The 62,243-nt window shown below is 39.1% G+C and overlaps 1 protein-coding gene and 1 pseudogene across 1 annotated transcript; both read left to right on the plus strand.

Moving 5' to 3' along the window:
• The window catches only part of LOC137984557 (structure-specific endonuclease subunit SLX1 homolog), a 10,624-nt pseudogene extending 3,948 nt beyond the window's left edge, over positions 1-6,676 (plus strand).
• An 11,213-nt stretch (positions 6,677-17,889) lies between these two features.
• Positions 17,890-60,506, plus strand: LOC137984558 (WD repeat-containing protein 54-like). Its single transcript, XM_068831719.1, has 5 exons — positions 17,890-17,899; positions 54,396-54,603; positions 55,732-55,894; positions 57,845-57,910; positions 58,179-60,506. Exons 1-5 carry the CDS (start codon positions 17,890-17,892, stop codon positions 58,308-58,310), a joined length of 579 nt encoding a protein of 192 aa, XP_068687820.1. The 3' UTR covers positions 58,311-60,506.
• The last annotated feature ends 1,737 nt before the right edge of the window (positions 60,507-62,243 follow it).

Raw genomic sequence — 62,243 nt, forward strand, 5'->3', positions numbered from 1 at the left:
TCTGAATAAGAGAAAAGCCAAGAAAGGGAGTAAAGGGGACATGGAGGAGGCAAAAGATGTTACTGACTACAAATGTGTGGAATGTTTTAAAAAGATTAAGGTATGTTGTCTTAAACATCGCTGGTATTCTAATCAGTTATTAAAGTGCTACTGTGACCAAAAAATCAGTAATAATAGTTTTCTTTTTTTCCTTTGGATTTCAAAACTATGTTAATTAAACACTAAGTGACCTAAGTTTTAAGCCTTGATTTCGAAGACACCTGTTTAGTTTAACTAGAATTTTCCTTTTTAATGGCCGGTCATTACTAACTTTAAAATCTTGAGAGAGCTGGAGCTACAAGAAAATGATGTTAGATTCACTAGTTTAAGAATGCAATGTGTGTGTACACTGCTGAATTAATATGCAGCACAGGTTTTTCGGGCTCTTAGAGTTTTAAACTCACGTTTTGCATTTACACGCTGAAATCTTAAGCTGGTGAGTAAATGGTATCACTTTTCCCAAGATCCATCCCTCTGAGGTCCATTTTGTCAGTTTCGAATGTGAATAATGTTGGACGCAACCTTGTTCCCAGGGTCTCTTGGCTGATGAGGAGAGAGACCCTGGTTGGGGCTGGTCATGTGGCTCTCCTCGACAAACATTTTCCCACTGGGGTAGAGTCTTCGTTGTATTTTGACCGGCAACTGTGCAAAAGCACAATCGTTCACAAGGCATTTTTTCAATAAATAATCTTCTTTACAGTGTAAGTTTCAAAAAGATCAAAACAGCTGACGTTATATTCCCACGGGAGATTCTCACTAAAGTGGTCAAGCTAAATACAAGAGCTTTTGTGACCCATGCAACCTTCGATGTCGAGTGGCGATTGAAGTTCGCAAAAAAAGATTTCGTTACTAGCTAAAGCTGCTTCTACAGAACATACACTATCATAAAAAATACACCACACACTACATTTCCTTGATAAAAATTAATGTCTCTTTTATTTTACCGAGGCTAAAAATATACATCACACAATTTGTGTTATAAATTAAACGCTAAAGCCTGGTGTGCAGTTGCAAAAAATATAACAGTGACAATAAAACATGAAGCTGTGTGAGATCTAAATAAGTCAAAACTGTCTACTTGCTGTACAAGGTTGCGACTGAGGAATCGCTTTGTTTAACATTTGAAAGAAAAATGAAAATCAAGAACACAATAAAATACCTGCAAAGTTAGTTTGAGGTCGATACATGACAAAAACACATGACATGTACACCCACTGATCGATCGCACAGCATGTTTTTTTCCCACAGATAAACGTTTTGCTTGTTTTCTTTCACGATAAAACTTTCTTTTCTTTTAATGTGTCACAAACTATTAGTATCCTTCATTATCACTCAATTTGACTGCTCACTTGAGATTGTTCAAGTATTAAACTTTGAATCTGGACCTTTTCACTTTGGTAAACAAAAATTGGAATGATGCGAGTATATTTTATTTTGCGTCGGATCGATTAATTTTGACAACAACTTTTTGCCTTTCACGTCGAGTTCCATGTGTAGTATATCACTACTTTGCCATGAAACATTTTGTTGATGGTTGTCTGGCCCCAAGATCAAATGCGTTGTGATTCCCTTCCTCGCAATGATGACAAGGCCTATATATACTGCCATCCCTCCCCAAACGCACATTTTAAAGATCTCCCAGATTCTTGGAGACACCAGCCCCAGGACAGGGAAATCCAAGACGTTTGCACAAAGTAAACAGCCGTTGGATAAAAATCAAAGCCCAAGATTTTGGCTGTCACGTGTTAAGCAAACACACTTTCAAAACATGAAGAAAAAAAGGAAGTGATTTTTTGATCATAGTAGCACTTTAAATGGATGTACATGTAGCAACACTTTAAGTTAGTGACCATGACTATGTTGTTCAAGCACCCTAACCAGGTTAGCATTAACCCTGTCTCAAACAATTGTGCCCGTCATAGTTATGGTTCACTTAACTGCAATACTATGGTATCACATGGAACTCCAGTTAACATCTCTTAATGGGATGATGTAAAGTCACTGTAGCAGCAGGAAGGCCATCTAAGGGACGGACCATTAGAAAAGTGATCGGGGGGATGGGGAAAAAACCAAAAAAAAATTCATGCAAGGGAAAATGCCAAGAAAAAAAATTCACTCAAAGAAGAAGGTAAAGAAAAAAAATTCGTGCAGAAGGAAGGTCCAATTGTGACTTTTATTTACAGTGCATATCACAAAACTTTTGACAGGCGATTTGCGAAGTTCGTTGTAAATTTCATAAGTTCGTTTCGAACTTGAGAATTTCAATACGTAACTGTCAATCAAAGGGCAAACTTTGAAAGTGTTAAAAAGGGTTGACAGCCCTACACGACTTCCTTGTACGTGGTCTGGTTTCTTTTGCCTTTGTCATAATTTTTCTTTCTTGATCATTACATATTTGAATGGACGCCTCTTTTAGGCGGTTCGTTTAGTATTCATTTAGCAATGGTTTTTGTCCTATTAGGCTTTATATTTGAATCTCTATACCGCTGTGTGATACGTTTTCTTCCAAGAAAATAGTTGGTCTCGAAAGTAATGTTTTTAGTTTCTTGGTGTTGATTTTCTCAGCAGTAATGGGAATGTGACCTTATGGCGTCTCGCTTTTGCGCCAATTTAATTCTAGGCTCGACCGATATATTCATCGGCGGTAGAAGCGAGTGATCTTCTGGTTTTAAATGTTTGACCCGGGCCCGGGTTCATTGTGTTTTTGAACGCCTGTTACATTGTGCCCTGTATAAGTGAGGTAGCTGGCTTCTTATAGGCTTTGTATGCCTTTTTTTCTGCGTTTCTTAGCAGATTGTGATGCTCTTTGGAGGCGTTTTTTTTTTAATTCTTTCACTCGTTCTTCTGACTTCTTCAGGGAGTTTTGGTTTGTGGCCATGGTCAGTAGCTGTCCTCCTTGAACCTCTGGAGTTAATTCGTTCTGGTCGATGCTCTTTTGATATTTGATGTCGATGTCTTTAGGTCGCTTCTTTGTCGAGGCATTAAGATAACCCGACTCTAGATGGAAGTTCTCTGACATTATTTGGTCAGGCAAGACCGCGGTTTCGATCCTATCATGTGGATCTCATCAGTTGACGATAGCCCCTCAAGGTGAAGAGCTTTGTCTCTCTTTGTTTCTCATGTGTATATATCATTCTCACATTCGCTCAAAATAAAATTTGTAATAAGTAAATATTAGAATTTGGTATCTTTGTAAATATTCTATAAAATTATTTGTGCCCACAATAAAAATTAGAGGATGGGTCTTATCGCCTTGAATAATGATTCTACAATAAAATGAAAAAGAGCATTTACATGTAGTAGTAGTGATTGCAAGCTCGAATGAGGCCTAACACTACTGTGAAGTTTTTGTAACCCTAACCCTAACTTCACAAGGACAAATTCGGCTCGGCCCAAGCCTAATTTTAGGTAATCGCTAATTGTTGTCCTTCAGTAGCATTTGGAGTAACGATTGCAAGCTCGAATGAGGCCTAACACTACTGTGAAGTTTTTGTACCCAATTATTCCATCAGGGATCAACCCTAGTATTGGAACAAAAACTTCACTTCACTGGACAGAAGCACTGCATAGTCTTCTTTACCATAAATTGTTTAATGTACATTTTGTAGCCTCAGTGAACACTCTTGCATCAATTAATTGAATTGCTATTTGTACCCATTCCGTTTGTAACAGGGCAAGACAGCCACTAGATTCAATGCAAAACACTTTCTAAGAACAACTTGCAACATTATTCGTCAGTCTTCACATTACATGTTATGAACTAAACACGCTATTGTGGCATACTGCCTTTCAAAGTCACTTTCATTTCAGTCAGAAATAAAAGCAAACACAATTAAAACTTCATTAATACCAACAACACTCACGATCTTAAAATAACTGAGGAGAAAGTGCTGCCTTTGTAATTTCGTCTGCGAATGGTTAGAATTTCAAGTCTTCTCGGATAAGGACTATAAACCGTATGCCCCGTCTCACAAATATCTTCCATGTTCATAAGTTCCCTGTGGGACGTCTAAGAACCCACACACTATTCGAGAAGAGTAGGGGATGAAGTCCCCGGTGTTGTGGCGGTCCTGGTCCCTCCAGCAGACGTGGCCGGCTTGGCGGTGATGTCTCTAAAAAGGCTTGTGGTGTATTAGGCCACCTTAGCAGAAACAGTCATAAGTCAAAAAGGGACTTTGCCGAGTGCTGGAATATGTAGGACCATGTAGCTGGAATATGTAGATAGATGTAGAAGTTGGGTTTTTATTTGTCTATCAGAAATTGTCACAAGGTAGGTACAAAAGTTGGAACGAATCAGTAACGTTCGTGTTATGTTCAAGTAGATACTCGTTGATCCGTCAGCAGGACAGCCGATCAATGGTATTCAGCAAAGAAGACAATAAATGCTAACTCAGCTTACTTGTTTAATTCACGTCATGAAATAGCCCGCATTACAATCTCTACAGGATGGCTATCTCACTCACTTAACAAAGGCAATAAAACAAAAACCCACACAACTCTCTTATATAGGTTGCACTACGCTATTCTCTAGAACATCCAAGTGATTAATGTTCTATAAATATCACAAATTTTAAGACTTATTGTTATGAGGATCAGAATTATTTTTAGTTTATCTGTCATGCAATAAAATTATCTAAGAAGCTGTAGTATTCCAGAAATTTCTTTGATGTGACTCAGCAGTTTCCACAAATAGTACACCTTGTAATATACTATAAATAGAAAAATAACGTTCTAGATGCTTATAGAGTAAAAGTATAAAAGCAGGCTTGTAAATAATAGAAAAAACTCTTTGCCAGAGGGCTTACCCTCGTGGCCAGCCGTGATTGAACTTATGCTATGAATGTGATACTGAGACCAAGCTATAATCGACTGCGATAACTGTGGTAAAGAAAGAGAAGAAAGAGACGATTGCTAAAAAGGCTAGAAGATAAAGAGTTCAGAGTTTATTATGAAGTCCTTCGTGAGAGTTTGTGTACATAGAAAATCAAGTGAGTGGAAAGAATCCAGTAAATCAAGAAAGTCAAGAACTATTGTGTCTAGTCGGTGGAACTTGGAGTTCGAAGTTACTCAAGATCAATACCTGTATGACCATGAAAGACAGTAAGCCTGCTTCACGAACTGCTTAACTTAATCTTTAACCTAAGTGAGTCATTGTAAGAGTGTATAACTAATTAAATAATAGTAAAAAAGGGCAACTGCTCGTTCTCACACTTTTGCTGCGTGCCGTATATCGTACTCGGGAGTTATTTTCAATCATGCCTTGTTCGCGGACATCTCTTGGTTATTCCAGCAAGTAACAAAATAAATAACTACTGATTCCTGAACATTCTACCGCTAGTCAGCAATGTAAAAGGTTCTTTCAATGTCACCCAATCATCAATCATATCCTGTAACCAGAGTTGGTGTAACCTGGCCTTCATGGCGGTCGGATGTCCTTTTCTTATCTCCCCACTTTTGTTGAGTTTTGTCGGGCCTCAGTTTTTATTTGGACGAAAAATTGATTGGAACTGCATCTTTAAGACTTCAATATGTGATTCATCAGTCCTTTTTGCACCATAGGACGCATAAGGCCTGTGATTATGCTACCTTTAACTTCATAAGAGAAAATTATTTGCCGATATATCAACCTCAATCATTACCGAGACGGTTCCGCCTTTTTGCTTTTCAGGTTCTTTCAATGTCACCCAATCATCATATCGCTACAGGGTCAACTCGGATCGTTAAAAAAAGACAATTAGATGAAATTGATATTGAAATTGAGACTTTTAATCATTAAGGTTAAAATACCTCTCAAAATTGGGCCAAATCAAATGAGCCTTGCTTAGTACGTGTTTTATTAATTATAGGGTTAATAAAAATGTTGCCATTTTGCTTTGTAGTGCCAGTTCCTCTCGCAAGGAGATTCTTTCCCGCAATCATTGACAAGATGTCACGAGAATGTGGCGTTTTTTACCTTCCTTTTGTAAATCTTGAGATTGCACATTTATTGGTAGTCACGTTATACATAATCAATACTCAGAGAATAAGTTTTTCAATAATTATTTACAATATTCATAGATATAGTAGAAATTATATCTTTTTTATATTTTTATAATTTTACCAATATTTGGCATGAATTTTAGAGAGGTAGAAACCTACCCGAATTCCTTCTTATGAATGGTAGTTTCGTTTTTCTACTATCAAGGAAAATCGTATGTTTATACCCGTATTGAATTTGTATTATCTGCACCAGCATTAAGTATAGACTTTTTGTGGTTCCTTAACAGAATAATTGCAGTCATTTGAGTTAAGTTGCTTTAAAAGGAGATTTAAGCTTTCTTTCCAGCACAGACACCCTTCCAGTTCTAGGGTAACAAGAGCGAGAAACTATGTCCGAAAGGAACTGGCACTACAAAATAAAATGGCGACTTACGCCTCGTGTTTTTAAACTTAATAAAACTCGTACTTAGCAAGGCTCACTTGATTTGGCTCAAGTTTGAGAGGTATTTTAACTTTGAAATAAAAGGATTATTAATCAGCTGATAACTAACTTAAGAGGTATAGGATATAGTAAATCAAAAGATGTTGGTGTTCCCTTTTTCAGCTTCTGCAAGCCTACAACCAAATTAGCCTCTATCAGAAATACATTGTACCATAATACTCTGTTTGTCCCTCCAAAATTTTGCATGAGCATTGTTTCCAGTTTCTCTTGGGACCATTATACGTTCCCTTAGAAGATAAAAACAATGCTTATGTAAAATTTTGGAAGGACAAACAAAGAGTATTATCGTATTTTTGATATCGGCTAATTAAACAATCATCAGCTCCAACATTTTACTATCTGTAGAGAAAATATGCCTGAAAGGAAAGGATAGGAACTTTATTTAAGTGTCTAGTCTTCTAGTGATGGAGCACTAATTGGGGACACTGTAAACTGAAATCAACAAATTAATACAAATCAAATCAAATGTTGGTTTTTGAGGACAGGGAAAAACCGGAGTATACCCGGAGAAAACCTCTCGGTGCAGAGTAGAGAACCAAAAAACTCAACCCACATTATGATGCTGAGACTGGGAATTAAACCCGGGCCACATTGGTGGGAGGCGAGTGCTCTCACCACTGTGCCATCCCTGTATCCCAGCTGAAGGTTTCCAGCTATTTCTGCTTCCCATCTGTCTCTGTTGTTGAGGAGTTTTCCTTTGCTATACAGCAACTCCTGGTGTGTCTCAGTAGCAAACTCAAAATTTGGACCCTGAAAACAAAACATAAACATCCAAAAGGTTATGCTTAATGATGAAAAACTGTGTTGGCCAACATAGGTCTGGAGAAAAAAGGCAAAACTACACAATGTAAATTTTTCAAACGTACTCTTAATCCGATCTGATTTTTTGATAGCTAACTTTTCGGTGGCTTCTGTCCACGATCGTCGTAGCTCTGATGAAGGTGGACAGAAGCCACCGAAAATTAAGCTATAAAAAAAAAACAGATCGGATGAAGAGCCCGGGAAGGACGGGGGTGCTCGTCGGAAATGTTGAAAAGAACCCCTATGAGGTACAAAAAACCTGTCTTGTGGGCGTGGCATGAAATGCTTTTCACCCCTACCGATAAAGCTCCCGCTGGGGACTTTTTGAGGCTGAACACCCTAAGAGGCACCAAAACCGCTTTTTTAACCCCTGACTGAAGGTACGTCCTTTTTATATGGGAGTTCCCCTCCCCCCGGGATTAAGAGCATCATTAGGAGGCGATCTTAATTGCCCTTTAAATCCAGAGATTGATAAACAAGGAGGTATAGTTATTCAAAGGAAATCAGTTACTGCCTGCATTGATTGCCTACAAAATAAACTAGATCTGGTTGATAATTGGAGAATTAAAAGCCAGACACAAGAGGTTTTACCTGGAGTCAAAGGTCTCCAAGAATTTTTTGCCGTCTCGATTATTGGTTAGTTTAATAATTTGAACGATTTAGTGAAATCAAGTGATATTATTCCAGCCATTCGAACAGACCATGATGCAATTTCGATAGCGATTTCAGAGCTAGAAAATGAGCAGAAAGGTCCCGGGTATTGGAAAATGGGCCGTTCCATCTTGAAGGATGAAGAATATGTAAATAATGTTACTGAATTGCTTCCAGTATGGACGGCAGAGGGACGCAAAGAACTTTCGGACAGTTGTATCTTTTGGGATTGGATCAAATATAATGTAGGGGCGCACGCTATTAACTACTCAAAGAAAAAAGCCAGGAAAGAAGTGCAACAGAATCAAATCTCCAAGATGAGCTTAGATAGGCAAAGCAAGAATACGAAACTACGCCTAGTGACTCTAACGCAACTCGCTTTAATGCGGCTGAGGAAAAGTTAGAAACCTTTTATGAAGAAAAAACTAAAGGAATAATTATACGTGCACGCGCTCGTGGGCTTGAGCATGGGGAAAAGAGCACAAAATATTTTTTAAACCTCGAGAAAAGATATCATATAAAAAAGCATATACGAAAACTTCACATAAGCAGAGAAATAAAAACAGATCCATTTTGTATATTAAAAGAGCAAGAAAGGTTCTACAAAAACCTGTACAAAAGCAGTACTTAGACTCTACTGATCCAGCCAGATATTGCATTTAAAATTTCTTCGTTCCTAAACGATTTAAATATACCCGCACTTTCTGAAAACCAGAAAAAATTTTGTGAAGGCAAAATTTCAGCAGAAGAATGTTTTCGTCTCCTAGATAGCTTTGACAATAATAAAACTCCTGGTAATGACGGCATTCCTATTGAATTTTATAAGACATTTTGGTCAGTAATTAGCGATAGCTTTATGAACTGCATTAATGAATGTTCCGAAGAAGGTGAGATGTCTAGCTCTCAAAAACAAGCAATCATCACACTAATTGAAAAGAAAGGGAAAGATCGTTCACTTTTAGAAAATTGGCGTCCAATCTCCCTCGTTAATGTAGACACAAAAATAATGACGAAAGCAATTGCATCGAGAATTAAGAATGTCTTAAGCGATATTATTTATTCTAATCAGACAGGATCCTGTTCTGTTCTTTTCTGTTTTATTAATCGGTAACGCTTGTTTGCATAACAACCGATGTAACTAGAATGTACAAACAAATAATCTTGTGACGCAAATTACAAGTTCACACATTATGCAATTACACGTCTATAAATAAAAGAAATAAATAGACTATAAATAACTAATGAAATAATCAATTACATGTACAATATAGTTATTGTCTACTACACTGTAGCTTCAAACAGCCAATTGAGGTCAGGTCACAGAGCAACTTCGCCACCCATTCACCCTAGAACTAAAGGCAGTGAGGTTTGGGGAATAAACGACCTCCTGTGGGAGGCAGTTCCAAACAGGGATAGTACGTGGGAAGAAGGAAAATTTGAACATCAGTACGGGGAGGGAGGTGGTTAAATACCATATCATGAATTCGTCTTGTTTGAGATTGGGAGAGAGTCACATACTTAGAGAGATCCACCCCATTAAGGTTATGGGAGGACTTATGCCGCATGAATTTAATCGTTGACAGTCCCGACGCATAGAAAGTAGTGGCCAATCTAAGACGTTGAGCATGTACTGGAGACCCTTGAGAGTAGTCTCGAAAAGCGAAGCGGGCAGCCCTCCGCTCTACGTTCTCAAGGTTTGAAATATTGCGCTGAGTATAGGGATCCCAAACACAACAAGCATATTCAAGAGACGGCCGTACGAGAGAAAGATACTGTTTGGCCTTAGTTTGGCGAGTACAATGATAAAAATTACGAGAAATAAAGTTGAGAGTTTTTGAACTCTTTTTACCGACATTGAACATTTTGGTGTGAAGAAGCATAAAATCCCGATTAAAGCTCTGGTGGTATATTTCACATATGATCAGAAACTATTAAAGGAAAAGAACTTTATTGAAAGCCTAGATAGTATTAAAAAAACTTATTAATATTTGGTCCTCTAGGGGCCTAACTATTTACGGTAAGGTGACAATAATAAAATCTTTTTTTTCCCAAAATTCGTCTACGTATGTTCATTACATCCTACACCAAAGGAAATTGTGAATAAACTGAATCAATTTTTATTCAAGTTCTTATGGAAAGGTACAGATAAAGTGACTCGCGTGTCTGTAATATTCGATTATGATAGAGGTGGTCTCAAAATGATAGATTTGGAAAGCATGGTCAAACGACTTTTTAACGATTCAAATGCAACATGGAAGACGTATTTACTTCATCTATTAGACATGATTAGAGCCCCTTGGAGGTCATTTTTTTTCTAAATTGTAATTATGAAGTTTCTGATTGTACGATATCTTCTCAATTTTACGACGAACTTTTGTTATGGTGATCGGAGTTCCGCGAATCTTTCGCTTCAGAAAGTTACTTTTGTCAATAACAGTAATATTGAAGTGCACTGAAGCGAACTTTGTTATTAGCATCCATGGATGGAGAGGATGGAAATGAATTGAAACTTGAAAAAACTGGCCGCTTTTTTAAGTTTGGAACTGGTGTCCGCAGAAAGTCGCCAAGAATTAAATACAAATAGCTCTTTTTGCAATAATTATATTCATATCTTGTCAGTGGGTTGTCAGGAATGTTGTACGTGTGAGATAAAGTACTAACTAATTAAGGCCTGGCCAAACGCTCGCAACATTTCAACGCAACATCTTGCAACATTGTTGGCACAACATGTTGCATACGTTTGGCCACCCTGTTGCGATATGTTGCGATGTGTTGCAACGTGTTGGATGATGTTGGATCAAATTTCAAAACTGTCAAATTTCTCGTGCAACATTTTGGATGTTGCATGATGTTGTACTGCTAGGGCATACGCGTTAGGTCCACTTGTTGCGCCCCAGGGGCCTGGGGCACATGAAAATTGACATGTTGCGTTGAAAATGATGGAAATGTTGCGTGCGTTTGGCCACCCCGTTCAACGCATGTCGCAACATCATGCAACAATGTTGCAAGATGTTGCGTTCCAATGTTGCGAGCGTTTGGCCAGGCCTTAAGATTCTAACGCAGTTTAGACCTATTTGTAAAAGCTAACCTTAGGCCTGAAAACTGTTGTTTAGTCCTAATTAGGCCGAAGGTTAGTTTTGTGCATGTTTAGGATACTTTCTGTATTGGTAAAACAATGACCTGTGGCCTGTGACCTTCAAAAAATACAAGCCGCCTAGATATAACATTATAGAATTATATTTAACAATTATCCATATTATCCTGCGAAATCGCGCGGAATATCCCCTGATCCTTAGCCGACGGGGCCTTAGGCCGAGTCGGCTAAAATCAGGCGATATTCCGCAAGGTTGAGCACGATAATTGTTTTATAATTCAACGCCTTTACAATTCTTCTCTTTTGAAGAAGAATTGTAAACAGTATCTATCTGTAACCCTATACAATAGTCATATATATATACATACATTATCTGTGATCTTATACCTAGTTTTGGCTTATATTTGAATTTCAAAAAACTTGTAATCATTTAATTCCCTGAAGAAGTCAGGCCGTACCTGACGAAATATTGGTTAAACAAAAATATATATATTCTCATAGCCGTACAACCAGCCTTGCATGAGTCTACAAGTTATTTGTTGGTTTGATCTCCCAAGATCCCGCACTTGTACTTTGTTCAGCTGACCCTTCCATAAAAAAATTGTCTACAAGTACATTCATTACATGGATGTCAATTATCAAAGTTGTACGCTATAAACTAGCTGGAACCAGCTAGAGTATGGCCGCCTCGATGAGCTCTAAATTTGAGCCCGCGATATGGTCACGTGATACTGGTCACATTGGCCTACATCAAGGGGTGGACGTAGGTACGGTCTTTTTTCGCACGGATGGGTTTACCATATTCTCTTACCCATGGTGCTCCCCGCGCGCCGTCTGGCCTCGAAACTCTGCTAAGAGTGTTTCTATGGCCTGGGTGGTCTCCCCAGCACAGTCAAAAATGCGGCGGCCATATTGGCCATAGCAAATAGATTTCGTACCCCAAGCCTCGAGTTGAAATGTTTGGGAACGAGTTTCGGTGAGCAAAAACAAAGTTTTCAATCCCTCGGGACTCAACATGGCCGCCGTGTGATTGAGGTCTATTCTTGGGTTTCACTCACGTGATCAACAGCCATGGTTTTCAAAGAAAACAAATTTAAAAGAAGATGTTAGGATATCATAATAATAGCTTTCAATTCCCGGAGGATTGGATCGGGACACCAACATGGCCGCCATTTCATTGTTTGGGGACACCAACATGGCGGCCGTGACGTCATGTGAAATTCAAGAATTAGTCGTCGTGTCCCTGAAAATTACATTCGTGACTTGACTTCTCCTTATTGGTTATAGCGGCGGCCCTTTGTTCATTTTCGCGCGTAAACAGTATCTAAAATAAGTCCATTGGTAACTGTGCTGGGTGCCTGGGTCAAGACCGTAAATTGATGGAGGAACACTCTTACCTAATTCACTCTTGTATAAACATATAACATATAACATGACAAAGAAGGAAAGCTAATTTATAGTGGTACTATGATAAAAAAATCAAATCTTTTATTTCTATGGATTTCAAAACCATGTTAACTAAACACTAAGTGACCCAAATTTTAAGCCCTAATTACTGGGTTGCCTATGGGCAAACCCAGTCGAGGTCTACGTTTAGTTTGTTTGTTTTCTTTTTTTTTTTTTTTTTTTTTTTTTTTTTTTTTTTTTTTTTTCGTGTCGGTAAAAGTCTTGCCTGTTACTCCCCTGGTAAGTAGTGTCTTTGTGTATAGAGCCTTCTGCGCGTATTTTCTTAGGATCGAGAGGGTAGTGGAACTGCGTAGATTTCTCTTGTGGACACAGTAGAATCATTAACTTAGCCTGCAATGGCGTCGAAAGTCATGCAACGCGAATGGCATTTTAGTGGATCCTTAAACAAAATATACCCTTATGGAGCTCAATAATGGAAAGTCAGTTGGATAAACTAGGCATGAATCTCAAAAGCGACGAGTACTGGACTTTGACAACAATCTATCGCCCGTCGAGACGAAATCAAAGTGAGCAGTATTTACCTGAAGTACATGGTAATTTGACACAATTGAGTTTCTTGTCTTCACGCACGCAATCAAATAGGAAGAGGTTTTCGCCTCTAAGAGCAAATATGTTGTTTGTTTCAATAAAATTTTCGCTGGAAAAGGATTCTGTGGTATTTTCTGCCTTTGTGAATTATAATATCATGTTGTGTATTGAATTTTCGAGCTTATGGTTCAAATGTGATATGGGAGAAGTTTTTTAGTATTGCTCTGTAAGCAGGAAGGGTTCACAGGCCTGTTGGAAGCGTGCTTGAGTTTCAACAAAATGAGGCCCAAAATCAGTGAAAACTTGTGACGCAGATGAATAATAAAGTAGCTGCTATTTCCAAAATGATGGAATTACCTGGTGATAAATAACGTCGTACGCGTCTTGGAGAGTAAATTTTGACTTTGCATAAACAAGAGTTGGGCGATTGTGATCTTTGTTTTGACTTCGCTCATTTCATTGTCAAATTTGAAAACACTTGACAGGAAAAGAAACTTACAAAAACCCGGTATCTTGCCATCATTTGACACAGATGCTTCACTGTTTGGCGAGTAAACATGCCGCGGTAACTTAATCACGGCGCCCGCTGAATTCCGGCCATGTCACTTTCGATTTTGCAATTTACTTGAACGTAGCAAAAATCTCCCAAAATGTTTGTCGCTGATCGTAACTTTTTATATTCTATATTCACGGTTCAAAATTAATGTTGTTTTCATGTCGTAAATATTTTATTCTCGATCGACCGTCCGGGAAACTTCCTTCTGCTCTTTCTGAAAACTGTGTATCAATATTTATTTGCTTTTTCATCAATATTTGTTTTGCATAAAGCAAGCTAACAGAATCTGTACCTTGCTGAGTTCGCATTTGTTAGCGTTAATAGTATTTTCGGTCAGATGTTTCTGTTTTTTATGAGGGGTTTATTGTTTTGGTCTCCCATCCCAACACTAACCCCGCGAAACAGGGCTTGACTTCAGTGAAGTTTATTATTACAAAGTTTTCGGATGCTCATAGAGCACACTTGTGGTGAAAAGAAGTTGTGAGGGAACTTGAAAATTATCAACATGTCAGCCCAGAAGCCAATGTTTCTCGCTTCTCTTTTATTTGTTATTCTTCAGAGACTGGAATGCTGTATTTCAATACCACACAATTCAGTGCCTTCTGATTTTCTGTAGCACGTACCACAGGCAAGCCAGTGTATGCTTCACAGAAGCATCTAGTTTGAAAAAGATACTTGTTTATTTTAACTGGAATTTTTCTATTTAATGGTCCGCCGCATTACTAACTTAAAATCTTGAGAGAGCTGGATCGAGGAGAAAATGACGCCTTGGTCAAAGACTCACTAGTTTAAGAATGCAAAGCGTTTGTACGCGACTGAATTAATATTCAGCACAGGAGTTTCGGGCTTTCAGATTTTTAAATTTGTGTTTTGCATTCATAGTAAACTGTGTTTACACACTGAAATTTTAAGCTATTCACACTCATGTACTGATTCATCATCCTGTGTGATGACGTGTTAGGCATTATATAAACCTGAAAATATATGCAAAGTTGTTCAGTTGGTGCAGACTGCCATGGATGCGGATCAGGACGATTCTTCTCCATCACGGCCTGCTGCCGTTTCTTCGGCGGAGTTACAGCAGGTCGTGCTGCCTTTTGCAGCCACAAGCTGGTCAACAACCACCGCCACAAGCTCCTGTGCAGGAACGTCGGGCGGCTGCGTCCGGGAATGTTGCCAATTCGTAACAAACTGACGCTGCTGAGCCTCGAACTGCACCCTCAAACTCTTCTTCGACCTCGGAGGAGGCGTCACAGGTTTCTTTCCCTTCGCCTATTTTAATTCAATTAACGTTCGTTGTTTTGTGGGGCGCATTTTGGTTTAGGAGCGAATTTCTTTATGGCACGACTTGTTATTTTTTGAATTCCCTCGCGACTCGTGGGAATGTATTTCCGCCCTGGTTACTAAATGGTGAGGGTATTTGTACATGTGAATAACGATTTTCAAGTGAGTGGGCATCTGTGTGAGCCCGATGTTTAAGGTGAGTGGATATCTGTGTGAGCCCGATTTTCAAGTGAACGCATATCTCTGTAAGCCTGATTTTCAAGTGTGCGGGTATCGGTGTGAGCCCGATTTTCAGGTGAGCGGTATTTGTTTGAGCCCGATTTTCGAGTGAGTGGGTACCTGTGTGGGCCGATTTTAGAGTTAACGCACTCGTTTGTCGAGTATTTTTTGTTGAATAGTGATGATGTAAGTGGCTGATTATGATTTATTTGATGTTGCTATACGTCTCTAGGGCACCGGTATCGAAAGCTTACGAAAAGAGTTGGAGGAGTTGAAGGAGGCAGCTGACCTCACTCTGGTAGACAATACCATCGCATACCTTCTTTCATTCTTGTGTCAGGAGAGATGACGTCGCAAGCGATTTGCCAAATATGGCATTTCCTAGCTTGTTGCCTTGACTTCTACGTCGGGTTGTGGGAGTCATCTTCTCTCGGCCTGGGTCGGGAGACACCATCGATAATTTTTTTCCCTTCTATTTTGTTGCTTATCTCTTTCTCCTTGGTTTCTTGTGTTATAGAGCCAAATTGGTGAGACGGGTGCTGTGGGTGGATCTTTTTTCCTCGATTGAAGTCCAGCAAGTGGCTGCGAAGGGCGGAGTCGCGAAGCGACGGAGCCCAATACGGAATATATTTTCTCCCAACGCCGTCAATATAATGTGGTATTGCCGTCTCAAAATCGCAATTAGTTTTGTATCGCGATCCATCATTTATAAGGATAAAAAAAACTGTAAACTAATCAACCCGCGCCTGATCGAAATTTCAATTCTTTCTACATGCGAAACGTATTTGTTTGCGTACGTCAGCAACCCAATTCAGTGCAACGACGTCAATTTCAACATTAGAACCAATCACAGGCCGGAAAAGTGAGACGGCAATGACACGAAATATTGACGGCTCGCGCATAGGCAAAACTATAAGAAGATCGCGAAACTAGAAGATATCTTCTCAATGTGAGAGTTAAGCCGCTTCTTGTTAATAATATATAGTTAATATTATCCCACATTTTTTGGTATTATTAGAATCAGTTAAAACTTCATTGTAATAAAGTCCACGATAGTACTTATTAACACAATTTTTTGGTATTATTAGAATTAGTTGAAACTTCATTGTAATAAAGTCCACGATAGTACTTAGTACTTTTTTAATATTAGATATTTTAAGAGGAGCATGTTTATTAGATACTTTATTGAATATATGGAGAAATCTAGAGAGGCTCTCATTAGAATCATATTACTACTTAAAACTAAGTTCCCAAATAATTTTCTCTGAGTGTCAATGCAGTCTTCATTGGTTCGTTCAGGAATATTATAAAATCTTAGATTAAAGCCTATTGAGAAACGTTCCAGAGCCAATAGCCGTTCACAAAGCAAATTATTCGTATTGGTGTGATTTACCATGTCTTGCTCAATCTTCTCAATCTTGCAGTCAATGTCCCGGGCCCGGTTGCTGAAAAGCCGATTAACGCTAATCTCAGATTAAAAATTAACCAAGGAGTTTTATTTCTCTATCTCCAAATGCTGTTCAACGCTGATATTCGACAAAAATTTACGTCAGAAGAAGTCAATCTTGGAAAACAAAAATAAGCAAAAGAAACTTTCACCAAAAAGTTGAAAACATGAAACAAATGTTCACGCTAATCCTGGATTAAGTTAATCGTCTTTCGAACAACCGGGCCCTGGATTTCGCGATTGACTTTTTCATAATTCTCATTAAATGAATCCTGTTTCTTGGAGATTGCGGACAGCAATGCGTCATTGGAGGAGACTCTGACTTTAAGTGAATTTATCTCACTCATTATAGCATTTACACTTTCCTGAAGCGAACCAAGGGTCGTCCGAACAAACGTTTTAAAGTCTTGTTCTTCGCCTCTCTTGTTCTTTGCTTTGGTGCTCATACTTCTAAGTAACAACAAACATAGACAGTGTTACGAAAAATAGCATTGCGTGACTAGCGTTACTTTCTAGAAGCTTCGCGAGAGCTTGTAGTTTGTTTATTTTTAGGTTCATGTGTAAGCGTTTCTAAATCGGTGTGTTTTGTAATCTTTCTATAATTAGATTCATTACTATTTTAGAAAGTTCTAGAAGTTTATTGTCAGAGTATATAAGTAGACGAGTCCAAGCGGAGTGTTTTTCTAACTAGTTTTTCACAAGCGAAGAGAGTTGGCGATGACCGTGTTTAGTCAAGTGTGACAGAAGCAGTGTTTATTCAAGTTGGCGGAGGCCGTGTAAGTTTGTCGAATACGTGTTATTCAGAGTTTTACTTGGTGGAAACTACGTTCATTTTTGGAATAAATCTTCTTGTTGTTGTTCCGACAACCCTGCGTTCAGTTTAGTTTGCAAACTACCTTTCCTCAAAACATTCGAACTCGTAACAGACAGACTAACCATAAAAAATTAAAGGCTAGCTCCACGGAGCTAAATAACACGCGGCCATCTTTGCTTGGTCGCTGACCAGGGCCTTTAAGAGCTCTCTCCTCCGCAGAGGTTCGGTTATCGGTAAGGTGATCGGCTTTGATCGGCTGTGATCGGTACAGCGTCAGGATGCGTCCACTGTGCAAGGTGAGTGCAAGCGCAAGAAACGAGAGATCGATTGAGCGGCTCTCTCGGTTCCTTTCTCGTTGCCCCACTTTTTTCGCCTGCGTGTACCTCCCTCAGCGGATTCACCTGCTTGAGCCTCTGCGGAGGAGAGAGCAATAAACCATTCGTCTTGCAAGGGATTTGAGAATTTCAAGAAAGATTCGCTCCCGCATTTTGACGGGGGCTGAAAAAGTATGGGGCAAGGTGAGTGTCAGTGAACCGCCTTGGCTCGTGTTACCTCTGGCAGTTGAACCGTCCAAACCTCGTTTGTGTGTTGGTTGAGGTCCCACCTTTTGTTACTTGGAGTCATTTTTGACCAAGTTGGCTGATAACCTACGTCGGGTTTGAGTGGGATGGTTGGTGGTTCGTGAATGCGACTCTGTCGTTTGGTTGGAATTCCCCGATTGTTTATCAGTCTAGTGGCCTCGCCTCTGTTAGATTGTCTGATCTCTACCAAAAACAAAATAGATTTGTTGGATTCACATCAGCCTTCAGTCAATAAATTCTAGTGTACATATCTGACATAATTGTTGTGCTAGGATTAGGGATTGGAACGAGTTAGCTATACATGTATAGGTTTGGGGAAGATTGATTTAGGATTGGGGAAGTTAGGTTGCGTGAAGGTGTCTGTAAACCGAGATCGGGTCTGCTTTGGTTTGCACTGGGGTGGCTTCTTGGCAAGCCTTATCCCGTTCCTTACTGCTAATTAGTCAGTGGAGGGCATAATGAACTATTGTGTGAATGACGTCACTTTTTCCCAGATCCAACCCTCTGAGGTTTTGAAGGTGAGTAAGAGCGGACCGTGAAAGTCCATAACTTACACTCGAAGTAAACAGCCTTCGGATAAAAATCAAAGCTCAAAATTTTGCAAGTCAGGTGTTAAGCAAACACACGTCTAAAATCTGAAGGAAAAAAAGAGTGATTTTTTGATCAAAGTAACACATTAACTTGATCAGGGTTCATTCGTTCTGGAAATCACTTTGATATAAACTTTTTATATATTTTTAATTTTTGATATTTATAAAATTATGTCGAAAATTATTCGTCCTTGGAAATTAGCGAACATGATAAACGGGAAACATCCGAAGTGAAATCATTAAACAATGTGGAAATTGGAGGAAACTTATTAAAACCGTGTTTTAATAAATTCCTCTCGTCCTCAGCATCTACGTTCGCACTTTTGATATCAACAAGGTTTTGGGAAATTTGTATAGAAGGTTTGGGTTGCGGCTGTTGTCTTGTTATGCAGTTGAAGGTCTGCAAACGAGCGGATGATAGCTTGTGAAGGCTTCCTTAGGGGATTCAGAGCTGTACCTAGGATTTTTTTGTCTGTGGAGGCAAACTCCGCCCACCTTCACAGGGGTCTTCCGTATACAGACAGGGTTTCGAGTTGGACGTTTTGTTTTCACCCCTACAGAGAAGGTTAAGACCTTTAAGGAAACAAACACACTGATGCTTTTTGTTTTAAATTGTCATGATTTATTATGGTATAAACACCTTGTTTAATTTGAAATTGCCCCCGAGGTCTCTACTAGACAATAATGATTTACATACCATCTTTAACTCTACAAGCAGTTGCAAAAAGAGTTGAGACACTCACTGTTGATAACCGTACAATGCGTGTCATTCAAGTCAGCGCATCTCCAACCCCCCTTGCCCCCCAAGCAAAGTTGTTTCCATTTCCACTTGGCACTCAGACTAAAGGGTGTCAACATTGAAAAAGGGGAGGGGGGAGGGAGGGGCGTTCAGCCTTTTCTTATGAACTAGAAGAGAGGTTTTAGGAAGAAGAGGTGGATTTTCCATTCAGTGTCTCAACCTTTTTGCAATTGCTTGTCTAGTTGTTTTACCTCCGTATTGCCGGGTTGTCTATTTGTTTTTTGGGGCGAGACCTTGCATATATGACAGTTGTATTGTAAGCTTTGAAGAGAACTTTGTCTAGTTCAGGTAGGTTTGCGTAGTGAGGAATGGTGTTTGAAAAGGTGTTTTTTTGAGGTGTGCTGAAAGTGCTATAATTGGCAATCATTTAGGACGAAATTGGGTGTTCACCTCTTGCACGCCTCAGGTAGTCATTAACACATTTTCTGACGGCAACAAACACAGTTTTGGGTTGGTTTCATGTCAAATTTGGTGTTGAAAGTGTCAATACGTTGTAAGAAGTCTTAGTTGAAATCAGAGCGCACACAATAAGCATGCGTACATTGTACCGATCACGTTATTGTTTACGTAAATGGTACGCAGGGAAATGAGTGTTGTGCTTCTTCTGCTGTGTGATAACAGGACGAACTTCTTTGCGGAAATTTAGTCTTTCACTGCAATTTGCAATGGAATCCGTTTTTTATTTGAAAATATTTCCAGTGACATTCAGTGGTTTTCAGTTACCCGTGAGGTAGGATCGAATTTTATACGAACGCGTGTCTGTTCGGTCAATAGTAAGCTAATGTATTTCAGTGGGTTGAAATCCCTGAAAACTAAGTTTTAAAGGAGATTCGAAAATGTGCAAAATGTTTCGGGAGTCTTGTTTTAGAATAAGTTAACGGTTTTCTGTTACTCAGTGGCCATGGCGTGAGGCACGGGTAATGCAATGGTTGCGTCATCGGTCAACGGTCTACGGTCTACAGTGGAGTTAATGAAATCTTATCTACTTCTTAATGTTTTTCGAGTGTAGACCGTTGGAATTATGTAGACCGTTGCGAAAACTTCTTTTAACTGACTGTTGCTTTTGTAATCATGAAAAGTCTATCTCAGGTTGTTTTTCTCGCCATTTGCATGTGTTGCATGTCAAAAAGGGAAAAGGTTGCCTTTTTTTTGGACGAAAATGTATTTGTGCGTGTTACGATGTTCGCGTTGACATGGTGACGTATTAATAAGTTAATAAAAGAATGACGAGCTTATCATTCCGTAACCTGTTTATTTCTTTGTTTTTAGCCGTCCTTCACTTTTATTGAAGAGATTTATATACAAGGAATAACAGCTTTTCAGCATTTCGTTCGCTGACCATTATCGTGAATTTTAAGCCTTTGAGCGCTTGTTCATTGAAGAGATTATATTATCAATAACAGTGTGGCCGCTCATGGCGTAAGGTGTACATTACACTATCTCAGCAAACTGTTGATAAGTCTCGTAGGTATTCTGTATTGCTTGGCGCTGAAACTCTTGTTCTTCTAAATTGAACACATTCTCAATCGGATTTATAATATGGCAACTGCGAACCGATGTTAAAAAATAATTTGCACCTGCTCTATTCAACACCCTACGTGCTTTGAAATAGTTCAGTACTGGGCAATTATCTTGGATAAATAATTTGGAATGACTCTTTGTACCTCACCTAAACATTTTGGGAAACTTTCGACGGATGAAATCAGCAAAATCATTGAGAAAACAAACTTTGTCCGCGCTTACTCGACAAAACAGCGTATGTAACGTTATAAATAGAAATGGGTAATTTGCACTACATTTCAAGTTTATTTTTATCAATTAGAACCCAACTAGAACGCCATAACGTCTATTCCAGTTCAAGCTCCATTTTTCGGCTTTCCATTGATACCTTTGCTGAACCTATTGACTGTTCCGTTTAGTCGCAATGATGAATTACACGCGACAACCATCGAGACAAGCAGTTGCAAAAAGAGTTGAGACACTCACTGTTGATAACCGTACAATGCGTGTCATTCAAGTCAGCGCATCTCCAACCCCCCTTGCCCCCCAAGCAAAGTTGTTTCCATTTCTACTTGGCACTCAGACTAAAGGGTGTCAACATTGAAAAAGGGGAGGGGGGAGGGAGGGGCGTTCAGCCTTTTCTTATGAACTAGAAGAGAGGTTTTAGGAAGAAGAGGTGGATTTTCCATTCAGTGTCTCAACCTTTTTGCAATTGCTTGTCTAGTTGTTTTACCTCCGTATTGCCGGGTTGTCTATTTGTTTTTTGGGGCGAGACCTTGCATATATGACAGTTGTATTGTAAGCTTTGAAGAGAACTTTGTCTAGTTCAGGTAGGTTTGCGTAGTGAGGAATGGTGTTTGAAAAGGTGTTTTTTTGAGGTGTGCTGAAAGTGCTATAATTGGCAATCATTTAGGACGAAATTGGGTGTTCACCTCTTGCACGCCTCAGGTAGTCATTAACACATTTTCTGACGGCAACAAACACAGTTTTGGGTTGGTTTCATGTCAAATTTGGTGTTGAAAGTGTCAATACGTTGTAAGAAGTCTTAGTTGAAATCAGAGCGCACACAATAAGCATGCGTACATTGTACCGATCACGTTATTGTTTACGTAAATGGTACGCAGGGAAATGAGTGTTGTGCTTCTTCTGCTGTGTGATAACAGGACGAACTTCTTTGCGGAAATTTAGTCTTTCACTGCAATTTGCAATGGAATCCGTTTTTTATTTGAAAATATTTCCAGTGACATTCAGTGGTTTTCAGTTACCCGTGAGGTAGGATCGAATTTTATACGAACGCGTGTCTGTTCGGTCAATAGTAAGCTAATGTATTTCAGTGGGTTGAAATCCCTGAAAACTAAGTTTTAAAGGAGATTCGAAAATGTGCAAAATGTTTCGGGAGTCTTGTTTTAGAATAAGTTAACGGTTTTCTGTTACTCAGTGGCCATGGCGTGAGGCACGGGTAATGCAATGGTTGCGTCATCGGTCAACGGTCTACGGTCTACAGTGGAGTTAATGAAATCTTATCTACTTCTTAATGTTTTTCGAGTGTAGACCGTTGGAATTATGTAGACCGTTGCGAAAACTTCTTTTAACTGACTGTTGCTTTTGTAATCATGAAAAGTCTATCTCAGGTTGTTTTTCTCGCCATTTGCATGTGTTGCATGTCAAAAAGGGAAAAGGTTGCCTTTTTTTTGGACGAAAATGTATTTGTGCGTGTTACGATGTTCGCGTTGACATGGTGACGTATTAATAAGTTAATAAAAGAATGACGAGCTTATCATTCCGTAACCTGTTTATTTCTTTGTTTTTAGCCGTCCTTCACTTTTATTGAAGAGATTTATATACAAGGAATAACAGCTTTTCAGCATTTCGTTCGCTGACCATTATCGTGAATTTTAAGCCTTTGAGCGCTTGTTCATTGAAGAGATTATATTATCAATAACAGTGTGGCCGCTCATGGCGTAAGGTGTACATTACACTATCTCAGCAAACTGTTGATAAGTCTCGTAGGTATTCTGTATTGCTTGGCGCTGAAACTCTTGTTCTTCTAAATTGAACACATTCTCAATCGGATTTATAATATGGCAACTGCGAACCGATGTTAAAAAATAATTTGCACCTGCTCTATTCAACACCCTACGTGCTTTGAAATAGTTCAGTACTGGGCAATTATCTTGGATAAATAATTTGGAATGACTCTTTGTACCTCACCTAAACATTTTGGGAAACTTTCGACGGATGAAATCAGCAAAATCATTGAGAAAACAAACTTTGTCCGCGCTTACTCGACAAAACAGCGTATGTAACGTTATAAATAGAAATGGGTAATTTGCACTACATTTCAAGTTTATTTTTATCAATTAGAACCCAACTAGAACGCCATAACGTCTATTCCAGTTCAAGCTCCATTTTTCGGCTTTCCATTGATACCTTTGCTGAACCTATTGACTGTTCCGTTTAGTCGCAATGATGAATTACACGCGACAACCATCGAGACAAGCAGTTGCAAAAAGAGTTGAGACACTCACTGTTGATAACCGTACAATGCGTGTCATTCAAGTCAGCGCATCTCCAACCCCCCTTGCCCCCCAAGCAAAGTTGTTTCCATTTCCACTTGGCACTCAGACTAAAGGGTGTCAACATTGAAAAAGGGGAGGGGGGAGGGAGGGGCGTTCAGCCTTTTCTTATGAACTAGAAGAGAGGTTTTAGGAAGAAGAGGTGGATTTTCCATTCAGTGTCTCAACCTTTTTGCAATTGCTTGTCTAGTTGTTTTACCTCCGTATTGCCGGGTTGTCTATTTGTTTTTTGGGGCGAGACCTTGCATATATGACAGTTGTATTGTAAGCTTTGAAGAGAACTTTGTCTAGTTCAGGTAGGTTTGCGTAGTGAGGAATGGTGTTTGAAAAGGTGTTTTTTTGAGGTGTGCTGAAAGTGCTATAATTGGCAATCATTTAGGACGAAATTGGGTGTTCACCTCTTGCACGCCTCAGGTAGTCATTAACACATTTTCTGACGGCAACAAACACAGTTTTGGGTTGGTTTCATGTCAAATTTGGTGTTGAAAGTGTCAATACGTTGTAAGAAGTCTTAGTTGAAATCAGAGCGCACACAATAAGCATGCGTACATTGTACCGATCACGTTATTGTTTACGTAAATGGTACGCAGGGAAATGAGTGTTGTGCTTCTTCTGCTGTGTGATAACAGGACGAACTTCTTTGCGGAAATTTAGTCTTTCACTGCAATTTGCAATGGAATCCGTTTTTTATTTGAAAATATTTCCAGTGACATTCAGTGGTTTTCAGTTACCCGTGAGGTAGGATCGAATTTCATACGAACGCGTGTCTGTTCGGTCAATAGTAAGCTAATGTATTTCAGTGGGTTGAAATCCCTGAAAACTAAGTTTTAAAGGAGATTCGAAAATGTGCAAAATGTTTCGGGAGTCTTGTTTTAGAATAAGTTAACGGTTTTCTGTTACTCAGTGGCCATGGCGTGAGGCACGGGTAATGCAATGGTTGCGTCATCGGTCAACGGTCTACGGTCTACAGTGGAGTTAATGAAATCTTATCTACTTCTTAATGTTTTTCGAGTGTAGACCGTTGGAATTATGTAGACCGTTGCGAAAACTTCTTTTAACTGACTGTTGCTTTTGTAATCATGAAAAGTCTATCTCAGGTTGTTTTTCTCGCCATTTGCATGTGTTGCATGTCAAAAAGGGAAAAGGTTGCCTTTTTTTTGGACGAAAATGTATTTGTGCGTGTTACGATGTTCGCGTTGACATGGTGACGTATTAATAAGTTAATAAAAGAATGACGAGCTTATCATTCCGTAACCTGTTTATTTCTTTGTTTTTAGCCGTCCTTCACTTTTATTGAAGAGATTTATATACAAGGAATAACAGCTTTTCAGCATTTCGTTCGCTGACCATTATCGTGAATTTTAAGCCTTTGAGCGCTTGTTCATTGAAGAGATTATATTATCAATAACAGTGTGGCCGCTCATGGCGTAAGGTGTACATTACACTATCTCAGCAAACTGTTGATAAGTCTCGTAGGTATTCTGTATTGCTTGGCGCTGAAACTCTTGTTCTTCTAAATTGAACACATTCTCAATCGGATTTATAATATGGCAACTGCGAACCGATGTTAAAAAATAATTTGCACCTGCTCTATTCAACACCCTACGTGCTTTGAAATAGTTCAGTACTGGGCAATTATCTTGGATAAATAATTTGGAATGACTCTTTGTACCTCACCTAAACATTTTGGGAAACTTTCGACGGATGAAATCAGCAAAATCATTGAGAAAACAAACTTTGTCCGCGCTTACTCGACAAAACAGCGTATGTAACGTTATAAATAGAAATGGGTAATTTGCACTACATTTCAAGTTTATTTTTATCAATTAGAACCCAACTAGAACGCCATAACGTCTATTCCAGTTCAAGCTCCATTTTTCGGCTTTCCATTGATACCTTTGCTGAACCTATTGACTGTTCCGTTTAGTCGCAATGATGAATTACACGCGACAACCATCGAGACAAGCAGTTGCAAAAAGAGTTGAGACACTCACTGTTGATAACCGTACAATGCGTGTCATTCAAGTCAGCGCATCTCCAACCCCCCTTGCCCCCCAAGCAAAGTTGTTTCCATTTCCACTTGGCACTCAGACTAAAGGGTGTCAACATTGAAAAAGGGGAGGGGGGAGGGAGGGGCGTTCAGCCTTTTCTTATGAACTAGAAGAGAGGTTTTAGGAAGAAGAGGTGGATTTTCCATTCAGTGTCTCAACCTTTTTGCAATTGCTTGTCTAGTTGTTTTACCTCCGTATTGCCGGGTTGTCTATTTGTTTTTTGGGGCGAGACCTTGCATATATGACAGTTGTATTGTAAGCTTTGAAGAGAACTTTGTCTAGTTCAGGTAGGTTTGCGTAGTGAGGAATGGTGTTTGAAAAGGTGTTTTTTTGAGGTGTGCTGAAAGTGCTATAATTGGCAATCATTTAGGACGAAATTGGGTGTTCACCTCTTGCACGCCTCAGGTAGTCATTAACACATTTTCTGACGGCAACAAACACAGTTTTGGGTTGGTTTCATGTCAAATTTGGTGTTGAAAGTGTCAATACGTTGTAAGAAGTCTTAGTTGAAATCAGAGCGCACACAATAAGCATGCGTACATTGTACCGATCACGTTATTGTTTACGTAAATGGTACGCAGGGAAATGAGTGTTGTGCTTCTTCTGCTGTGTGATAACAGGACGAACTTCTTTGCGGAAATTTAGTCTTTCACTGCAATTTGCAATGGAATCCGTTTTTTATTTGAAAATATTTCCAGTGACATTCAGTGGTTTTCAGTTACCCGTGAGGTAGGATCGAATTTCATACGAACGCGTGTCTGTTCGGTCAATAGTAAGCTAATGTATTTCAGTGGGTTGAAATCCCTGAAAACTAAGTTTTAAAGGAGATTCGAAAATGTGCAAAATGTTTCGGGAGTCTTGTTTTAGAATAAGTTAACGGTTTTCTGTTACTCAGTGGCCATGGCGTGAGGCACGGGTAATGCAATGGTTGCGTCATCGGTCAACGGTCTACGGTCTACAGTGGAGTTAATGAAATCTTATCTACTTCTTAATGTTTTTCGAGTGTAGACCGTTGGAATTATGTAGACCGTTGCGAAAACTTCTTTTAACTGACTGTTGCTTTTGTAATCATGAAAAGTCTATCTCAGGTTGTTTTTCTCGCCATTTGCATGTGTTGCATGTCAAAAAGGGAAAAGGTTGCCTTTTTTTTGGACGAAAATGTATTTGTGCGTGTTACGATGTTCGCGTTGACATGGTGACGTATTAATAAGTTAATAAAAGAATGACGAGCTTATCATTCCGTAACCTGTTTATTTCTTTGTTTTTAGCCGTCCTTCACTTTTATTGAAGAGATTTATATACAAGGAATAACAGCTTTTCAGCATTTCGTTCGCTGACCATTATCGTGAATTTTAAGCCTTTGAGCGCTTGTTCATTGAAGAGATTATATTATCAATAACAGTGTGGCCGCTCATGGCGTAAGGTGTACATTACACTATCTCAGCAAACTGTTGATAAGTCTCGTAGGTATTCTGTATTGCTTGGCGCTGAAACTCTTGTTCTTCTAAATTGAACACATTCTCAATCGGATTTATAATATGGCAACTGCGAACCGATGTTAAAAAATAATTTGCACCTGCTCTATTCAACACCCTACGTGCTTTGAAATAGTTCAGTACTGGGCAATTATCTTGGATAAATAATTTGGAATGACTCTTTGTACCTCACCTAAACATTTTGGGAAACTTTCGACGGATGAAATCAGCAAAATCATTGAGAAAACAAACTTTGTCCGCGCTTACTCGACAAAACAGCGTATGTAACGTTATAAATAGAAATGGGTAATTTGCACTACATTTCAAGTTTATTTTTATCAATTAGAACCCAACTAGAACGCCATAACGTCTATTCCAGTTCAAGCTCCATTTTTCGGCTTTCCATTGATACCTTTGCTGAACCTATTGACTGTTCCGTTTAGTCGCAATGATGAATTACACGCGACAACCATCGAGACAAGCAGTTGCAAAAAGAGTTGAGACACTCACTGTTGATAACCGTACAATGCGTGTCATTCAAGTCAGCGCATCTCCAACCCCCCTTGCCCCCCAAGCAAAGTTGTTTCCATTTCCACTTGGCACTCAGACTAAAGGGTGTCAACATTGAAAAAGGGGAGGGGGGAGGGAGGGGCGTTCAGCCTTTTCTTATGAACTAGAAGAGAGGTTTTAGGAAGAAGAGGTGGATTTTCCATTCAGTGTCTCAACCTTTTTGCAATTGCTTGTCTAGTTGTTTTACCTCCGTATTGCCGGGTTGTCTATTTGTTTTTTGGGGCGAGACCTTGCATATATGACAGTTGTATTGTAAGCTTTGAAGAGAACTTTGTCTAGTTCAGGTAGGTTTGCGTAGTGAGGAATGGTGTTTGAAAAGGTGTTTTTTTGAGGTGTGCTGAAAGTGCTATAATTGGCAATCATTTAGGACGAAATTGGGTGTTCACCTCTTGCACGCCTCAGGTAGTCATTAACACATTTTCTGACGGCAACAAACACAGTTTTGGGTTGGTTTCATGTCAAATTTGGTGTTGAAAGTGTCAATACGTTGTAAGAAGTCTTAGTTGAAATCAGAGCGCACACAATAAGCATGCGTACATTGTACCGATCACGTTATTGTTTACGTAAATGGTACGCAGGGAAATGAGTGTTGTGCTTCTTCTGCTGTGTGATAACAGGACGAACTTCTTTGCGGAAATTTAGTCTTTCACTGCAATTTGCAATGGAATCCGTTTTTTATTTGAAAATATTTCCAGTGACATTCAGTGGTTTTCAGTTACCCGTGAGGTAGGATCGAATTTCATACGAACGCGTGTCTGTTCGGTCAATAGTAAGCTAATGTATTTCAGTGGGTTGAAATCCCTGAAAACTAAGTTTTAAAGGAGATTCGAAAATGTGCAAAATGTTTCGGGAGTCTTGTTTTAGAATAAGTTAACGGTTTTCTGTTACTCAGTGGCCATGGCGTGAGGCACGGGTAATGCAATGGTTGCGTCATCGGTCAACGGTCTACGGTCTACAGTGGAGTTAATGAAATCTTATCTACTTCTTAATGTTTTTCGAGTGTAGACCGTTGGAATTATGTAGACCGTTGCGAAAACTTCTTTTAACTGACTGTTGCTTTTGTAATCATGAAAAGTCTATCTCAGGTTGTTTTTCTCGCCATTTGCATGTGTTGCATGTCAAAAAGGGAAAAGGTTGCCTTTTTTTTGGACGAAAATGTATTTGTGCGTGTTACGATGTTCGCGTTGACATGGTGACGTATTAATAAGTTAATAAAAGAATGACGAGCTTATCATTCCGTAACCTGTTTATTTCTTTGTTTTTAGCCGTCCTTCACTTTTATTGAAGAGATTTATATACAAGGAATAACAGCTTTTCAGCATTTCGTTCGCTGACCATTATCGTGAATTTTAAGCCTTTGAGCGCTTGTTCATTGAAGAGATTATATTATCAATAACAGTGTGGCCGCTCATGGCGTAAGGTGTACATTACACTATCTCAGCAAACTGTTGATAAGTCTCGTAGGTATTCTGTATTGCTTGGCGCTGAAACTCTTGTTCTTCTAAATTGAACACATTCTCAATCGGATTTATAATATGGCAACTGCGAACCGATGTTAAAAAATAATTTGCACCTGCTCTATTCAACACCCTACGTGCTTTGAAATAGTTCAGTACTGGGCAATTATCTTGGATAAATAATTTGGAATGACTCTTTGTACCTCACCTAAACATTTTGGGAAACTTTCGACGGATGAAATCAGCAAAATCATTGAGAAAACAAACTTTGTCCGCGCTTACTCGACAAAACAGCGTATGTAACGTTATAAATAGAAATGGGTAATTTGCACTACATTTCAAGTTTATTTTTATCAATTAGAACCCAACTAGAACGCCATAACGTCTATTCCAGTTCAAGCTCCATTTTTCGGCTTTCCATTGATACCTTTGCTGAACCTATTGACTGTTCCGTTTAGTCGCAATGATGAATTACACGCGACAACCATCGAGACAAGCAGTTGCAAAAAGAGTTGAGACACTCACTGTTGATAACCGTACAATGCGTGTCATTCAAGTCAGCGCATCTCCAACCCCCCTTGCCCCCCAAGCAAAGTTGTTTCCATTTCCACTTGGCACTCAGACTAAAGGGTGTCAACATTGAAAAAGGGGAGGGGGGAGGGAGGGGCGTTCAGCCTTTTCTTATGAACTAGAAGAGAGGTTTTAGGAAGAAGAGGTGGATTTTCCATTCAGTGTCTCAACCTTTTTGCAATTGCTTGTCTAGTTGTTTTACCTCCGTATTGCCGGGTTGTCTATTTGTTTTTGGGGCGAGACCTTGCATATATGACAGTTGTATTGTAAGCTTTGAAGAGAACTTTGTCTAGTTCAGGTAGGTTTGCGTAGTGAGGAATGGTGTTTGAAAAGGTGTTTTTTTGAGGTGTGCTGAAAGTGCTATAATTGGCAATCATTTAGGACGAAATTGGGTGTTCACCTCTTGCACGCCTCAGGTAGTCATTAACACATTTTCTGACGGCAACAAACACAGTTTTGGGTTGGTTTCATGTCAAATTTGGTGTTGAAAGTGTCAATACGTTGTAAGAAGTCTTAGTTGAAATCAGAGCGCACACAATAAGCATGCGTACATTGTACCGATCACGTTATTGTTTACGTAAATGGTACGCAGGGAAATGAGTGTTGTGCTTCTTCTGCTGTGTGATAACAGGACGAACTTCTTTGCGGAAATTTAGTCTTTCACTGCAATTTGCAATGGAATCCGTTTTTTATTTGAAAATATTTCCAGTGACATTCAGTGGTTTTCAGTTACCCGTGAGGTAGGATCGAATTTCATACGAACGCGTGTCTGTTCGGTCAATAGTAAGCTAATGTATTTCAGTGGGTTGAAATCCCTGAAAACTAAGTTTTAAAGGAGATTCGAAAATGTGCAAAATGTTTCGGGAGTCTTGTTTTAGAATAAGTTAACGGTTTTCTGTTACTCAGTGGCCATGGCGTGAGGCACGGGTAATGCAATGGTTGCGTCATCGGTCAACGGTCTACGGTCTACAGTGGAGTTAATGAAATCTTATCTACTTCTTAATGTTTTTCGAGTGTAGACCGTTGGAATTATGTAGACCGTTGCGAAAACTTCTTTTAACTGACTGTTGCTTTTGTAATCATGAAAAGTCTATCTCAGGTTGTTTTTCTCGCCATTTGCATGTGTTGCATGTCAAAAAGGGAAAAGGTTGCCTTTTTTTTGGACGAAAATGTATTTGTGCGTGTTACGATGTTCGCGTTGACATGGTGACGTATTAATAAGTTAATAAAAGAATGACGAGCTTATCATTCCGTAACCTGTTTATTTCTTTGTTTTTAGCCGTCCTTCACTTTTATTGAAGAGATTTATATACAAGGAATAACAGCTTTTCAGCATTTCGTTCGCTGACCATTATCGTGAATTTTAAGCCTTTGAGCGCTTGTTCATTGAAGAGATTATATTATCAATAACAGTGTGGCCGCTCATGGCGTAAGGTGTACATTACACTATCTCAGCAAACTGTTGATAAGTCTCGTAGGTATTCTGTATTGCTTGGCGCTGAAACTCTTGTTCTTCTAAATTGAACACATTCTCAATCGGATTTATAATATGGCAACTGCGAACCGATGTTAAAAAATAATTTGCACCTGCTCTATTCAACACCCTACGTGCTTTGAAATAGTTCAGTACTGGGCAATTATCTTGGATAAATAATTTGGAATGACTCTTTGTACCTCACCTAAACATTTTGGGAAACTTTCGACGGATGAAATCAGCAAAATCATTGAGAAAACAAACTTTGTCCGCGCTTACTCGACAAAACAGCGTATGTAACGTTATAAATAGAAATGGGTAATTTGCACTACATTTCAAGTTTATTTTTATCAATTAGAACCCAACTAGAACGCCATAACGTCTATTCCAGTTCAAGCTCCATTTTTCGGCTTTCCATTGATACCTTTGCTGAACCTATTGACTGTTCCGTTTAGTCGCAATGATGAATTACACGCGACAACCATCGAGACAAGCAGTTGCAAAAAGAGTTGAGACACTCACTGTTGATAACCGTACAATGCGTGTCATTCAAGTCAGCGCATCTCCAACCCCCTTGCCCCCAAGCAAAGTTGTTTCCATTTCCACTTGGCACTCAGACTAAAGGGTGTCAACATTGAAAAAGGGGAGGGGGAGGGAGGGGCGTTCAGCCTTTTCTTATGAACTAGAAGAGAGGTTTTAGGAAGAAGAGGTGGATTTTCCATTCAGTGTCTCAACCTTTTTGCAATTGCTTGTCTAGTTGTTTTACCTCCGTATTGCCGGGTTGTCTATTTGTTTTTTGGGGCGAGACCTTGCATATATGACAGTTGTATTGTAAGCTTTGAAGAGAACTTTGTCTAGTTCAGGTAGGTTTGCGTAGTGAGGAATGGTGTTTGAAAAGGTGTTTTTTTGAGGTGTGCTGAAAGTGCTATAATTGGCAATCATTTAGGACGAAATTGGGTGTTCACCTCTTGCACGCCTCAGGTAGTCATTAACACATTTTCTGACGGCAACAAACACAGTTTTGGGTTGGTTTCATGTCAAATTTGGTGTTGAAAGTGTCAATACGTTGTAAGAAGTCTTAGTTGAAATCAGAGCGCACACAATAAGCATGCGTACATTGTACCGATCACGTTATTGTTTACGTAAATGGTACGCAGGGAAATGAGTGTTGTGCTTCTTCTGCTGTGTGATAACAGGACGAACTTCTTTGCGGAAATTTAGTCTTTCACTGCAATTTGCAATGGAATCCGTTTTTTATTTGAAAATATTTCCAGTGACATTCAGTGGTTTTCAGTTACCCGTGAGGTAGGATCGAATTTCATACGAACGCGTGTCTGTTCGGTCAATAGTAAGCTAATGTATTTCAGTGGGTTGAAATCCCTGAAAACTAAGTTTTAAAGGAGATTCGAAAATGTGCAAAATGTTTCGGGAGTCTTGTTTTAGAATAAGTTAACGGTTTTCTGTTACTCAGTGGCCATGGCGTGAGGCACGGGTAATGCAATGGTTGCGTCATCGGTCAACGGTCTACGGTCTACAGTGGAGTTAATGAAATCTTATCTACTTCTTAATGTTTTTCGAGTGTAGACCGTTGGAATTATGTAGACCGTTGCGAAAACTTCTTTTAACTGACTGTTGCTTTTGTAATCATGAAAAGTCTATCTCAGGTTGTTTTTCTCGCCATTTGCATGTGTTGCATGTCAAAAAGGGAAAAGGTTGCCTTTTTTTTGGACGAAAATGTATTTGTGCGTGTTACGATGTTCGCGTTGACATGGTGACGTATTAATAAGTTAATAAAAGAATGACGAGCTTATCATTCCGTAACCTGTTTATTTCTTTGTTTTTAGCCGTCCTTCACTTTTATTGAAGAGATTTATATACAAGGAATAACAGCTTTTCAGCATTTCGTTCGCTGACCATTATCGTGAATTTTAAGCCTTTGAGCGCTTGTTCATTGAAGAGATTATATTATCAATAACAGTGTGGCCGCTCATGGCGTAAGGTGTACATTACACTATCTCAGCAAACTGTTGATAAGTCTCGTAGGTATTCTGTATTGCTTGGCGCTGAAACTCTTGTTCTTCTAAATTGAACACATTCTCAATCGGATTTATAATATGGCAACTGCGAACCGATGTTAAAAAATAATTTGCACCTGCTCTATTCAACACCCTACGTGCTTTGAAATAGTTCAGTACTGGGCAATTATCTTGGATAAATAATTTGGAATGACTCTTTGTACCTCACCTAAACATTTTGGGAAACTTTCGACGGATGAAATCAGCAAAATCATTGAGAAAACAAACTTTGTCCGCGCTTACTCGACAAAACAGCGTATGTAACGTTATAAATAGAAATGGGTAATTTGCACTACATTTCAAGTTTATTTTTATCAATTAGAACCCAACTAGAACGCCATAACGTCTATTCCAGTTCAAGCTCCATTTTTCGGCTTTCCATTGATACCTTTGCTGAACCTATTGACTGTTCCGTTTAGTCGCAATGATGAATTACACGCGACAACCATCGAGACAAGCAGTTGCAAAAAGAGTTGAGACACTCACTGTTGATAACCGTACAATGCGTGTCATTCAAGTCAGCGCATCTCCAACCCCCCTTGCCCCCCAAGCAAAGTTGTTTCCATTTCCACTTGGCACTCAGACTAAAGGGTGTCAACATTGAAAAAGGGGAGGGGGGAGGGAGGGGCGTTCAGCCTTTTCTTATGAACTAGAAGAGAGGTTTTAGGAAGAAGAGGTGGATTTTCCATTCAGTGTCTCAACCTTTTTGCAATTGCTTGTCTAGTTGTTTTACCTCCGTATTGCCGGGTTGTCTATTTGTTTTTTGGGGCGAGACCTTGCATATATGACAGTTGTATTGTAAGCTTTGAAGAGAACTTTGTCTAGTTCAGGTAGGTTTGCGTAGTGAGGAATGGTGTTTGAAAAGGTGTTTTTTTGAGGTGTGCTGAAAGTGCTATAATTGGCAATCATTTAGGACGAAATTGGGTGTTCACCTCTTGCACGCCTCAGGTAGTCATTAACACATTTTCTGACGGCAACAAACACAGTTTTGGGTTGGTTTCATGTCAAATTTGGTGTTGAAAGTGTCAATACGTTGTAAGAAGTCTTAGTTGAAATCAGAGCGCACACAATAAGCATGCGTACATTGTACCGATCACGTTATTGTTTACGTAAATGGTACGCAGGGAAATGAGTGTTGTGCTTCTTCTGCTGTGTGATAACAGGACGAACTTCTTTGCGGAAATTTAGTCTTTCACTGCAATTTGCAATGGAATCCGTTTTTTATTTGAAAATATTTCCAGTGACATTCAGTGGTTTTCAGTTACCCGTGAGGTAGGATCGAATTTCATACGAACGCGTGTCTGTTCGGTCAATAGTAAGCTAATGTATTTCAGTGGGTTGAAATCCCTGAAAACTAAGTTTTAAAGGAGATTCGAAAATGTGCAAAATGTTTCGGGAGTCTTGTTTTAGAATAAGTTAACGGTTTTCTGTTACTCAGTGGCCATGGCGTGAGGCACGGGTAATGCAATGGTTGCGTCATCGGTCAACGGTCTACGGTCTACAGTGGAGTTAATGAAATCTTATCTACTTCTTAATGTTTTTCGAGTGTAGACCGTTGGAATTATGTAGACCGTTGCGAAAACTTCTTTTAACTGACTGTTGCTTTTGTAATCATGAAAAGTCTATCTCAGGTTGTTTTTCTCGCCATTTGCATGTGTTGCATGTCAAAAAGGGAAAAGGTTGCCTTTTTTTTGGACGAAAATGTATTTGTGCGTGTTACGATGTTCGCGTTGACATGGTGACGTATTAATAAGTTAATAAAAGAATGACGAGCTTATCATTCCGTAACCTGTTTATTTCTTTGTTTTTAGCCGTCCTTCACTTTTATTGAAGAGATTTATATACAAGGAATAACAGCTTTTCAGCATTTCGTTCGCTGACCATTATCGTGAATTTTAAGCCTTTGAGCGCTTGTTCATTGAAGAGATTATATTATCAATAACAGTGTGGCCGCTCATGGCGTAAGGTGTACATTACACTATCTCAGCAAACTGTTGATAAGTCTCGTAGGTATTCTGTATTGCTTGGCGCTGAAACTCTTGTTCTTCTAAATTGAACACATTCTCAATCGGATTTATAATATGGCAACTGCGAACCGATGTTAAAAAATAATTTGCACCTGCTCTATTCAACACCCTACGTGCTTTGAAATAGTTCAGTACTGGGCAATTATCTTGGATAAATAATTTGGAATGACTCTTTGTACCTCACCTAAACATTTTGGGAAACTTTCGACGGATGAAATCAGCAAAATCATTGAGAAAACAAACTTTGTCCGCGCTTACTCGACAAAACAGCGTATGTAACGTTATAAATAGAAATGGGTAATTTGCACTACATTTCAAGTTTATTTTTATCAATTAGAACCCAACTAGAACGCCATAACGTCTATTCCAGTTCAAGCTCCATTTTTCGGCTTTCCATTGATACCTTTGCTGAACCTATTGACTGTTCCGTTTAGTCGCAATGATGAATTACACGCGACAACCATCGAGACAAGCAGTTGCAAAAAGAGTTGAGACACTCACTGTTGATAACCGTACAATGCGTGTCATTCAAGTCAGCGCATCTCCAACCCCCCTTGCCCCCCAAGCAAAGTTGTTTCCATTTCCACTTGGCACTCAGACTAAAGGGTGTCAACATTGAAAAAGGGGAGGGGGGAGGGAGGGGCGTTCAGCCTTTTCTTATGAACTAGAAGAGAGGTTTTAGGAAGAAGAGGTGGATTTTCCATTCAGTGTCTCAACCTTTTTGCAATTGCTTGTCTAGTTGTTTTACCTCCGTATTGCCGGGTTGTCTATTTGTTTTTTGGGGCGAGACCTTGCATATATGACAGTTGTATTGTAAGCTTTGAAGAGAACTTTGTCTAGTTCAGGTAGGTTTGCGTAGTGAGGAATGGTGTTTGAAAAGGTGTTTTTTTGAGGTGTGCTGAAAGTGCTATAATTGGCAATCATTTAGGACGAAATTGGGTGTTCACCTCTTGCACGCCTCAGGTAGTCATTAACACATTTTCTGACGGCAACAAACACAGTTTTGGGTTGGTTTCATGTCAAATTTGGTGTTGAAAGTGTCAATACGTTGTAAGAAGTCTTAGTTGAAATCAGAGCGCACACAATAAGCATGCGTACATTGTACCGATCACGTTATTGTTTACGTAAATGGTACGCAGGGAAATGAGTGTTGTGCTTCTTCTGCTGTGTGATAACAGGACGAACTTCTTTGCGGAAATTTAGTCTTTCACTGCAATTTGCAATGGAATCCGTTTTTTATTTGAAAATATTTCCAGTGACATTCAGTGGTTTTCAGTTACCCGTGAGGTAGGATCGAATTTCATACGAACGCGTGTCTGTTCGGTCAATAGTAAGCTAATGTATTTCAGTGGGTTGAAATCCCTGAAAACTAAGTTTTAAAGGAGATTCGAAAATGTGCAAAATGTTTCGGGAGTCTTGTTTTAGAATAAGTTAACGGTTTTCTGTTACTCAGTGGCCATGGCGTGAGGCACGGGTAATGCAATGGTTGCGTCATCGGTCAACGGTCTACGGTCTACAGTGGAGTTAATGAAATCTTATCTACTTCTTAATGTTTTTCGAGTGTAGACCGTTGGAATTATGTAGACCGTTGCGAAAACTTCTTTTAACTGACTGTTGCTTTTGTAATCATGAAAAGTCTATCTCAGGTTGTTTTTCTCGCCATTTGCATGTGTTGCATGTCAAAAAGGGAAAAGGTTGCCTTTTTTTTGGACGAAAATGTATTTGTGCGTGTTACGATGTTCGCGTTGACATGGTGACGTATTAATAAGTTAATAAAAGAATGACGAGCTTATCATTCCGTAACCTGTTTATTTCTTTGTTTTTAGCCGTCCTTCACTTTTATTGAAGAGATTTATATACAAGGAATAACAGCTTTTCAGCATTTCGTTCGCTGACCATTATCGTGAATTTTAAGCCTTTGAGCGCTTGTTCATTGAAGAGATTATATTATCAATAACAGTGTGGCCGCTCATGGCGTAAGGTGTACATTACACTATCTCAGCAAACTGTTGATAAGTCTCGTAGGTATTCTGTATTGCTTGGCGCTGAAACTCTTGTTCTTCTAAATTGAACACATTCTCAATCGGATTTATAATATGGCAACTGCGAACCGATGTTAAAAAATAATTTGCACCTGCTCTATTCAACACCCTACGTGCTTTGAAATAGTTCAGTACTGGGCAATTATCTTGGATAAATAATTTGGAATGACTCTTTGTACCTCACCTAAACATTTTGGGAAACTTTCGACGGATGAAATCAGCAAAATCATTGAGAAAACAAACTTTGTCCGCGCTTACTCGACAAAACAGCGTATGTAACGTTATAAATAGAAATGGGTAATTTGCACTACATTTCAAGTTTATTTTTATCAATTAGAACCCAACTAGAACGCCATAACGTCTATTCCAGTTCAAGCTCCATTTTTCGGCTTTCCATTGATACCTTTGCTGAACCTATTGACTGTTCCGTTTAGTCGCAATGATGAATTACACGCGACAACCATCGAGACAAGCAGTTGCAAAAAGAGTTGAGACACTCACTGTTGATAACCGTACAATGCGTGTCATTCAAGTCAGCGCATCTCCAACCCCCCTTGCCCCCCAAGCAAAGTTGTTTCCATTTCCACTTGGCACTCAGACTAAAGGGTGTCAACATTGAAAAAGGGGAGGGGGGAGGGAGGGGCGTTCAGCCTTTTCTTATGAACTAGAAGAGAGGTTTTAGGAAGAAGAGGTGGATTTTCCATTCAGTGTCTCAACCTTTTTGCAATTGCTTGTCTAGTTGTTTTACCTCCGTATTGCCGGGTTGTCTATTTGTTTTTTGGGGCGAGACCTTGCATATATGACAGTTGTATTGTAAGCTTTGAAGAGAACTTTGTCTAGTTCAGGTAGGTTTGCGTAGTGAGGAATGGTGTTTGAAAAGGTGTTTTTTTGAGGTGTGCTGAAAGTGCTATAATTGGCAATCATTTAGGACGAAATTGGGTGTTCACCTCTTGCACGCCTCAGGTAGTCATTAACACATTTTCTGACGGCAACAAACACAGTTTTGGGTTGGTTTCATGTCAAATTTGGTGTTGAAAGTGTCAATACGTTGTAAGAAGTCTTAGTTGAAATCAGAGCGCACACAATAAGCATGCGTACATTGTACCGATCACGTTATTGTTTACGTAAATGGTACGCAGGGAAATGAGTGTTGTGCTTCTTCTGCTGTGTGATAACAGGACGAACTTCTTTGCGGAAATTTAGTCTTTCACTGCAATTTGCAATGGAATCCGTTTTTTATTTGAAAATATTTCCAGTGACATTCAGTGGTTTTCAGTTACCCGTGAGGTAGGATCGAATTTCATACGAACGCGTGTCTGTTCGGTCAATAGTAAGCTAATGTATTTCAGTGGGTTGAAATCCCTGAAAACTAAGTTTTAAAGGAGATTCGAAAATGTGCAAAATGTTTCGGGAGTCTTGTTTTAGAATAAGTTAACGGTTTTCTGTTACTCAGTGGCCATGGCGTGAGGCACGGGTAATGCAATGGTTGCGTCATCGGTCAACGGTCTACGGTCTACAGTGGAGTTAATGAAATCTTATCTACTTCTTAATGTTTTTCGAGTGTAGACCGTTGGAATTATGTAGACCGTTGCGAAAACTTCTTTTAACTGACTGTTGCTTTTGTAATCATGAAAAGTCTATCTCAGGTTGTTTTTCTCGCCATTTGCATGTGTTGCATGTCAAAAAGGGAAAAGGTTGCCTTTTTTTTGGACGAAAATGTATTTGTGCGTGTTACGATGTTCGCGTTGACATGGTGACGTATTAATAAGTTAATAAAAGAATGACGAGCTTATCATTCCGTAACCTGTTTATTTCTTTGTTTTTAGCCGTCCTTCACTTTTATTGAAGAGATTTATATACAAGGAATAACAGCTTTTCAGCATTTCGTTCGCTGACCATTATCGTGAATTTTAAGCCTTTGAGCGCTTGTTCATTGAAGAGATTATATTATCAATAACAGTGTGGCCGCTCATGGCGTAAGGTGTACATTACACTATCTCAGCAAACTGTTGATAAGTCTCGTAGGTATTCTGTATTGCTTGGCGCTGAAACTCTTGTTCTTCTAAATTGAACACATTCTCAATCGGATTTATAATATGGCAACTGCGAACCGATGTTAAAAAATAATTTGCACCTGCTCTATTCAACACCCTACGTGCTTTGAAATAGTTCAGTACTGGGCAATTATCTTGGATAAATAATTTGGAATGACTCTTTGTACCTCACCTAAACATTTTGGGAAACTTTCGACGGATGAAATCAGCAAAATCATTGAGAAAACAAACTTTGTCCGCGCTTACTCGACAAAACAGCGTATGTAACGTTATAAATAGAAATGGGTAATTTGCACTACATTTCAAGTTTATTTTTATCAATTAGAACCCAACTAGAACGCCATAACGTCTATTCCAGTTCAAGCTCCATTTTTCGGCTTTCCATTGATACCTTTGCTGAACCTATTGACTGTTCCGTTTAGTCGCAATGATGAATTACACGCGACAACCATCGAGACAAGCAGTTGCAAAAAGAGTTGAGACACTCACTGTTGATAACCGTACAATGCGTGTCATTCAAGTCAGCGCATCTCCAACCCCCCTTGCCCCCCAAGCAAAGTTGTTTCCATTTCCACTTGGCACTCAGACTAAAGGGTGTCAACATTGAAAAAGGGGAGGGGGGAGGGAGGGGCGTTCAGCCTTTTCTTATGAACTAGAAGAGAGGTTTTAGGAAGAAGAGGTGGATTTTCCATTCAGTGTCTCAACCTTTTTGCAATTGCTTGTCTAGTTGTTTTACCTCCGTATTGCCGGGTTGTCTATTTGTTTTTTGGGGCGAGACCTTGCATATATGACAGTTGTATTGTAAGCTTTGAAGAGAACTTTGTCTAGTTCAGGTAGGTTTGCGTAGTGAGGAATGGTGTTTGAAAAGGTGTTTTTTTGAGGTGTGCTGAAAGTGCTATAATTGGCAATCATTTAGGACGAAATTGGGTGTTCACCTCTTGCACGCCTCAGGTAGTCATTAACACATTTTCTGACGGCAACAAACACAGTTTTGGGTTGGTTTCATGTCAAATTTGGTGTTGAAAGTGTCAATACGTTGTAAGAAGTCTTAGTTGAAATCAGAGCGCACACAATAAGCATGCGTACATTGTACCGATCACGTTATTGTTTACGTAAATGGTACGCAGGGAAATGAGTGTTGTGCTTCTTCTGCTGTGTGATAACAGGACGAACTTCTTTGCGGAAATTTAGTCTTTCACTGCAATTTGCAATGGAATCCGTTTTTTATTTGAAAATATTTCCAGTGACATTCAGTGGTTTTCAGTTACCCGTGAGGTAGGATCGAATTTCATACGAACGCGTGTCTGTTCGGTCAATAGTAAGCTAATGTATTTCAGTGGGTTGAAATCCCTGAAAACTAAGTTTTAAAGGAGATTCGAAAATGTGCAAAATGTTTCGGGAGTCTTGTTTTAGAATAAGTTAACGGTTTTCTGTTACTCAGTGGCCATGGCGTGAGGCACGGGTAATGCAATGGTTGCGTCATCGGTCAACGGTCTACGGTCTACAGTGGAGTTAATGAAATCTTATCTACTTCTTAATGTTTTTCGAGTGTAGACCGTTGGAATTATGTAGACCGTTGCGAAAACTTCTTTTAACTGACTGTTGCTTTTGTAATCATGAAAAGTCTATCTCAGGTTGTTTTTCTCGCCATTTGCATGTGTTGCATGTCAAAAAGGGAAAAGGTTGCCTTTTTTTTGGACGAAAATGTATTTGTGCGTGTTACGATGTTCGCGTTGACATGGTGACGTATTAATAAGTTAATAAAAGAATGACGAGCTTATCATTCCGTAACCTGTTTATTTCTTTGTTTTTAGCCGTCCTTCACTTTTATTGAAGAGATTTATATACAAGGAATAACAGCTTTTCAGCATTTCGTTCGCTGACCATTATCGTGAATTTTAAGCCTTTGAGCGCTTGTTCATTGAAGAGATTATATTATCAATAACAGTGTGGCCGCTCATGGCGTAAGGTGTACATTACACTATCTCAGCAAACTGTTGATAAGTCTCGTAGGTATTCTGTATTGCTTGGCGCTGAAACTCTTGTTCTTCTAAATTGAACACATTCTCAATCGGATTTATAATATGGCAACTGCGAACCGATGTTAAAAAATAATTTGCACCTGCTCTATTCAACACCCTACGTGCTTTGAAATAGTTCAGTACTGGGCAATTATCTTGGATAAATAATTTGGAATGACTCTTTGTACCTCACCTAAACATTTTGGGAAACTTTCGACGGATGAAATCAGCAAAATCATTGAGAAAACAAACTTTGTCCGCGCTTACTCGACAAAACAGCGTATGTAACGTTATAAATAGAAATGGGTAATTTGCACTACATTTCAAGTTTATTTTTATCAATTAGAACCCAACTAGAACGCCATAACGTCTATTCCAGTTCAAGCTCCATTTTTCGGCTTTCCATTGATACCTTTGCTGAACCTATTGACTGTTCCGTTTAGTCGCAATGATGAATTACACGCGACAACCATCGAGACAAGCAGTTGCAAAAAGAGTTGAGACACTCACTGTTGATAACCGTACAATGCGTGTCATTCAAGTCAGCGCATCTCCAACCCCCCTTGCCCCCCAAGCAAAGTTGTTTCCATTTCCACTTGGCACTCAGACTAAAGGGTGTCAACATTGAAAAAGGGGAGGGGGGAGGGAGGGGCGTTCAGCCTTTTCTTATGAACTAGAAGAGAGGTTTTAGGAAGAAGAGGTGGATTTTCCATTCAGTGTCTCAACCTTTTTGCAATTGCTTGTCTAGTTGTTTTACCTCCGTATTGCCGGGTTGTCTATTTGTTTTTTGGGGCGAGACCTTGCATATATGACAGTTGTATTGTAAGCTTTGAAGAGAACTTTGTCTAGTTCAGGTAGGTTTGCGTAGTGAGGAATGGTGTTTGAAAAGGTGTTTTTTTGAGGTGTGCTGAAAGTGCTATAATTGGCAATCATTTAGGACGAAATTGGGTGTTCACCTCTTGCACGCCTCAGGTAGTCATTAACACATTTTCTGACGGCAACAAACACAGTTTTGGGTTGGTTTCATGTCAAATTTGGTGTTGAAAGTGTCAATACGTTGTAAGAAGTCTTAGTTGAAATCAGAGCGCACACAATAAGCATGCGTACATTGTACCGATCACGTTATTGTTTACGTAAATGGTACGCAGGGAAATGAGTGTTGTGCTTCTTCTGCTGTGTGATAACAGGACGAACTTCTTTGCGGAAATTTAGTCTTTCACTGCAATTTGCAATGGAATCCGTTTTTTATTTGAAAATATTTCCAGTGACATTCAGTGGTTTTCAGTTACCCGTGAGGTAGGATCGAATTTCATACGAACGCGTGTCTGTTCGGTCAATAGTAAGCTAATGTATTTCAGTGGGTTGAAATCCCTGAAAACTAAGTTTTAAAGGAGATTCGAAAATGTGCAAAATGTTTCGGGAGTCTTGTTTTAGAATAAGTTAACGGTTTTCTGTTACTCAGTGGCCATGGCGTGAGGCACGGGTAATGCAATGGTTGCGTCATCGGTCAACGGTCTACGGTCTACAGTGGAGTTAATGAAATCTTATCTACTTCTTAATGTTTTTCGAGTGTAGACCGTTGGAATTATGTAGACCGTTGCGAAAACTTCTTTTAACTGACTGTTGCTTTTGTAATCATGAAAAGTCTATCTCAGGTTGTTTTTCTCGCCATTTGCATGTGTTGCATGTCAAAAAGGGAAAAGGTTGCCTTTTTTTTGGACGAAAATGTATTTGTGCGTGTTACGATGTTCGCGTTGACATGGTGACGTATTAATAAGTTAATAAAAGAATGACGAGCTTATCATTCCGTAACCTGTTTATTTCTTTGTTTTTAGCCGTCCTTCACTTTTATTGAAGAGATTTATATACAAGGAATAACAGCTTTTCAGCATTTCGTTCGCTGACCATTATCGTGAATTTTAAGCCTTTGAGCGCTTGTTCATTGAAGAGATTATATTATCAATAACAGTGTGGCCGCTCATGGCGTAAGGTGTACATTACACTATCTCAGCAAACTGTTGATAAGTCTCGTAGGTATTCTGTATTGCTTGGCGCTGAAACTCTTGTTCTTCTAAATTGAACACATTCTCAATCGGATTTATAATATGGCAACTGCGAACCGATGTTAAAAAATAATTTGCACCTGCTCTATTCAACACCCTACGTGCTTTGAAATAGTTCAGTACTGGGCAATTATCTTGGATAAATAATTTGGAATGACTCTTTGTACCTCACCTAAACATTTTGGGAAACTTTCGACGGATGAAATCAGCAAAATCATTGAGAAAACAAACTTTGTCCGCGCTTACTCGACAAAACAGCGTATGTAACGTTATAAATAGAAATGGGTAATTTGCACTACATTTCAAGTTTATTTTTATCAATTAGAACCCAACTAGAACGCCATAACGTCTATTCCAGTTCAAGCTCCATTTTTCGGCTTTCCATTGATACCTTTGCTGAACCTATTGACTGTTCCGTTTAGTCGCAATGATGAATTACACGCGACAACCATCGAGACAAGCAGTTGCAAAAAGAGTTGAGACACTCACTGTTGATAACCGTACAATGCGTGTCATTCAAGTCAGCGCATCTCCAACCCCCCTTGCCCCCCAAGCAAAGTTGTTTCCATTTCCACTTGGCACTCAGACTAAAGGGTGTCAACATTGAAAAAGGGGAGGGGGGAGGGAGGGGCGTTCAGCCTTTTCTTATGAACTAGAAGAGAGGTTTTAGGAAGAAGAGGTGGATTTTCCATTCAGTGTCTCAACCTTTTTGCAATTGCTTGTCTAGTTGTTTTACCTCCGTATTGCCGGGTTGTCTATTTGTTTTTTGGGGCGAGACCTTGCATATATGACAGTTGTATTGTAAGCTTTGAAGAGAACTTTGTCTAGTTCAGGTAGGTTTGCGTAGTGAGGAATGGTGTTTGAAAAGGTGTTTTTTTGAGGTGTGCTGAAAGTGCTATAATTGGCAATCATTTAGGACGAAATTGGGTGTTCACCTCTTGCACGCCTCAGGTAGTCATTAACACATTTTCTGACGGCAACAAACACAGTTTTGGGTTGGTTTCATGTCAAATTTGGTGTTGAAAGTGTCAATACGTTGTAAGAAGTCTTAGTTGAAATCAGAGCGCACACAATAAGCATGCGTACATTGTACCGATCACGTTATTGTTTACGTAAATGGTACGCAGGGAAATGAGTGTTGTGCTTCTTCTGCTGTGTGATAACAGGACGAACTTCTTTGCGGAAATTTAGTCTTTCACTGCAATTTGCAATGGAATCCGTTTTTTATTTGAAAATATTTCCAGTGACATTCAGTGGTTTTCAGTTACCCGTGAGGTAGGATCGAATTTCATACGAACGCGTGTCTGTTCGGTCAATAGTAAGCTAATGTATTTCAGTGGGTTGAAATCCCTGAAAACTAAGTTTTAAAGGAGATTCGAAAATGTGCAAAATGTTTCGGGAGTCTTGTTTTAGAATAAGTTAACGGTTTTCTGTTACTCAGTGGCCATGGCGTGAGGCACGGGTAATGCAATGGTTGCGTCATCGGTCAACGGTCTACGGTCTACAGTGGAGTTAATGAAATCTTATCTACTTCTTAATGTTTTTCGAGTGTAGACCGTTGGAATTATGTAGACCGTTGCGAAAACTTCTTTTAACTGACTGTTGCTTTTGTAATCATGAAAAGTCTATCTCAGGTTGTTTTTCTCGCCATTTGCATGTGTTGCATGTCAAAAAGGGAAAAGGTTGCCTTTTTTTTGGACGAAAATGTATTTGTGCGTGTTACGATGTTCGCGTTGACATGGTGACGTATTAATAAGTTAATAAAAGAATGACGAGCTTATCATTCCGTAACCTGTTTATTTCTTTGTTTTTAGCCGTCCTTCACTTTTATTGAAGAGATTTATATACAAGGAATAACAGCTTTTCAGCATTTCGTTCGCTGACCATTATCGTGAATTTTAAGCCTTTGAGCGCTTGTTCATTGAAGAGATTATATTATCAATAACAGTGTGGCCGCTCATGGCGTAAGGTGTACATTACACTATCTCAGCAAACTGTTGATAAGTCTCGTAGGTATTCTGTATTGCTTGGCGCTGAAACTCTTGTTCTTCTAAATTGAACACATTCTCAATCGGATTTATAATATGGCAACTGCGAACCGATGTTAAAAAATAATTTGCACCTGCTCTATTCAACACCCTACGTGCTTTGAAATAGTTCAGTACTGGGCAATTATCTTGGATAAATAATTTGGAATGACTCTTTGTACCTCACCTAAACATTTTGGGAAACTTTCGACGGATGAAATCAGCAAAATCATTGAGAAAACAAACTTTGTCCGCGCTTACTCGACAAAACAGCGTATGTAACGTTATAAATAGAAATGGGTAATTTGCACTACATTTCAAGTTTATTTTTATCAATTAGAACCCAACTAGAACGCCATAACGTCTATTCCAGTTCAAGCTCCATTTTTCGGCTTTCCATTGATACCTTTGCTGAACCTATTGACTGTTCCGTTTAGTCGCAATGATGAATTACACGCGACAACCATCGAGACAAGCAGTTGCAAAAAGAGTTGAGACACTCACTGTTGATAACCGTACAATGCGTGTCATTCAAGTCAGCGCATCTCCAACCCCCCTTGCCCCCCAAGCAAAGTTGTTTCCATTTCCACTTGGCACTCAGACTAAAGGGTGTCAACATTGAAAAAGGGGAGGGGGGAGGGAGGGGCGTTCAGCCTTTTCTTATGAACTAGAAGAGAGGTTTTAGGAAGAAGAGGTGGATTTTCCATTCAGTGTCTCAACCTTTTTGCAATTGCTTGTCTAGTTGTTTTACCTCCGTATTGCCGGGTTGTCTATTTGTTTTTTGGGGCGAGACCTTGCATATATGACAGTTGTATTGTAAGCTTTGAAGAGAACTTTGTCTAGTTCAGGTAGGTTTGCGTAGTGAGGAATGGTGTTTGAAAAGGTGTTTTTTTGAGGTGTGCTGAAAGTGCTATAATTGGCAATCATTTAGGACGAAATTGGGTGTTCACCTCTTGCACGCCTCAGGTAGTCATTAACACATTTTCTGACGGCAACAAACACAGTTTTGGGTTGGTTTCATGTCAAATTTGGTGTTGAAAGTGTCAATACGTTGTAAGAAGTCTTAGTTGAAATCAGAGCGCACACAATAAGCATGCGTACATTGTACCGATCACGTTATTGTTTACGTAAATGGTACGCAGGGAAATGAGTGTTGTGCTTCTTCTGCTGTGTGATAACAGGACGAACTTCTTTGCGGAAATTTAGTCTTTCACTGCAATTTGCAATGGAATCCGTTTTTTATTTGAAAATATTTCCAGTGACATTCAGTGGTTTTCAGTTACCCGTGAGGTAGGATCGAATTTCATACGAACGCGTGTCTGTTCGGTCAATAGTAAGCTAATGTATTTCAGTGGGTTGAAATCCCTGAAAACTAAGTTTTAAAGGAGATTCGAAAATGTGCAAAATGTTTCGGGAGTCTTGTTTTAGAATAAGTTAACGGTTTTCTGTTACTCAGTGGCCATGGCGTGAGGCACGGGTAATGCAATGGTTGCGTCATCGGTCAACGGTCTACGGTCTACAGTGGAGTTAATGAAATCTTATCTACTTCTTAATGTTTTTCGAGTGTAGACCGTTGGAATTATGTAGACCGTTGCGAAAACTTCTTTTAACTGACTGTTGCTTTTGTAATCATGAAAAGTCTATCTCAGGTTGTTTTTCTCGCCATTTGCATGTGTTGCATGTCAAAAAGGGAAAAGGTTGCCTTTTTTTTGGACGAAAATGTATTTGTGCGTGTTACGATGTTCGCGTTGACATGGTGACGTATTAATAAGTTAATAAAAGAATGACGAGCTTATCATTCCGTAACCTGTTTATTTCTTTGTTTTTAGCCGTCCTTCACTTTTATTGAAGAGATTTATATACAAGGAATAACAGCTTTTCAGCATTTCGTTCGCTGACCATTATCGTGAATTTTAAGCCTTTGAGCGCTTGTTCATTGAAGAGATTATATTATCAATAACAGTGTGGCCGCTCATGGCGTAAGGTGTACATTACACTATCTCAGCAAACTGTTGATAAGTCTCGTAGGTATTCTGTATTGCTTGGCGCTGAAACTCTTGTTCTTCTAAATTGAACACATTCTCAATCGGATTTATAATATGGCAACTGCGAACCGATGTTAAAAAATAATTTGCACCTGCTCTATTCAACACCCTACGTGCTTTGAAATAGTTCAGTACTGGGCAATTATCTTGGATAAATAATTTGGAATGACTCTTTGTACCTCACCTAAACATTTTGGGAAACTTTCGACGGATGAAATCAGCAAAATCATTGAGAAAACAAACTTTGTCCGCGCTTACTCGACAAAACAGCGTATGTAACGTTATAAATAGAAATGGGTAATTTGCACTACATTTCAAGTTTATTTTTATCAATTAGAACCCAACTAGAACGCCATAACGTCTATTCCAGTTCAAGCTCCATTTTTCGGCTTTCCATTGATACCTTTGCTGAACCTATTGACTGTTCCGTTTAGTCGCAATGATGAATTACACGCGACAACCATCGAGACAAGCAGTTGCAAAAAGAGTTGAGACACTCACTGTTGATAACCGTACAATGCGTGTCATTCAAGTCAGCGCATCTCCAACCCCCCTTGCCCCCCAAGCAAAGTTGTTTCCATTTCCACTTGGCACTCAGACTAAAGGGTGTCAACATTGAAAAAGGGGAGGGGGGAGGGAGGGGCGTTCAGCCTTTTCTTATGAACTAGAAGAGAGGTTTTAGGAAGAAGAGGTGGATTTTCCATTCAGTGTCTCAACCTTTTTGCAATTGCTTGTCTAGTTGTTTTACCTCCGTATTGCCGGGTTGTCTATTTGTTTTTTGGGGCGAGACCTTGCATATATGACAGTTGTATTGTAAGCTTTGAAGAGAACTTTGTCTAGTTCAGGTAGGTTTGCGTAGTGAGGAATGGTGTTTGAAAAGGTGTTTTTTTGAGGTGTGCTGAAAGTGCTATAATTGGCAATCATTTAGGACGAAATTGGGTGTTCACCTCTTGCACGCCTCAGGTAGTCATTAACACATTTTCTGACGGCAACAAACACAGTTTTGGGTTGGTTTCATGTCAAATTTGGTGTTGAAAGTGTCAATACGTTGTAAGAAGTCTTAGTTGAAATCAGAGCGCACACAATAAGCATGCGTACATTGTACCGATCACGTTATTGTTTACGTAAATGGTACGCAGGGAAATGAGTGTTGTGCTTCTTCTGCTGTGTGATAACAGGACGAACTTCTTTGCGGAAATTTAGTCTTTCACTGCAATTTGCAATGGAATCCGTTTTTTATTTGAAAATATTTCCAGTGACATTCAGTGGTTTTCAGTTACCCGTGAGGTAGGATCGAATTTCATACGAACGCGTGTCTGTTCGGTCAATAGTAAGCTAATGTATTTCAGTGGGTTGAAATCCCTGAAAACTAAGTTTTAAAGGAGATTCGAAAATGTGCAAAATGTTTCGGGAGTCTTGTTTTAGAATAAGTTAACGGTTTTCTGTTACTCAGTGGCCATGGCGTGAGGCACGGGTAATGCAATGGTTGCGTCATCGGTCAACGGTCTACGGTCTACAGTGGAGTTAATGAAATCTTATCTACTTCTTAATGTTTTTCGAGTGTAGACCGTTGGAATTATGTAGACCGTTGCGAAAACTTCTTTTAACTGACTGTTGCTTTTGTAATCATGAAAAGTCTATCTCAGGTTGTTTTTCTCGCCATTTGCATGTGTTGCATGTCAAAAAGGGAAAAGGTTGCCTTTTTTTTGGACGAAAATGTATTTGTGCGTGTTACGATGTTCGCGTTGACATGGTGACGTATTAATAAGTTAATAAAAGAATGACGAGCTTATCATTCCGTAACCTGTTTATTTCTTTGTTTTTAGCCGTCCTTCACTTTTATTGAAGAGATTTATATACAAGGAATAACAGCTTTTCAGCATTTCGTTCGCTGACCATTATCGTGAATTTTAAGCCTTTGAGCGCTTGTTCATTGAAGAGATTATATTATCAATAACAGTGTGGCCGCTCATGGCGTAAGGTGTACATTACACTATCTCAGCAAACTGTTGATAAGTCTCGTAGGTATTCTGTATTGCTTGGCGCTGAAACTCTTGTTCTTCTAAATTGAACACATTCTCAATCGGATTTATAATATGGCAACTGCGAACCGATGTTAAAAAATAATTTGCACCTGCTCTATTCAACACCCTACGTGCTTTGAAATAGTTCAGTACTGGGCAATTATCTTGGATAAATAATTTGGAATGACTCTTTGTACCTCACCTAAACATTTTGGGAAACTTTCGACGGATGAAATCAGCAAAATCATTGAGAAAACAAACTTTGTCCGCGCTTACTCGACAAAACAGCGTATGTAACGTTATAAATAGAAATGGGTAATTTGCACTACATTTCAAGTTTATTTTTATCAATTAGAACCCAACTAGAACGCCATAACGTCTATTCCAGTTCAAGCTCCATTTTTCGGCTTTCCATTGATACCTTTGCTGAACCTATTGACTGTTCCGTTTAGTCGCAATGATGAATTACACGCGACAACCATCGAGACAAGCAGTTGCAAAAAGAGTTGAGACACTCACTGTTGATAACCGTACAATGCGTGTCATTCAAGTCAGCGCATCTCCAACCCCCCTTGCCCCCCAAGCAAAGTTGTTTCCATTTCCACTTGGCACTCAGACTAAAGGGTGTCAACATTGAAAAAGGGGAGGGGGGAGGGAGGGGCGTTCAGCCTTTTCTTATGAACTAGAAGAGAGGTTTTAGGAAGAAGAGGTGGATTTTCCATTCAGTGTCTCAACCTTTTTGCAATTGCTTGTCTAGTTGTTTTACCTCCGTATTGCCGGGTTGTCTATTTGTTTTTTGGGGCGAGACCTTGCATATATGACAGTTGTATTGTAAGCTTTGAAGAGAACTTTGTCTAGTTCAGGTAGGTTTGCGTAGTGAGGAATGGTGTTTGAAAAGGTGTTTTTTTGAGGTGTGCTGAAAGTGCTATAATTGGCAATCATTTAGGACGAAATTGGGTGTTCACCTCTTGCACGCCTCAGGTAGTCATTAACACATTTTCTGACGGCAACAAACACAGTTTTGGGTTGGTTTCATGTCAAATTTGGTGTTGAAAGTGTCAATACGTTGTAAGAAGTCTTAGTTGAAATCAGAGCGCACACAATAAGCATGCGTACATTGTACCGATCACGTTATTGTTTACGTAAATGGTACGCAGGGAAATGAGTGTTGTGCTTCTTCTGCTGTGTGATAACAGGACGAACTTCTTTGCGGAAATTTAGTCTTTCACTGCAATTTGCAATGGAATCCGTTTTTTATTTGAAAATATTTCCAGTGACATTCAGTGGTTTTCAGTTACCCGTGAGGTAGGATCGAATTTCATACGAACGCGTGTCTGTTCGGTCAATAGTAAGCTAATGTATTTCAGTGGGTTGAAATCCCTGAAAACTAAGTTTTAAAGGAGATTCGAAAATGTGCAAAATGTTTCGGGAGTCTTGTTTTAGAATAAGTTAACGGTTTTTCTGTTACTCAGTGGCCATGGCGTGAGGCACGGGTAATGCAATGGTTGCGTCATCGGTCAACGGTCTACGGTCTACAGTGGAGTTAATGAAATCTTATCTACTTCTTAATGTTTTTCGAGTGTAGACCGTTGGAATTATGTAGACCGTTGCGAAAACTTCTTTTAACTGACTGTTGCTTTTGTAATCATGAAAAGTCTATCTCAGGTTGTTTTTCTCGCCATGTGCATGTGTTGCATGTCAAAAGGGAAAAGGTTGCCTTTTTTTTGGACGAAAATGTATTTGTGCGTGTTACGATGTTCGCGTTGACATGGTGACGTATTAATAAGTTAATAAAAGAATGACGAGCTTATCATTCCGTAACCTGTTTATTTCTTTGTTTTTAGCCGTCCTTCACTTTTATTGAAGAGATTTATATACAAGGAATAACAGCTTTTTCAGCATTTCGTTCGCTGACCATTATCGTGAATTTTAAAGCCTTTGAGCGCTTGTTCCATTGAAGAGATTATATTATCAATAACAGTTGTGGCCGCTCATGGCGTAAGGTGTACATTACACTATCTCCTCAAAACTGTTGATAAGTCGCGTAGGTTTTCTGTATTGCTTGGCGCTGAAACTCTTGTTCTACTAAATTGAACACGTTCTCAATCGGATTTATAATATGGCAACTGCGAACCAGTGTTAAAAATAATTTGCACCTGCACTATTCAACACCCTACGTGCTTTGAAATAGTTCAGTACTGGACAATTATCTTGGATAAATAATTTGGAATGACTCTTTGCACCTCACCTAAACATTTTGGGAAACTTTCGACGGATGAAATCAGCAAATCATTGCGAAAACAAACTTTGTCCGAAAACAAAAGCGCTTACTCGACAAAACAGCGTATGTAACGTTATAAATAGAAATGGGTAATTTGCACTACTTTCAAGTTTATTTTTATCAATTAGAACCCAACTAGAACGCCATAACGTCTATTCCAGTTCAAGCTCCATTTTTCTGCTTTCCATTGATACCTTTGCTGAACCTATTGACTGTTCCGTTTAGTCGCAATGATGAATTACACGCGACAACCATCGAGACAAGCAGTTGCAAAAAGAGTTGAGACCCTCACTGTTGATAACCGTACAATGCGTGTCATTCAAGTCAGCGCATCTCCAACCCCCCTTCCCCCCAAGCAAAGTTGTTTCCATTTCCACTTGGCACTCAGACTAAAGGGTATCAACATTGAAAAAGGGGAGGGGGGAGGGAGGGGCGTTCAGCCTTTCTTATGAACTAGAAGAGGGTTTTTAGGAAGAAGAGGTGGATTTTCCATTCAGTGTCTCAACCTTTTTGCAATTGCTTGTCTAGTTGTTTTACCTCCGTATTGCCGGGTTGTCTATTTGTTTTTTGGGCGAGACCTTGCATATGACAGTTGTATTGTAAGCTTTGAAGAGAACTTTGTTTAGTTCGGGTAGGTTTGCGTAGTGAGGAATGGTGTTTGAAAATGGTGTTTTTTGAGGTGTGCTGAAAGTGCTATAATTGGCAATCATTTAGGACGAAATTGGGTGTTCACCTCTTGCACGCTTCAGGTAGTCATTAACACATTTTCTGACGGCAACAAACACAGTTTTGGGTTGGTTTGATGTCAAATTTGGTGTTGAAAGTGTCAATACGTTGTAAGAAGTCTTAGTTGAAATCAGAGCGCACACAATAAGCGTGCGTACATTGTACCGATCACGTTTTGTTTACGTAAATGGTACGCAGGGAAATGAGTGTTGTGCTTCTTCTGCTGTGTGATAACAGGACGAACTTCTTTGCGGAAATTTAGTCTTTCACTGCAATTTGCAATGGAATCCGTTTTTTATTTGAAAATATTTCCAGTGACAGTCTGTGGTTTTCAGTTAGCCGTGAGGTAGGATCGAATTTCATACGAACGCGTGTCTGTTCGGTCAATAGTAAGCTAATGTATTTCGTGGGTTGAAATCCCTGAAAACTAAGTTTTAAAGGAGATTCGAAAATGTGCAAAATGTTTCGGAGTTTTGTTTTAGAATAAGTTAACGGTTTTCTGTTACTCAGTGGCCATGGCGTGAGGCACGGGTAATGCAATGGTTGCGTCATCGGTCAACGGTCTACGGTCTACAGTAGTTAATGAAATCTTATCTACTTCTTAATGTTTTTCGAGTGTAGACCGTTGGAATTATGTAGACCGTTGCGAAAACTTCTTTTAACTGCCTGTTGCTTTTGTAATCATGAAAAGTCTATCTCAGGTTGTTTTTCTCGCCATTTGCATGTGTTGCATGTCAAAAAGGGAAAAGGTTGCCTTTTTTTGGACGAAAATGTATTTGTGCGTGTTACGATGTTCGCGTTGACATGGTGACGTATTAATAAGTTAATAAAAGAATGACAAGCTTATCATTCCGTAACCTGTTTATTCTTTGTTTTGAACCGTCCTTCACTTTTATTGAAGAGATTTATATACAAGGAATAACAGCTTTTCAGCATTTCGTTCGCTGACCATTATCGTGAATTTTAAGCCTTTGAGCGCTTGTTCATTGAAGAGATTATATTATCAATAACAGTGTCGCCGCTCATGGCGTAAGTGTACATTACACTATTCAGCAAACTGTTGATAAGTCTCGTAGGTATTCTGTATCGCTTGGCGCTGAAACTCTTGTTCTACTAATTGAACACGTTCTCAATCGGATTTATAATGGCAACTGCGAACCGGTGTTAAAAAATAATTTGCACCTGCACTATTCAACACCCTACGTGCTTTGAAATAGTTCAGTACTGTGCAATTATCTTGGATAAATAATTTGGAATGACTCTTTGCACCTCACCTAAACATTTTGGGAAACTTTCGACGGATGAAATCAGCAAAATCATTGCGAAAACAAACTTTGTCCGCGCTTACTCGACAAAACAGCGTATGTAACGTTATAAATAGAAATGGGTAATTTGCACTACTTTTCAAGTTTATTTTTATCAATTAGAACCCAACTAGAACGCCATAACGTCTATTCCAGTTCAAGCTCCATTTTTCTGCTTTCCATTGATACCTTTGCTGAACCTATTGACTGTTCCGTTTAGTCGCAATGATGAATTACACGCGACAACCATCGAGACAAGAGTTGCAAAAAGAGTTGAGACACTCACTGTTGATAACCGTACAATGCGTGTCATTCAAGTCAGCGCATCTCCAACCCCCCTTCCCCCCCAAGCAAAGTTGTTTCCATTTCCACTTGGCACTCAGACTAAAGGGTATCAACATAAAAAAAAAAAAAAAAAAAAAAAAAAAAAAAAAAAAAAAAAAAAAAAAAAAAAAAAAAAAAAAAAAAAAAAAAAAAAAAAAAAAAAAAAAAAAAAAAAAAAAAAAAAAAAAAAAAAAAAAAAAAAAAAAAAAAAAAAAAAAAAAAAAAAAAAAAAAAAAAAAAAAAAAAAAAAAAAAAAAAAAAAAAAAAAAAAAAAAAAAAAAAAAAAAAAAAAAAAAAAAAAAAAAAAAAAAAAAAAAATTTTTTTTTACTTCATTAGCCTAATACTGTCATTTTCCAGGGACCTCTGAGGGAAAGATCATGGTCTTTGATATTCCTTCACGTGGCACAGCTGTTAAGCTTCAAGAGACTCTAAGTTCGCACAAGGTAGCAATCTGTGAGCTTGAGGCACAGGGTCCACGTATGGTGTCTGCAGATGAAGAAGGGAATATAATCCTTTGGCAATCAGGAGGACATTTCACAGAGATCATAAAAATAAATGGCAAAGGGTCAGTATGGTTTAAGCTCATTGTTTAAAACATTGTCTTAAAGAGGCAGTAAGGGAATACCCAAAATTTTAACACTAACAGTAACATCTCAACCAGTCACTATTCATCCACTATATCAAGGTCAAATTACATTTGTCTAATAGGCCTTATAAATTTCAGCTGTGTGGGTGGCAAATTAAATGGCTTGCCTAATGGCGGGACTTAACCTTGATAGAAACTTGACTCTTTACTTTTGATACGTACTGGTAATGTCAATTATAACAGGCTAAAAAGTGTGGAACAAGGTTTTTATCAAAACAAGGTCATTTTGATATAGTTCATATTAGGCATGCACAAAGAAGGAAACAAGATTACAATGCTTCTCTCTTTTTAAGAATGCCCCCAAGAAATGTTTGGTCGCTTGTCTCAGATTTCCTTCAAATCAGCTGTTTATTATTGCAACCCGATGTACATGTATGGCGTGAGAAAAATGCAGCACACTAAAAACAAATTGCGATTTTGAGACAGCAATACCACATTGTATTGACGGCTAGTTGGGAGAAAATATATTCCGTATTGGGTGGAGTCGCATAGTGACGGAGCCCAATATGGAATATATTTTCTCCCAACGCCGTCAATATAATGTGGTATTGCCGTCTCAAAATCGCAATTACTTTTGTATCGTGATCCATCATTTATAAGGATAAATAAAACTGTAAACTAATCAACCTGCACCTGATCGAAATTTCAATTCTTTCTACCTGCGAAACGTGTTTGTTTGCGTACGTCAGCAACTCAATTCAGTGCAACAACGTCAATTTCAACATTAGAACCAATCGCAGGCCGCAAAAGTGAGACGGCAAATAATTACCACAAGATATTGACGGCTCGCGCATAGGCAAAACTATAAGAAGATCGTGATACTGGCTCTTAAAGCAGGTTAACCAGTGGATACCCATGAGGAAATAAAACAGCTGACAGGAAATTCAACCAATTCGTGTACTCAATTTCAGGAATCCAACCCCTGCCGTATTGATGGGAGGCCAGTCCTCTGACACCATCATGGATTCCTTGTGGGCACTTCTCCTTCAATGCTATTGTTCCATCATTAACCCTGACTGACTCAAAATATATATTTTTTTGCTTTAGGTTTCCTTGTTCATCTGTGTACCTATATAAGGGTTTGATCATTGGTGGTTTTGCGACAGGCCACATTAGATTATTTAGTGCTTCAACAGGTGCCCTACTCGTTGAGGCCTGCGCACATGCCCGCTGGATCAATGCTTTGGATTTATGTGTCGACACTGGAATGGTGAGAATTTTTTGTTTTTTCAAATTAAGGCTTACCGGTAATGTTTAACACACTACATGTATGTAGCTTGTTCTTGTTCATTTTTCATGTGGCTCAATATTCATTTCTTTAGTCAGTGGATCCATGCAATGATGGTACATATACTGTACATTTATTATGTAACATCAAATGTCTAATACCATGATGATGCACCTCATTATTTTATTTGTAAATGTTTTAATCAACTAAGAATGCAGTGAAACACTGAACACTGAAAGCTCTGAAAGTATTGAAAATAAAAGAATGTTGAATTTTTTTTCACAACATAAAGAATTTTGAAATGGTGGGTGGGTCATGTTCTCTGACCAGGCTTTTTCCTGGTCAGATAACAACTTCCTTGATTCTCTATATCATTCTCAGCCTTGCAATAGTTGTCAGTATACTGAAAAAATAATAATATAATTTTTTTTTTGCATAATTTCAAGGACTGAACAATAACGACGTACAATAATGATTTAATTTATTAGATTTGTCCCCCCAAGTGTAGCAAAACTACCTTATTACATGAAATTTTCGCGACACATTAATTTCGTGAATTTCGCGATTTAAAAAAAATCGCGAAGTTTAAGTGACAAGAAAATTAAATGTCGCGAAAATTAATTGACTCACATTATGTCAATAACTAAAACAGCGACTTTATGACACAAGTTTATAACAATCATTTTGAGCTATTCTGTGGTAATGTTCTGGTCCTCTCCATCGCTACTGCTACTCCAGGTAGCACTTCTTTTGTACAATCCTCAAACTGTCCATTTACTGGCTCCTTGAGTGTGTCTCACTCAAAAACGCGAAATTAAAGTGAGTCAAAATGCAAAATTTTAGCATAATCACGAAATTAAGGTGTCGCGAAATATGTGAACCTCAAAATCGCGAATTTAACGTGTCACGAAAATTTCATGTAATAAGGTAATCAAGTTGGGTAGAACAGTAACTTACTAAGTACATACACTGAGGATTTAAGTAAAGAAAAAAATGATGAATATACAAGCAAATAAATTAAGGAACTAAAATTGATATAAATGGTACTATACAGAGACAGTGTTTGGACCCTAATTAATGTCTTGCACATGAATTCTAATAATTCTGTCATCTGCAAACCACTTTGCATGCATGATTTTATCCCTTTTTAGCAATGATTCTTGATCAAGGAAAATAGTACAGTAACAATTATAGTTCAGGAGGCAAATATATTTTTAAGCAAGCCGCATATGATATAAATCAGCAGAAATTAGATAAGCAACTTGCTGCTTCAATATTTGGGTGTTCGGAAAACAAAGACCTGGAAAACAAAGACCGAAGACCTGGAAAACGAAGACCCCCACAAAAATAACATACCAAACAGCAAATAACAAAACACATCATTCATGTCATTGAAAACGATCTACAGGCTATCTATAATTTGTGAATTATGGTAGGGTCTTTGTTTTCCACACACCCAGGCTGGTATGTGGAAAACGAAGACCAAAAACGAAAACCCTACAGTCGGCCTGCATTCTCTTTACTCTTCTTATTTACCGTATTAAATCTCTAACTTTCATATCGCAAATTCTGCGATATGCATCCTTGATGTGTTGGTCACAGTATCCACCAAATTTTTGGGGGAGAAAAACGGTCAAGATCAAAATTTGGTATCTTGCACTAAAAAATAGCTGATTTTTGGTTTCCACAAGGAATGATAATATTTCCTGGGGGTGTGTGACAAAAATGGAATTTCCAGAGGGGAGGGGGGTCCATTTTATGAGCTGAATTTGGAAAATCCAAAGGGAAGGGGGGTCATAAGCGAAATCCCTTCCCTTGGGGGGGGGGTATGGATATTTTCTGGAAATACACAACAAAATTTTGAAAAAGTCGCAAATTATAAATAATTTTCATTTTTACTGAGTCACAAGTGACAACATGTTTCCATTTTAGCTTTTGTCAGCATCAGAAGATACATTTGTGAGAGTTTGGAAGATTTCTGCAGATGGCAGTCCAACAGTAAGTATTATGTAATAAAAAGATAACATATTATAAATGAAAATAGTGACAGGGGGTGATGCTATGAATAACAGCAGGGTTCTTAATGATTCTTAATAATTGTTAATAACTTTTTTGTAAATGGCCACCCATTGACTTAATGAAATAAACAAATATTGGGGAAAAAATAGTTGTGCCAGTTGTGACTGCAGCTGAAATATAATTTCTATTATTTGTAGCTTATTTTTCTGAGCTAATATTCTGCAATATTCAATAATATTGTTTCCAGATGGAAATGGTGTTTCAACAAGCCATTCCAGATGTGCAGTTGTGTGGAGCAAAATTTGTGGATCTTTCTGGGAACATGTTTGGTGTAACAGGCTATGATTGTGGAGAGATAGTCATGTTTAGCAAACAGTAGAATATGACCCCGATACCACATTGGTAGGGGTAAAATATATTATGCGACGTTTTTGTGCAATGGATTACATTGAACAGAAATTTGAACAGAAATTTCCAAGTAATTGGAATAAACTTAATGTAGATATTGTTTAATTGAAGGTTTCTTTTAAGAAGGATTTTGCCATAACTTGTTTCTTTGTTTATATCCTGAGCTGTATTCTAGAATAGACGTCTTATTTGCCCATGAATAGCGTGTATTGTTACGGGGTGGTTTTCACTAGCGACGCAAGCATAAGCACCAATCTCGACCCCAGAGCTCTTCTCTTTTGTGTATGATTTAGGGAGAGAAGAGCTCTGGGGAACCCTGAAACAAAGTGTCCTCTCATTGGTTTTCGTGAAGAACAATGAAAAGCGTCTCTGATTGGTGCATTCATGTTTGCACAAGGTGTGAGCAGGCACGGTAAGGTTCAAATAACCAATTTTTGGCTATACGAACCCTGTGGCGAATATTTCCCTACATAGAGTTTCCCAGAGCCTTGGGTCATGTGCAGACATAAGATCCCAGGCTCTGGTGACAAGAATGGCATAAGCGCAGGAAGCATTAGCCTGCGCAGCTGGCGGTATTTTAGGTGCGTGGAATAAAGTTTTGGCGGTGGAGCCGTTAACAAGTTAACAAGTTGTGTTAAAATTTCTTGCTGATCTGCACCCACCATCTAAGTCAAAAGTCCTCCTCCCCATTCTGCTCGCGGCTTCTCCGTGAGCCGTCAGCTACGCAGGCTAAAGAAGCATAGGCAAACTCAGTAGCTTGTTATTCATAAGAGCCTTTTGTTAGAACAATAGACACGAATTATAAACAACAAGTAAACAGTGAATGCGCCTGCGTGTGTTGGTTGTGCTTACGCCTGCATCGCTAGTGAAAACCTGGCCTAATAGTTTTTTTCAAAATCAATTATTGCTTAGTCTCGATCAACTCAGCGTGGCCAAGTGGTTAGGACGCTTGCCTAATTTAGTTGGAATTCTTTAATTTATTCTTTTCTTTTGGATCATTGATATATTTCATCGGCACAGAAAAGCCTGTTTAGGGAGTGACGTCAATGAACAACATCTAGAACTACTCAATTAATTAATTAATTATGCTTAATTGTAAAAGCCTTTTTAGTAAGGTCACTCGTCAGATCGATGTTTTGACAAAACTAGAATTTTACTTAAGCCATCACTACCCTAACTTGGTGACCTTTAAAGCAAACCTTCCGGGAGGAGACTGGTTACTTATTTAAAAAATCGATTAAGTTCAGTTAGGCTGCAAAACCTTTCAGCATTAGTTTGATTACTTAGTCTTTTTCTTGTCGCATTTTCCTTTATTTCAAACGGTGTTTTTTTAAAGGAGAGGATGTGTCGATTTTTGGGGGAAGCGAGCGAGAACGAGTTGTCGTTTTTTGTTTACCCAATAAATATCACGTGATCAACTTATGACGTAAGAGTCAAAAGAAGTCTATAGGTTACGTCAACGATATCTTCACTATAGACTTTTTTAGACTCACGAAAATGCATTGTACGTGGAACCCGGTTAATACGGACTCAAAGGGGACGTGCCACCCTGTTCGTATTATCCAGGTGACCGTATTAAGGACGGTGCCAACTAACTCAAAGGTATTTTTGCGCGGTTTACTGAATATGCGGGAAAAGCAGATCTTGATCAACAATATTTGTAAACAGCTTTAAAATAGAAAGTGTTCTTTTCCAAATTGAAGTTTAATTATCTCCCAAAAATGCGTGTTTACTCCGAATTTTCTTTTGGATACCAAGAGCACTTGCTAAGTCCTGCTTTCTCCGCATAGTTTTGAACCGCGCAAAGATATCCCTGTATTAATAAGCACCACCCATAGGAAATCCGAGTATCTCGAGATGCACAGAACGTATGCGCAATAACAATAGTAGGCACCGTCCTTAAGCGGGCTCTCAGAAAAAATGTCCCGAACACATGTTTTAACGATAAAAAAGCCTACAGCAGATATTTCGACTAGAAAACGTACGTTGCTTAATTTCTCAACTTTAACTGTACACGACAAGGCCGTCAAAGAGGAAGAAGATTACGAGCAATGACTGCAGGAAAAAGCCAAGGAAGTGAAACTGTAATAGGAGGCAGAAAACTTTATTGAAGGACAAAAGTACAAGGGTCAAACACCGGAAGAAAGACAAACTGATCAAAATCAAACATGTCACGTTATTTTGCTTTTGTTTTGTTTGTAAAAAATCGTACTACCCCGTAGAAATCCGTCGTTGTTTGAACAGGGTACAGTGCCTACGATTACCACATAATTGTGACAATTGACGATATACGAGAGTTTGTGACTCGGGACAAAGAAAATTGTCCGTTGTCCGTATTTACCAGCGTACGTATTAAGGTGGCTCAAACCAGTTTCAACACTTTTAAGAGACCTTATTATTAGAAGGATTGACACTACAACACTTCATCACGTAACAGCAATATTATAGTACCATGTGAAATATCAATTATTGCTGAACAAGATGCAGTAATTTTTGTGACGTAACCAGTTACCGTGGTAACAGGAAAGCCTTGCAAAAGTACCCTATATTTTGGCTTTAGTTGCTCATATCTGAAAAATGAAGTTGGTGACCCCAAATTTTTATTGCACCAAAGTGATCAGCAGGCCAAGATGACACTCTCTGCAAAGTTTAAAAAAAATCTGGGTAGCGGAGCTATCTTAAATTTCCAATTATTTAAGGTGGCTCTAAATCTGCTTTACAGAATTTTTTTAAACTTTGCAGAAGGTTTCATTCTGGCATGTTTATGGTCTTTTCGTCGGGACAAACTGTCTTCTATATACGGGTGTCCGTAGAGCGGGGTTCCACTGTATATTTTTTCCCCCGGCAACCGGGCTGAAGTGTTCATGTGGCAAAATTTCCAGCCCGCTTACCGGTTGGACAAACCGAGATCTCGGCAACCGAGCCAGCCTCCCCCCCCCCCCCCCCCCACCCCCTTCCTCTCATATGAACACATCGACATCTCGAGACATCGAGATCTCGGAAACCGAGCCAGCTCAGCCAACCCGGGCTCATATAAAGAGGCCCTTAAACTCCCCAATCAAGGACGACGACGACTGTTACAAAAACGTTGTCTACAAATATTATTTCCTGTTATTGGAATCACTTCGCGATGACTATAAGTCGTTTGGCGCGGAGAGTGTGTATCATCATCATCTCGGGAATAAAACTGACACAAACGTTGATGTTTGGAGAGAAAATTTGAGAATTTATTGTCAGGTTCTCGCCTCCTCCACGTAACCTCAAATTGGGTCATTTCACGTCGTTAAGGAGCTTAAGCACGCGCGCTTTTGAGACGCGGACAGCAACCGGAAGTGAGCTGTTTACCCTTTTAACTTGTCTCTACACAACCACATTTACATTGTTAAGTGTCTTTTCTCCATAAGAGATGATAAGTATAAAAATCTGGGAGACACCGTGACCGTCCTGGCCCGCGAAATGATCGCTTCCGGTTGCCGTCTGCGTCTCAAAAACGCGCTTGTTTAAGCTCCCTGTTGTCAGGGCGTGGACGGCATAGAAATATATGGCCTATATGGTTTTGGGCGCGCGTTTTCGTAGCCGTCGTCGTCGTGCTTGCTTAAGCTCCGTTTACATACAAGAAATCGATTAATTTTTCTAAACTCGGGTTGTCTTCAAACTTGACTTTTTTTCACGTTGTCTTGCAGAGTACAGCAAAACAACACAATATTAAAGGCCTGGGCAAACGACTTCAACATTTGCTACGACTTCCGTTCGATTCTGATGAACAGCGATGTTGAAATTATTTGCGCCCCCCTCCCCTCCCTCCCTCTCCACTTTCAACAACCATTCAACATTTCTTTTGTTTTCGCGAATGTTGAATGAAGTTGAAGCCGTTTGCCCCGCCTCTTTCAACATTGTTGGGTAT

This window comes from Montipora foliosa, chromosome 14 (assembly GCF_036669935.1).
Source record: "Montipora foliosa isolate CH-2021 chromosome 14, ASM3666993v2, whole genome shotgun sequence".
Taxonomy (NCBI): Eukaryota; Metazoa; Cnidaria; class Anthozoa; order Scleractinia; family Acroporidae; genus Montipora; species Montipora foliosa.

What these genes read in the sequence shown, in the direction of transcription:
- LOC137984558 (XM_068831719.1), top strand. An exon ending in ATAAAAATAAATGGCAAAGG is followed by an intron (nt 54,604 to 55,731) that starts GTCAGTATGGTT and finishes TTTTTGCTTTAG; the next exon opens with GTTTCCTTGTTCATCTGTGT. An exon ending in TATGTGTCGACACTGGAATG is followed by an intron (nt 55,895 to 57,844) that starts GTGAGAATTTTT and finishes TTTCCATTTTAG; the next exon opens with CTTTTGTCAGCATCAGAAGA.